Source organism: Leptidea sinapis, chromosome Z (assembly GCF_905404315.1).
Source record: "Leptidea sinapis chromosome Z, ilLepSina1.1, whole genome shotgun sequence".
Taxonomy (NCBI): domain Eukaryota; kingdom Metazoa; phylum Arthropoda; class Insecta; order Lepidoptera; family Pieridae; genus Leptidea; species Leptidea sinapis.
The window spans coordinates 556,997-629,085 of record NC_066312.1 but is presented as its reverse complement, the minus strand read 5'-3'; the positions used below and the strand labels follow the sequence as shown (position 1 = coordinate 629,085).

Sequence of the window (72,089 nt, the reverse complement as noted above, 5' to 3'; positions counted from 1 at the left end):
ATCAGTAGAAGCACGCACTCTTTCCATAGGAAAATTCTTCACTGCCAATCGTATGGATTGTTTTAGGGACTCCAAATTATCTATCTTAGAGCAAGCCGTTCTCTAGCTCTGATGAAGTCCGAAACTTTCGTTTCCAACCAAGACTACGTAGACCGAGCTTTATGACCCAGCGGCGAGTCTTCCTGGAAGGACCGTTCTTGTTTATTGAACATGGTGTTGTTAAGGGGCTTCACTACCTTCTCAGGAATGGTATCTTGATACACCTGTGCCGATGTTTAGATACCTTTTTCAGACAGATTCCAAATTCAAATGTACCTAAATGTAGACTAAATATACAAATGATAGATTAAATTATAGACTTAATAGTTACTTGGATCGGGAAAAACCACGACAACATTAGAAGTGAAACATACAAACCCATCATGGAATTATCAAAATGATGATCCAAAATCTATTTATAATAATTAGGTTAATTCCAGTATATGCCTCAATTAAGTATTATTTTTATTCATGACTTAACTATTGCGATTGCAATTACTGGGCCAAAATAAGAATAATATTAAAACTAGAGTTTTTTCATGTTGCTGATTGATTAAAATCAAAGATATAACCATAACCATACTTATAAATATACTAACGTAAGTATCTTCCACAAAAATGTTGGATTTTAATACTTCGATTCCATAGTACTTTCCTGCGTAACTTATAACATGGTTTGTTGAGCCGCATTTAAGATCGTTACCCACGACATGCTACTGCGCTGGTCCTCGACCAGTGTAAGTATTTAATTGAGTAGTAACAGCTCTCAAAATGGCTACACACTTGTGGGCACAAATAAACATGTGGCATTTTGAAGTGAAAACTTCAACACCATTGAGATTTGAAAGTCGATGAAACGAAAAAACAAGACAGTATAAAGAGGCAGACACATAAATTCATAAGATTTAGTGGGAATAATTTAAATAGAAAGTATTATACACTGTTTTGGTACCAGGTATAGTTAAGAAGCGATTTTTTCATGTATGAGGCGAGTATACCTTCATATATTCTGACGTCATGCGCACGATGTATTACTACATAGACAGGAGAACATAGGTCTGGTAGCGGTGATAGTAATGTCTTTCATAGCGGTTGGAATCATGCGTCATCCTAGCAACATGTGCTTCTGTGCCTCAACAAGGACTTCATATGCAGTTTACAGGTTTAATTTAAATTTTTCATCAGATACAGCGATTCCGTTGATTGAGTTTTTGGACACCAAATTTAATTTGAAAATGTACAGCAGTCGCACTGTATCAACAAGATCAAAAACAGTAATTGACGTAGTATTTCAAGGATATATCGAGCATATTAAGACCAAAGTATTTATTTAGTATTTACTTCATAAGATACATAATAGCTTTAAGGGTAAATGTATACACTTCTACAATAAAGTCCCAGCCACTGTTCAGGCAATATCTATAAATAAATTTAAATGTTTTATAAAAAAATGGCTCTGTCGTAAATCCTATTACTCCACTGCTGAATATCTAAATGATCGGACAGCCTGGGACTAGATTGTGGTTATTTTATAGCGACTGTACAATATTGTATATTTTTATTGAAAAGAGCGCAGAAAAAAGAATGCTGGGAGAGTTTCTTGCGCCGCTTCTTCTCTCTCAGAGCGCCATTTGTTTCCGAAGCGGTAGTAGTATCTAGTAGTATAAGAAATGACATCAAAAAGAATTCTAAAGGAATCAATTTTGAGAAAATAAATGCCTTTTATGCCTTTTATGCCTTTATTTCATACTTTAGTCACGATAAGCCTCCTGTTTCATTTATCGAAAGCTCTAAATCTCATTATGTTGTCTATATACTAATAAAATGTTAGATAATTATCAAACATTGTATCACTATGCTCATTATTAAAACCTACAATTATCCTCTTAAGCCAACATTTTTGAAGATTTCATTTCTACAACGTGTGCACACGTGTTATTTTTGTATTCAGATTGGCCCATATACATAAGAGTAACTGATATAGGCATAGGGTACCTTCAAAAAAAGCACGTACTCCTTCCTTAAAGGCCGGCAACGCTCCTATGATTCCTCTGGTGCCGCAAGAGATTGTGGGTGGCGGAGATCACTTAACACCAGGAGACCCGTTCGCTTGTTTGTCTTCCTATTCCATAAAAAAAATAGGCAACTCGGCATTTTCAAAGTTCTTAGCCGTTACCGCCATCTGTACGTCGGATAGTGCAACGTATTCCGTGTGATTTATAGTACTACACATACATGAATGTGAGTGTACTTTATTGCATTGTTTCTTCTATATATATAATAATATTGTATAATTTACTTCAACAAAAATAACACTGAATTAAGTTTAACTACAAGCACTCTGTGAGTTATCGACGTAACGAGGAGTTTATTTATTACAGAATGCGAAAAACACAAGGACATATAAATAATAGTATATTATTAATATTAAAGGTAAAGGTTTGCACAAAAGGTGTAGGTATTAAATAAAAATATTAGTTATTTGATACTTTTCAGTTTTTGAAGTCGGTTTTTTTAACGTATTTTTTTATACTTTTTACTGTCAGTTAATAATTATATATAATCAACCTGAATGAAAACTCCTAAAAAGCCATACACAAGAAACAATTATATCATCCACGTAGTAAAAATTTTCATAAAAATTTTTATAAAATGAAAACTACTAGGCCAACCTATGTAAAATTTTTATGGCAAACATTTCGCTTCAAACTAAACAAGAATCATCGAAAATAGGTTCATAAATCTTAGAGCAATCTGTGAACATACATAAAAAAAAATACCGATCGAATTGAGAACCTCCTTTTTAAAGTCGGTTAAAAATATCGTTTAAAAGTTATAAGAACTGTCAAAGTTTCAAACTCATTTCTATATCGGCATACAGATGGTGTTAGTTTCAGTGAAAAAAATAATGTTCTACGTTACTATAGAATGGTTTGGTCTAAACACAACTAACGTAGGGACGCGCTGAGTGCCTCAATGTGCTTTTAAGAACTTCGTAAATAACTTAGTTAACAGTAACCTGACAAGAATTCAAGTATTATTACAGAATTCAGTTTCGTAATTAATTATTAAATTAACAAAATAGGTTTTTTTGAAATAAAACTTCTTTCGGCGCGACTTGGGGGTAATTTAGATATTTTTCTGACGGAAGTAACGCCAATTAAAAAAGTCAATTCAAACAATTTTTTAAGCCGTTATAATGTTATGGTTTAAAAAAAACATTTCAATATTATGCTCAGTAATATTTTTTGAAAATCTCCAAGTCTATTATATGCTTATTTATTACTACTTTTGTAATAAATAATGTACCAGTTATCAGAATTTTTCTGACATTTGCGACATTCGTTAATTTGTTTTTGGTTTCTTCTTCCATTATTAGAATAGGCAAAGGGTTCGAGATATTCGTTAATATTCAATATCAACGTCATTTTAGGTCGTCGTCAACGTCATTACACATATTAATGTGTAACCTTCAATTTCTTATTATCATTTATTTTATTTAATGAGTGAATATTTTTAAATGTGCGAATAGTATTAATGAATTATAAATAGAATATAAAATGAAAATAATAACCAGTCAAATAAAATGTCGGAATCCCAGGAACATTTTACTCTTTCATCAATAAATAAGCATAAAAGAAAAAATCAAGAACCTGATAATGAACTCACCTTTAAAAAGTTTAAGTGTTTATATTCTGATGAATAATAATATCAAAATATAACATTATATCATTCTTTGTAAAATATATAAAATCTCACTTGATTTAATAGTATTATTTATTATAAAGGCGTTTTTTTATTTTAGGTAGAGAAAATAAAATGCCACCGACACACACATTGCACAAAAGATGAAGTTATATCGTTAGCGTTTCCGAGAAAAAATATAGCAAAAAATCTAAAAAAGCTCCTCAGTAATAAGTGAGTGCTTAATTGGTAACAAAGCTTTATTTAATGTTATATATTCAAATATCTGTTAATTATTCCTATAGTTAATTATTATCAAGTTTTACTTCAATCGCGCGTAAATAATACACGCACACTCTTTTTTTCTTTAGCTATCGATTGATCTATTGACACGAGAGTGGGTCAGGGATTGGAAATAATACTCCGCTTATAGGAACGAGTCTTTATTTGCGTTCACTTTTTCTGAACTTGCACTTTGCCGGTCTGCCGCTGTTCCTCTTGTGGGCGGCGGTACCTTCATCGCGTCACACCGTACCGAACACTAAGTCTCTTCAATCTTCTTCTTCTGGGAACACTTCCACTTTTCACTACATCTTCTTTTCTTCTTCTTCTTCTTCTTTACACTTTCGAGTGAGAACTAGAACTGCCGTAGGCCACGCTTAGTACGGCTTATATACCCCCGGATCTGTTCTATTTTCAAAATGATTCTCCCATTCCATCTTTAAATTTAAATTGTACTAGAAAATTCTTTTAACTATTTTTATCCTGCTTACACATTTTCCATCCCTTCTTTTCTGTTCGATTTGATCCTGAACTAACTAGAAATTTCCATTAACTTTACAAAACCCAAAAAATTCCATACACTGGTAGGTGTACCCGGGTCTACAGCGTCTAAAGTAAACACTTTTACGCTAAAGCTACGAGTATTGCTGACGGAGCTGTTGAAATTATCAATGTCTTGAAGTTTGACAACTCTTGTCATGTACGTTGCTGCACGATGATGTTTGACAACTCTCGTCATAAACGTCGAAGCGTTGCTACGCAACACTGCCCCCTCCCAAGACATGATCGTCCCGATCATCGTTGCTTCCGTAGTACTTAGCCACCCGATCGACATGTACGATTTTCGGGGGACTGCAGAATCCAGCGTACCCCTACGCTGGATTCTGAGAGTCACATCATTTATCCTTGTGATTACTTTGTATAGTCCTTCTTCCAAGCTTCGGAGACTTCCCCTTTCGCCTTATGTAACCAAATCAGGGTTCCTTCTTCAAAACTAGGAACATTAGCTCTTCGATCGTAGCGCGTCTTCATCCGTTCACTTGCCTTAAGCCCAGTTCTTCTAATTTCCTCGTAGATGTCAATCATCTTATTCCGTAACTCATCCACATATTCTATTATATTTTTCGTAGTATCCGGTGGACAACCTGAGAGTAAATCAGCTGGCAATCTCAATTCCCTTCCAAAATTGGCGTACGCAGGAGTTACCGTAGTCGTCTCGTGTATTGCGGCTCTATACGACATGAGAAACAGTGGAATGTGCTCGTCCGCCCTTGACCACTGTGCATCTCCAAAGGCACACCGAATCTGCAGAAAACTTCATTCACCAGCTTCGTCGCAACGGTGACTGCTTCTTGATTCGGTAGAGCAAATGCTTCCGGCCACTTCGTGAAATAATCCATCACCACCATTATGTAACGGTTTCCAGATTTGGTGACTGGGAACGGTCCGGCCATATCCAGAACTACTCTTTCCCATGGAGCCCCAAAATTGTACATCTTCATAGCTCCTCTGCTCCGGGTCTGAGGTCCTTTGACAGCAGCACAACTCTTGCATTTTCGGCACCAGTCTTCCACATCATCACGGCAATGCAAGCAGTAAAATCGTTCTTTAATTTTTGTGAGAGTTCTTCTTATTCCCAAATGTCCACCTGAAGAACAATCGTGATAAGCTCTCAGGATCTCGTTCACCTTCTCCCTGAGAACGACCAGTTGCAGATAGCAATCCTTTCCTTGCGGGGATTCCCATTTACGGCAGAGCAACTCGTCATGCATCACCAAACTGTTCCATTGTGCCCAGAGACTCTTGGTAGCCTTACTGTGTCTAGCCACTTCAGACCATTTTGGTTTAAAAGATCCTCTTGCTAGCCAATGTAAAAGTGGTTGAAGATCCTTATCATTTTCCTGAGCTCTCCTCACTGCATCGTTGCTCCAGTACTCGTCGATCGAATCTGTTCTAATCAACCGGATCATAAAATTCTTTTTCTCCTCCTGACGAATGCAATGTTTGCATTCCATCGGACAAGGTCTTCTAGATAAAGCATCTGCATTTCCATGACTTTTTCCTCCTCGATGCTCCATTTCAAAGTCATACTATTGAAGTTGCTCAATCCATCTGGCCACTTGTCCTTCCGGATTCTTGATTTCTAGTAACCACTTCAAGGCGGCATGATCAGTCCTTACGAGGAATTTGCGACCCAACAAGTACTTTTTTAAATGTTGTAATGTCGTTACTACAGCCAGTAACTCCCTACGAGTTACACAGTAGTTTCTCTCCGGCTTCGATAAAGATTTGCTAAAGTATACAATTACAACTTCTTGATCTCCTCTCTTCTGAGATAGTACTCCATCGATTCCGGTGTTGCTAGCATTAGTATCCACTATGAATCTTCCCTCTGTGTCAGGATATCCGAGGATAGGTGATTCACATAGTCTTTTCTTCAACTCTAAGAAAGCTTGTTCGCATTCTTTATCCCAGAAAAAGGCTCTTTTCTCCTCCGTCATTTGATGTAAGGGCTTAGCAACATCGGAAAACCCTTTCATAAAGCGTCGATAATAAGAGCATAGTCCTAGAAATGCTCGCACATGTATCTTTTCTGTCGACGTCGGCCAGTCCTCGACAGCACTTCTCTTGACAGAATCCGTCGCAACGCCTTGCTCCGAGATAACGTGCCCCAAGTAATGCACCTGACGTTGAAAGAAGGAACATTTCTTTGGACTCAACTTCAAGTTGGCACCCTGCAGTTTTGCGAAGACTTTTTCGAGCTTCTTAAGATGATCTTCAAAACTTCGTCCCATAATGATTGTGTCATCCAAGTAGACAAGGCAGGTTTCTCCCAACTAGTCAGCTGACAAAAGTCACACAGAGCAAACGTTTGTACGTCGTCGCTAAACGAAATTACCGATCGTAAAGTTTTCAGAGGTGCCAAACATTTTCTTTTGAAATGAAGTACAAAAAATGTAAGGCTAGTGTCGGTGAAGGTGTTCGATGTCAATGTAAATCAGAAGATTCATCGTCGCCAGGTAGAGACGAGAAGTTAGACGCTATTTTGAACGAGTTAAGCAAAGTAAAACAAAAACTCACTGTTCTACCAAAACTAGTCGAGGAAATTAAATCTATTAAATCCGACTTTGCGGAATTGAAAAAATCTTGTGAATTCATCAATGCTAAATTGGAGGATTTTGAAAGCAGACTACAAGAGTCCGAAAAAACTTCAAAACAGGTTCAAATTCTACAGGATACCCTAAATGCTACACTACTGGAAATCGGCAAAGCAAAGCAAGAGCTTGCTAATAGAGATCAGTGGGCACGACTCAATAATTTTGAGGCAAAGGGCGTGCCAGTAAACAAAACTGAGAACCTTTACACTATTGTTGAGAGCCTGTGTAGTACTGTAAATTACAGTGTTCCGAAAACACAGATTAACTACATGTCTAGGGTTCCAACACCTAATTCTTCAGAAAAAAATATTGTGATTAACTTCTTAAACCGATATGTAAAGGAAGATTTTAAGCTGCGGCAAGATTGAAACAAATTATAGTTACAGGTGATCTAAGCTATCGCGGTGAGAATCCAGAAGCGAATATTTATGAACGATCACTTAACAGCTGATAGCATAACACTGCTTAATAAAGTTAAACAATTTGCCAAAGAGAAAGGATATCAATATGTGTGGGTGAAGTTCTGCAAGATCCATATACGCAAAAACGACGAGTTACCTGTTAAAGTTATAACCAATGAGACTGATTTAAACAAATATTCATAGCTTATTTTAAATCTGTATTGCTTTCGGTTTATGTGAACGCACTCATTACTTCTATTTTTCAGTTTAATCAATTCTTGTTATTAAAAAATGTTAGCTGCTTTGAAATATTTGTCATCCCTGGCTGGCACGTCTTGCGTCTTCGCAATCAAAACCAGTTTTTATACCGCGTGACCGCGCTTCGTATTAGTATTTCATTTGTGATATTACTGCTTTGCTTGTGCGTATTAAGTATTTTATTATACCTACGGCTCGCTAATTACCCTGTTCAACGTTATAGCTTAATCACTTTATTTATTCACTTGCATTGTTTATAACGATATGTGGGAAGTTTATTATCGTTTTGTTTATATAACTTGTATTTTGATTGTTTTTGCTTCATTTTTTATAAATGGTGAATACTAAAGTAATAGCTAAAGACGTGTTGAACGATATGTCTATCTATTATCAAAACGCAAGGGGTTTACGGAATAAGACTAATATGTTTTATAGAAACGTATGTACACAGGAATTTGATATTGTTATCATAACTGAGTCTTGGCTTCTGGATAGTATATGTGACGGTGAATTATTCGATACCAGGTATTCAGTATGGCGCCGTGACCGTGACTATTCGAGTAGGGGTCAGACCCTTGGTGGCGGCGTCCTAATAGCAACGCGGAAAGATTTACAAGCCCGGCCATAGCCCGCATTCTGCTCTTCGGCAGAAGACCTATGGATTACATTACAATATGTTAATCTACATGTTTAAGTGGTCTATATTTGCACTCAAAACCTGGGAAACTCATTCTCTCTGCAATTGTCAAATTATTTAAACAATCTTTACAATATTATTGCTGCCCATCCGGACGATAAATATTTATTAGTAGGTGATTTCAACCTTAGCAATATTATCTAGCTACCGGGTCCCGATGGTTCATTTGTGCCTACCAACGTATCATCTGATGACGAGTACTTATTGACTGACGAGATGACCTCTCTAGGGCTTTATCAATTCAATGGTGTGCGTAACTTCGGCCTTACCCTCGACTTAGTTTTGTCAAACGTCTCAGTACAGGTGGCTGATTTTAGTCATGATCCTCTTGTGCCCATAGACAACCATCATGGTGCTAGGAATATTAGGAAATAAAAATTATTTTTTTAGTATACAAACCTCTGCTTACTAATCCATTTACTAAGACGTTTTTCAATGAAGGGGCTATACCTCAATAATCTGCGAATTAGAGAACACGGACTGGTATTACGAACTTTTTTTTTTCGAGATGAGTAAAATACATTTACGTATTGAAGACCCCGAAACGGGGCCCATATGTCGGGCTCGGGTGTAAACACCCCCTACCGACTAAAAACCTCCACTGTGCTGATAGCCCTGAAGGCTTTTACAGCGAAGCCGGGCGGGGGCCTTGGAGGCCGAAAATGTAGCACACAAGCGCGGGGCGTCTCGGAAGGAGACTCGAACCTCGGACCGCCTGCTCACTAGGATGGATGGAGAGAAGATCACTAACGATCTAATATATCTGTTAGTCCAGTGGACTCTAGGTTTGAAGAGACTTCGCACTCGCCGGCGAATGCGGTGATATATGTATGTAAGTATGTGTGAGTGTATGTAAGTGTGTGACTATTTGTAGTGTTATTGTAGGTGTGTGATTTGTGATGTGAGTGTGAGTAGTGTTAAATGATTACAGGACGAGGACTATCTCGTCGGGCTTCTATCAATGTGTGTCAATCGTATTATATTAGGTTGTGGCCGCTGGAAATCGTCAAGTGACGAGTGGCAGCGGTTTGATGTACACGGCCGCGCCTACGTCTTCGAGGGCGGTGTGGTTGGTTTGGTGTCGGTGTTGGTGATGGTGTTGGTGTCGCGTTCCCAATCGTAATATAGTCGTCCGGGTCGACTAGTACGTGTCGAGGTCGCCTCTGTTTGTTCAGACTGTGGTCTAGAGGAGTGTAAGCACATGCCTCCCTCACCTCTTGGTGTTGGTTTTGGTTTCTTTCTTGGTTATTAGGGTGCTCGGCCACCTTATCACAGTAGCGTCGCGATATCTCCTTGAAATGTTGAGCGATGGTCGGCAGCTCAAGATCGCAATGGATATCTACGTTACGAACGAACCACGGCGCTCCGGTGGCCGTGCGCGTGAATATATTCTGAACCACTTGCAAACGCCTCAAGTGGCTCGGCGGCGCGTGGGCAAACACGATGCTTGCGTACGACATAATGGCACGTACGATGGTCTTGTACAATGTCACCTTGTGTCTAAGCGGTAGTTTGCTTCGCTTGCACACAAGTGGATACAGGCTAAGGACAAACCGGGCTCTATTGCAAACCGTGCTGATATGTTTTGCGAAGTTCATGTTACTGTTAAACGTAACACCTAAATATTTATAATGTTGGGCCCACGGAATAAGGGTCCCATATAATTTAACAATAGGTATAGGGGCCAAAGATTTTATTTTATTAGTATAACCAAAGAGTACCGCTGCACTCTTTGAGGGATTGACTTCAATCCGCCATTTTCTGAACTAGTCTCCTAGTTCATTAACGGCGGCCTGAAGCACTCTTATATGAGTCGCGAGGAACCCCCGAGTGGCGCCATAATAAAAGCCGTGTCGTCTACGTATTGTGCAATTTGTACTTTCTGAAGCTTCGGGAGGTCACTCGTGAAAAGTGAGAAAAGGGTCGGGGACAGAACTGAGCCCTGAGGCACTCCCGACCTGATGGGTCGGGGCGTGGATAACGTGCCTTCTACTCGATAGCGGAAGCTTCGATCAGTAAAGTAGGCTCGTATGATGCGCACGAGCCTGTCTGGCATACGAAGTTCATACAGCTTAAAGATTAAGCCGTTATGCCATACCTTGTCGAAAGCTTTCGCGACATCGAGAAATACGGCCGCTGTAACTGTACGGTATTGGATTCGTTTGAGAATATACTCAGTGAGTCGGTGGGCTTGTTGGGGACACGAGTGAGCAGTCCTGAAACCAAACTGATGGTCGGGTATCATGTTCTGCTCCGCGATATAGGTATTACGAACTAAACTCTAGGAGTTTCGATGACGCAGTTAATTATTTGTATGAAGTATGTAGTAAAATGATCATCGAGCACATTCCTTCTAAAATTGTTTCATATGGTCGATTCCCGAAGTGGTACTCTTCGAGTCTTAAAAAACTAATCAAAGAGAAACATAAACAAATTTAGATTATATGGAAATAAGGCCGATGAACAAGCTTTTAAGTATTTACGGGCTCGAGTTAGAACTTTAGAAGAAGAATGTTGTAGTAAATATATTTCGTCAGTTGAAGCTTCTATTACGTTTAGCCCAAAAAACTTTTGGTCATTTTTTAAAAATAAATCAAAATCGCATTATTTTCCAAATAATATGTTATATCGAAATAATGTGCCTACTTCCGGTGATAATATATGTAATGGTTTTTCTGACTTCTTTCTAAGCAATTTTATTGCAGGTTCTACTGCTACTTCTCTAAATACCTTAGATAATTAAAAAGTTTCATCCATATCAAATATTGAGGTAGACGCTCGTAGAATAAAAAATCTTCTTTTAAATTTGGATCCCTCTAAATCTGCAGGTCCAGACAATGTGCCAGCTATCTTTTTAATTAATTATGCTAGTACTTTAGCCGTCCCTCTGGCAATTCTGTTTCAACGATCACTAGCTGAGGGCAATGTCCCTACCATCTGGAAACGCGCCTTTATTACACCTATTCATAAATATGGTTCCAAAAACAATATTGAAAATTACCGTCCTATTTCGAAATTATATATAGTATCCAAAGTTTTCGAACAAATAATTTATTCTCAGGTCAGTCTTGCCTTAAAACAATCTTTCAACTCCCAACAACACGGATTTTTAAAAAATAGGTCAACTACAACAAATTTAATTCTCCTTAATTCCTGTATTACCGATGTTATGGCTGATGGTCACCAGTTGGATGTAGTTTACACTGATTACAGTAAAGCCTTTGACAGGATACAGCATCGTATACTTATTGATAAACTCAAAAAGATAGGCATCAGCGGTGATTTATTGCGGTGGTTCACATCATATGTTTATAACCGAACTCAAGCAGTGGTCATTAACAGCTATTATATCTAGTTGGGTTCCTATCCCTAGTGGCGTCCCACAAGGTTCCCTTTTGGGCCCTTTGCTCTTTGTAATATTTGTAAACGACATATACAGGTGCCCCCCCCCCACATCACTCACAGCTTCTATGCTTTGCGGATGACATGAAAATCACATCCTTATCTGATGCTATGTCTTTGTAATCTGACTTGAAACGCCTTGAACACTATTTGCCTTCAAAATCAGTTAGAATTATACGCGTCTAAGTGCAAAATTCTGACATTCACTCGTAGACGTAATGTCCTAAAAAATTCCATACACTGGTAGGTGTATCGAACCCGGGTCTACAGCGTCTAAAGTAAACACTTTTACGCTAAAGCTACGAGTATTGCTGACGGAGCTGTTGAAATTATCAATGTCTTGAAGTTTGACAACTCTTGTCATGTACGTTGCTGCACGATGATGTTTGACAACTCTCGTCATATACGTCGAAGCGTTGCTACGCGACTATATCAATGACGTTCTATACATATATACAATGCACCTCATACAAAATCAAAGCCGAAATATGGCACATGCCACAAATAACACCATAATAACCTTCGACTGCTATGTCTATACATTTCTGATAGTGTCTTTTCATCTGTCCTATTCTGACTAGCGGGTCTTGTCTGGGGACTTGTAAATAATATTGTACCATAAGTATTTAATTCCCGTATATTGTACCAATTGTAAAATAGATACTTGACATTATAGCACCTGAATTAGCAATAATATTTAATGAATGCATAGATGAGGGTGTGTTCCCTGACCTCATGAAATACAGCAAAGTTATACCTTTGTTTAAATCGGCAGTTCTTTTGATACTGCTAATTTCAGACCTATTTCTGTGCTGCATGTTTTTAGTAAATTTTTTGAAAAATTTTTGCTTCAACAGCTTAAAATGCATTTTTGTAAATTAATGAACAAAAATCAATTTGGTTTCACTAGGGGCTTATCAACAATTAATGCGGGTACTAGACTCATTGACACATCTTTGACGCCTGGGTAGAGTCACAGGATGCATTGGACATTTTTTGTGTTTTGTCTAAAGCATTTGACTTCGTCCACCATGAAAGTTTAATCCTAAAACTAAAGCAATATGGAGTGAAAAATAGAGCCCAAAACTGTTAAAATCATATTTAAGCGAAAGAGTTCAGATAGTCGATGTAAATGGCAAACGGTCTTCGGCTAAACCTGTGGGAATGGGTGTTCCACAAGGTTCTATTCTCGGTCCTTTCTTGTTTCTTATATATATTAACGATCTACCGTTTATGGTAGATGATAGCCATGAGATTGTATTGTTTGCTGATGATACTTCACTTATTTTTAAAGTGAAGCGACATGCAGATATTGATGACGAGGTAAACAATGCACTCTCAAAGATAGTGCGTTGGTTAAAGACGAATAATCTGCACTTAAACAGTAAAAAACAAAGTGTTTACAGTTCGTTACACCAAACACAGCGGAGGTACAAATCAACGTCCTTTTAAATGACCAGAGATTGGAACTTGTGGACACTACGGTCTTCTTGGGTATCACGTTCGATAAAAAGCTTCAGTGGGGTTACATATTGCCCATCTAGAAGATAGACTCAGCTCTGCGGCATATGCAGTTAGAAAGATTAGAGAGTACACGAATGTTGCGACCGCTAGATTAGTGTACTTCAGTTATTTTATGGGGTCATGCTGTTGACATTGATTATGTGTTTGCCTGCAAAAGAGAGCTGTTCGTGCTATGTATCAGCCTGGTTATCTCTGACAGTCTCTCAAAAAAAAATTTAAAGAAATAAATATTATGACTGTTCATTCTCAGTACATTTATGAAAATTTAATATACGTTCACAAAAATCGTCACCTTCTTGCTCTTAATAGTGATTTTCATTATTATAACACTAGAAATAAGGGATTGCTTGTAACTAATTCTAGTAGGCTTCATAAGATACATAATAGCTTTAAGGGTAAATGTATACACTTCTACAATAAAGTCCCAGCCGCTGTTCACGCATTATCTATAAATAAATTTAAATGTTTTATAAAAAAATGGCTCTGTCGTAAATCCTATTACTCCACTGCTGAATATCTAAATGATCGGACAGCCTGGGACTAGATTGTGATTATTTTATAGCGATAGAAATGACTGTACCGTATTGTACATTTTTATTGAAAAGAGCGCAAAAAAAAGAATGCATGAATGGGAGAGTTTCTTGCGCCGCTTCTTCTCTCTCAGAGCACCATTTGTTTCCGAAGCGGTACTAGATACTACTCTAGTAGTTATTAGAAATGACATCAAGAAGAATTCTAAAGAAATTAATTTTAAGAAAATAAATGCCTTTTATGCCTTTTAAGGGGAAAAGTGCGCTCACATTGGCTTTAAGCACACTTTTGCCGTTCTGTTATCAGACTGTGAATGATATGTCCATATGTATAGAACGTCATTGATTGATATAATAAAACATTGGACATCTAGCGACATCATAAAATTTTTCATTTCTCATTCAAAGTTTTATCATATTTTGTTTTAAACATCACTTTTTTGGATTGTAATTGGTTTTGATAGCCGTTATTCTTATTGCAAAATAATCGTAGGCATAAATCCTAGTCACTGATGAATTTTGAATTCAAATAAAATTCTTTTTATGGCGTTCAAACTAAAGTAATCGTAACTTATTGTCATTACGGCCAAGTACGGCTTGGTCCAGCTTGGAAGACCTTCCGTAGTGCAAGTGACTACTAAAGTAACTCCATCCCACTTAAGATACTTATGAGGTAAGAGCACTCTGTGCATGATAAAAACACAATACTGATGATAAGACAATATTTAATGAAGAATATAACATTTAACAAATAATGAGTTATTTACACATAGTTACATTGACAACAACATTTAGGTTAGTTACTTAAGTAGAAGTATGTACGTTTATTTAATTATTTATAAAACCATAAGATTATCCCATCAACTAATGAACGTACCCACGATATTAGATTTTTATTTAGTTTCAGTTCGATTTACCTTTATCATATGCATAATCATCATTTTAAAAAATATGAATTGAGACGTATTAGGGTACGTGTAGATAGTACAGCCAACGGGGCCCTCACTACCCTTCTTAGTTAATAAATGTAGATGGGGCGATACCACTTCGCTATAACATTTAACTAGTAAAGAAATAAGAATTTTGAATCTATTTGGTTTTAAAGTTTCAGGTTCGTTTTTAAATTTTTCTATTATTCTTTTAGGTTTCACTGACACAAATTTGGTCTGACATTGTATGAATATAATATTTTAAAAAATACGGCAGGATAAGGCAGGTAGTAATCAACTTCTAAGACGCGTGATTAATACTCCTGGTATTGTATGACAATAAATGAGCTATAATCCCAAGTCCTGAATACTATTTCTTTTAGAACTTATCAAATCACAATCACTTTATTCATTTATGTTGAAGAAATTACATACGAGTCAAAAATTATACATTTTACCAATTACCACCACTTCGGAAAAGGTGAGAAGAAGTGGCATGAAATTACCAAGTTATTATTCACAAAACATAGAAAATTCATTTCATTATGGTATATTGTAATTGTAATTTTTTTTTTAATTGGTGACGGAATGGGCAGAAGTTGTTGACACTGAGAGCCATCCTCTGTGACGCATGCGGCAGGACGCACCACGCACGGCAAGACGCGCCCGGCCGGTCTCAGTGTGATGAGCGCAGTGTGTCCGTCACCCTAACACTTCATAGGGGCAAGCTCATTCGGTAGCCAGACCATTCAAATTGGAATTCAATAGGAGAAGTATTAGAAATTTTATGGTGTCTAGCGGTATGGTGTTTGTGGCAATAGTCTCGGGGAAGAGTGCACCTACCGACCTACTGCTATAAAATACATTGAATACTTTGTTATTATCATTATTACGAAGAAATAGATAATGTTAAATACAAAGAGATCTACTCCGATGGTGTGTGTGCGAGGCGATATGTATGTCACACCTATGTTATACACATATTTCTCCGCACCTTTTTACCTCAATAACTTTACAAGTTTAACGGAATATCTACAATTGTTACTCCCATCCATTCGAATCGGACGAAAGTCAGAACGCCTTATAGCTGACCATTCACAATGGCATTTTCGTGTCAAATGACGTGACATACGATTCGTAAATGTAAAACTCCGTACAGGTTATGTAAGAGTGTAGATTTCTAATACAAAATGTCGCGCCGCTCGGAGTGGACCAACAAACATCGTGGGCAAAGTAGACATTTGGCGCCCAACCACAAGTCGTCTCAAGCCACCCTGGTGCAGCTATCGTGGATGGCCAGCTTAACAATCAACTGTAACATATCCTACAATTATATACTAGAAGCGATATTTAAAATATCTACTTATTATAAAATTATATATTGTTATAATATCTGTAGATAGATCCGGAAGCTAAATACAACCTTTACCAGAATTTTAAAAGGACTATTTGTTCAAAAGTTAATTTACATCGTCATTATGAATGTCCATAGTCACTGATACCAACTTAGTCTTTGATGTGAATTTATGAAATTTATTATACTTAATGAATAGGTCAATTATTATATTATTTTACACATTTGAAAATTACTATATTAAATGAATGTAATAATATAATATTAAATGAATAAAACTTTGATTAATAAAAATTAAAACGACAATTATTCACACGATAAAATAAACAAATATATAAAAAAACATTGTTAGCCGTTTATACTAAATGAGGACAAAATATTTGTTCGAATTTATGTGCATTGTTTGTATACAAAATACGAATAAAGTTCTTGCCCGAACTAATATTCTACCAAAACATGACTGGCTATGTAATCGATCGTAGACGGGACTGTAATATTATTAATACGCCGGGCCAACTGTCACCACTCGTCATATCTCAGTTTAGAGTGATCGCTGTTCAGCCAGTCCCATGCATTGTTCCTTAACAGCTATGAGTTACGACAGTGTTACGTTGTAGTTCTCGTTTAGGTGTGGGTAAAGTCAACACGAATTCATCGCTATGCAAACGAAGCTTTTGATTGACCATGTTGAAAGTATAAATATACCTGGATGAGGGATATCATGACACGTTAGTGACGAAGCGTAACGTTAACCTCGCAGTCCCCATAACAATGAGTGGGGATTAATGTGCGCTTCCTTAGTCTTGCCACCTTTTACCGCAACTCTGAAGCTGTCTAACAACTACACCGAGTATACTATTAATAACAATATTTACAATCAAATACGTAATAGTAACATAATAAAAAAGTTATCTAAATAAATTTAAAATCAATAAATGTGATTTATACCTATACATTTATAGAGGTAAGTAGCAAAAATTATGAAGAAATAAATCGCTATTGAGTTGAAAATTACGTAGCACGTGAATATAGACTGCATTGCTACTTGTTGATTACATCACCTCAGTAGCTCTCAGGTGAGGCAGAGGCAGGTGTGCGGCGCTTAACAATACCGACGACTATATGACACAGCGGCAGAGCATTGCAAGCTCCTGACAACTCCTGACAGCCGGGTATGTATTACGTGCCTACGAATGATTTAAATTATTTTGCTAGTTAGTTTTTACTCACTAACTAATCTAGTTATCATACTTCTGCAGCCTTACTCATAGGAAAACTGTTTCATCGTCCCCAGAACACCAACCAGGGGATGCAAGTATCAGATAAAAACTTGTCTATCTTAATGTTCATTTGCTTGATCAATTTAAACAAGCTAATTATTTCAACAATGTAAAGAAATTAATGTGCTAGTTTATTATTATAAAATGACTATTATCAAAATTCAAACGTCATATAAGAAACAGCTTACTGACGTCGGCCATTTTTTACTACTGAGGGCTAAAAGTAGATTTATTGAAGTCCCTATTTTCTTATAAAGTCACATTACGTTTTTCTAAAAGATATATTTTAGCTTTAATATGCAATAATGAATACCACTTTTTGATAAGTGTTTATAAGTATGAACGAGGTGTTAAACCTAACTAACTTAGGAAAACGATCATAATTTATAATTAATACCAGAATAGCGTCCATTAATTAAGTGAAAATGTTAAATAAAAATAAATATTTGTTAAGTATGTAACCAAGATGTAGACTCAACGGTGCCGTGTCATATACATCCTCCCATATATAATAATAATAATTAATGGGTACTTCTTCAAGGTCCACGGGTATTTATCAACAACTTGTAGAACATTTAGTTTCGGGAGTCACTGGAGGACGGCACTTCCCCGTCGATCTTGTGGCGGATGTGGGAGTAGCCCTCGGGGAGCGCTGGCCAGGTGTCGGACGCGCTCCACTCCGAAGTGGTCACCTCTGAAGGACGCTCAACTACTTCTGTCTTCGTATCGAGTGAAAGAGGCTTCGGTGTCTCGATTCGAGGCACTGAGCTGTAATTTTAGTTTTCACAATTAAAACAACAATATATGTTAGATAACCGGCGAGCAGGTGTTGGTCTCATTTCAGAGCTGGCACAGAAAACACATTAATTGAACGTCTGAAGATATTGCTGATGTTCATATAGTTTATTAATCCTTGCTTTACTGTAAAAAATGAACTGTATTAAAATTAACTTTACTTAATGTTGGGCGAGTGACAAACAATGTTAATGACCGAGCACCTAGGTTACTCTAGGTTATTCCAAGAAAAGCCTCTGCTTTTCTTGGAATAACGTTAAATGCCAAGCTCCAATGGGGCCCTTTTCTGCTACATACCTAGTTAAAAAAGTTCGTTCCATATCAGACTGAAAATCCAAAATTGTTTTTTTTTTAGTTAATTTTACAGCATTATGTCATACTCGTATTATAGATAATGTTGCTGATATTGTATCTAATTTTGTACCGCAAAAAGAAAAACAAAGTATATAGTTTCGGCCTAAGAGAGTAGTTCAGATCTAAATTTAAGGATTTTAAAGTAATGACTGCTTTCAGCCAATACATAATATGTACCTATATGAATTTTAAATGTTCATAACAATGGAAACGTCTCTCAACAAGATCAAATCCTATAATAAATCGATAGTTTCAAGATAGACGAATGAAATCAAAATGGAAAGGATTATTTTAACGCTAACAAGCTTCGATATGAATTGCGTTAAGGGCTTTTAAATACTCTTTATAAAATATTACATATAATAATAATAATGAATTACAATTAAGATTTAAACAAGGGTACTGCATAGAACACATTCATAATTTTGTTATGTGGATCAGTTGTTGGAGCAGGCTTCAGCATGCTCGCTTTAATAATGTTATTGCTAGTGGCGGTGTCCTGGGGTGGGTCGTTCCCTTCCCTCAAATATGGTCGAGGGAGTTCAAGTTGTTAATGTTATTTTTTTTTAAATATATTTTGTACATTAATAATATTCATAATTCATAATGTTCATACAGTGCCCGCATAATACCTTTATTTAAATACAGTGTGTGTGCACTGATGCATGCTGTACCCAAAAACCCTTGTGGCTTTTTTCTTAATTTAAATTTATTTTCTGAACTTATTTGTATCAGTGACGTCATTGAGTATTTGGCGTTTCAACATTTTATACAGATATTAATTAAATAATTTGTGAAATGATGAAGTTGCAAATGGTGATTAAATAGAGTGGCAATGAGTTTCATGCAACTTTTCATTAAAGCTCTACTGTTTCTGAGGTGGTGTTAAATGATATAAAGTATTAGGTATTAGGAACGGCACGTTCATGAATATTAAAATAAAGTAAAAAACAGCCAGTCGAGAGTTGAACGTACCGAGAACTACGTTGCGACATAAATAAGTAGGGCGAGCACCAGAAACATCAGGCCATGTTGGCCCACAACCTGTTCTTGGAAAAAATATTGAAAGCTCTTTGAAGATTTGAATCAAAGAATGTTCCCGGGCAGAATTTCCAATAAATAAGGAGGGCTTACGTGACTCCGTTAAAAGAATAGTTATACAGGGCAATATAAAAACTCCGTTTGTATATAATCGTCCTGGGAGGTCATGGTTTGACGCATTTATGCTAAGACATCCTGATTTAAGTTATAAACATGCAGAGTGTATTAATAAGGCTCGTGCCATGATCACAGAAGAAAAAATCAGAAAATGGTTCGATGAAGTCACAGCTTTGTACCTGTGGTGCCAGAAAATTGCAAGATTCTAAAAGAACCAGAACGCGTGTGGAATTGCGATGAAACGTCTTTTTTCGAATATCACATTATTATATGTATACTACATTATTTACAGTAAAAGCTAATGGCTACGCCTCTAACCATCTATATTACTATAGTATATTCCATCTGTATTAACATGCCCTGTATGGAGGGAAATAATGAATGCGAAGGAAGCAGAAAAAAAAACAAAGAAGAGAAAAAACGAATAAGAAAAGAAATGACAAAATATAAAACTGATCGTGCAAATAAAAAAAAACTAAAAACAGGACCAAATCTAGTAAATGTAGACCTTGATGAATGTTCTGAAAAAGAAAACCAGAAACCTCGAGCTCCAAAAGAGAAATATTCAAAAATTAGAGGGTATTCTTCGGAAACTGACACTGATGCAACTATATCTCTTCAGGATTCTGACGATGATACTGATTTTGTGCGCATTACAAGGGATCTTAGTGAAACAAGTGACAGTGAAGATATTTCTATTCTTCAGGATTTACTAAATGAAGACCCCAGCACTTCAGTTCCAGCTATGGTTATTGGAATGAAAGGATTGGAATTCACAAACCTAGGTATCAAAACTGAACAAACCCAAAACAGATTAAGTGCGGGAGACTTCCATGTCGTAAAGTTTTTTACAATGAAGGGACCAAAACAAAAAAGCTGTTTTAAAAAATTTCATTGGTCAGGTTATTAACTTTGTAGAAGACAGTCACATTTTTGTTATGGTGATGAGGAAATCAACGAAAACAGTTAATACTTTCATATTCCCTCAAGTGGTTGATGATCAATTTGTGAGCTTCGATAACGTTGTGGCACAAGTTAAGCCTCTAAAGGTGTCTAGAGGAAGGTTTAACTTTCAAAAGACGTAAGGCAATTTATTTGTTCCTAATAGATGAATACTTTAATTTTCCTACCTATGAGTGTGGTTTTAAAACCAAAATATTATTAATAAATAAATACCTATGTGTTCATTAGTAAATCTCTTTTGTTTTATTAATTGTTTATTAAGAATCCCTTTTCAGTCGGAAAGGCCAGAAAGGGTACAGAGGCATGGCCATAATCTGGTGAAAAGTGGCCAAAACTGGTGATTTCGCTATGTAATCTATTTTGTATATATTTTATTAACATATTGTATAATTTTACGGGCACACGCTGTAAAATTTATGAGAGAAATAAATAGACTATATTTATTTCTTTAAAAGAAAAGCTTAAAGTGGCCAAAGCCGGGACATCTACCCTATATTTGATTTTATGTATGTAAAGTTTGCTTGGTAACTAACTAGTAACTATACAATACGTTGCAAATTAGTTTATAATAATATAAGACATCAAAAGGTGTGTGTATGTGACCTCACGCGCTCAGGAGACTGCATGGCGTCGTTGGTACTTGAAATCTCCAAGTCTTCCGAATAGTTTAGGTGAATTTTGTCAACTTCACTTCGCTGATCTTTATCTGAAAAAAGATATTGAAATAAGTGTAGAAGCTTTTAAAGGTTTGTGAAGTGGTGATGTGATTGACAATAAAGACTCAGATAATGCAGCTTTTTCATTATTTCAATCAGGCATGTGGATCACCTATCGGGATGTTACCAATATTTGAGGTGTGTATATTGTTAGTTTGTGAAGTTCCGAAGTTTTATGGACAAATCTATCTTCTCATTGTTTTTATAAACGACTATTGTCGTTATAAAATTTGCAATAGCAAACGAGAATGTATCAGGTATTTTACCGTCGCCACATCAGAGCAGCACAACACTAAGTGTCATTGATTGATGATTGTTGACGTGGAAGCAAATCGCTGGAGTACAAGTAATTGTAGCTACCGTCAATGTTGATGGCAGCTTCAGGCCAGCCCAGGGAGTCTCCCTCCACATCCACGGGTTCATCTTCGGCATCGTACGACCTGGAGTCGCGCGGATGCTCGTCTCTTCGATCATCATCCAGATCGTATCCCAGCATGCTCTCCACAGTGTGGTGACGTTTGCGTGTGCGCAGCTTGAGCCGGCGCTGTCGGTTGGCGCGAATTCGCTGATAAGTCTGGATTGGAGGAAAATTATCAAGGCTTTTAAATAATATGATGGAAATATAGAATGTTATTAAAATCAGCCCACGCCATAATTAATATCAACTAATAAAAACTGATCGTAATATGTGCCTGTTTGGACAGAATTGTGATGGAGAACCATAAACTGAAAGCCAAAAGGCGTGTCTAAACAAACGATATATTTAATACAATTTACTTAATTAAACATACATATAAACATCCATGACTCGGAAATATCCATATTCATCATATAAATGTTTGCACCTACCGGGATTCGAACCCGGGACCTCTAGCTCAGTAGGCTGGGTCCCTAACCACTGGGCCATAGAGGTCGTCATATATATATGGGGTGACCACTGATTAGTCTGTCCTGTCATCGCAAGACCCTTTTTTTTAACAACTTCCCTTTACTGTTTTAAACTAAATTAATTAATAATGTTATGCCAGTGTGATACAAACTTCTTTCGTATGCAACCAAATTGTGAAATGATGTTTCTGTATTGTTTCCTGTTAGATCGTACACGTACCTCTAATAGTATCTTTATATCTAGTATGCTTTTTCTGATATTTCAAGAGATAATTGGTAATTATTTAGCATCACAGCCTAAACAGTATCGTGTAATACAGGAAGTCCGCTTTGAAAAAATCATTACAAGTATTTTATTTTCAACCTACAATCATTGTTATTAGGATTAACTATTTAGTAATAAATTAATAATTGCTTAATGCTCAAAACTAAGCTATACATTTAGAACATTTTACTAAACAAGTATTACCTACCTATCCAAAGATCTCCGATGTTAGAACATGTAAAGGATATTTCGCCGTTGAAATACAATACTAAATATAAGATTTGTACGGTTGCCGTACAGATTAATTTATGTTTGGTTCATAAATTAAACTAGACTTAAGAACAATTAGTTTATTGTACTTTGTCTAAATGGTTATAATGGTCAATGGTTATGAGCACACGCGAACCGATTGATGCTCGAACGTGAACTGGGGAAAATGTGGCAACACGGCACGCGCCAGCGCAACTGCTGACAGGGCGCAACGTGATGTGCGATGTTCCACTCGTACATGCTCCCCCTAGAGAAGTAAGGTGAAATGGTCATGAATAATGAAAATGGTACATGGTGATCAACAATTAATCTTAATCTAACGTACAGTCTCTATTTCACTATTCTCTTTACTATAACTATACCTAAACACAATAGGAGATATAGATTTGTTAACACTACCACTGGTCTTTAATCACTACACTCTGCTTTTGCAATAACACATTGTTCACTGACACTATAACGGACCGCCTCCCTGCTGAGGCATCGCACCGCGGCCGCGGGTTGCGGGAACACCTCGGCGGTGGTGGGGTCGGCGGGGCGCGGGGCGTGAGGAGCGCGCGCCAGCGATCATCGAGTACACGGAACAACGAATGTGCAACATAACCCCCTCCATTAGTAGACACATTTATTTGTGGTGAAATTTTAATCTCTTCGTTTGTACTGTAGGATGTACTTTCTGTGGTTTTTTCCTCAAACAATAGCAACCAAACTGGGCCGGACCACCATATAGAATGGTGAACTAGCTGGTCAGCCGTGATTCCTCTACTTGCGCAATCAGCAGGGTTGTCCTTGGACTGTACATATCCCCAGCATGATGACGGGATTTGTTCTATTACATGTTTGACCCTATTCGCCACAAATGGTTTCCATCGATTAAGATCTCCGCTCAACCATCCTAATACCGCTGTGGAGTCAGACCAACCAAATATCTTAATATTAAATTTAGACAAACATTTTCAAGTTGTTTTTATCAATTTTGATAGTAAAACAGCGGCGCATAGTTCTAGTCTAGGTAGCGAAATAATCTTCTTGGACGGAACAAGCCGTGTTTTTGATGCTACGATAACAACCGACGATTTATTTTGATCGTTCTTATGAATCCTAGCGTATATAACGCAAGCATAAGCCTTTTCAGATGCATCACAGAATCCGTGAAGCTCAATGGTGTCATTAGCGTTGCATTGTAGCCAACGTTGTATATTAATATGCTTTATGTTATTATTTAAGTTATTTCTTATGGTATCCCAACTAGATACAATGGTTTCTGGCAATATATCATCCCACTGAAGATCAAGTTACCAATTTTCCTGGAATAACAACTTAAGCTTGGTTGTAGCAGGTGATAACCAACCAAGTGGGTCGAATATTCTTGATATATCAGACAATAAAGTGCGTTTGGTAAGCTTTAACGATGGTTCTAATATTAGGTTAAACGTAAACTTATCATCACTTGGTTTCCATTGTAATCCCATGGCCTTTGTTGACTCTTGGTGCTTGAAAATATATGTGTGATGATGTCATTACTACTGTTCTCCGTATCTTCATCAAATAAATCAAGTTTATTAGATGACCATTTTCTGAGATTTAATCCACCCGAACTTAACAGGGCTATAAGTTCTGCTTTTAACCTTTTTGCGGAGTCAAGGTCATGGCTCCCGTGCAATACGTCATCAGTATAGAAGCTGGTATTCACCACTTCTGCTGCATCAGGAAAACGATGAGCTTCATCTTTGGCTAACTGTTTTAAAGTCATCATAGCTAGGAATGGTGCAGCCTTGGTGCCGTATGTAACAGTAGCTAGCTGGTAATTTTTAAGTGGTTGTTTGGGATGGTCACGCCAAACAATTTTTTGCAAAGGTTGGCTTTCTCATTGAGTAACACTTGCCTGAACATTTTTTCGATGTCAGCAGTAAAAGCAATTTCATATTGATGCCAACTAATAATAAGGGTGAGTAAATCCTTCTGTAGATTTGGCCCACTATACATTAAACCGTTTAACGAATAACCCGTCGAAGTTTTAGCTGATGCGTTAAAAACGACACGACAATTAGTGGATCCCAAGATGTTATATCGACCCCCATTGCTTTAATAGCATTCAGACATTCATTAGTGGTGTCGTGCAATCTTTTAATAAGTGCGGCTTACTGTTGTTGCAGATTTGGTAAATTCAGTAATATGTGAATATGCGAATTAAAAATAAGACGCATGTTACTATATCTGTGGTTTAAAATTTCCCAACAAATTGAGTAATTGTCTGAACTAATTTTTAAGTGCTGTACCAGTTTATCGGCTTCAACCAATAATTTATTTTTTAAAAATTGCATCTTTTGTGCATTTGGTATGGATTTGTTTTTGTGTATGGTTTCACAAAACAAATCCTTAAATGACAACCACTGTTGATAATTGCCACTAAATGTTGGTATCTCCATTTGAGGAGTAGAATTTTCCCTATATTTAATAGAATACATTTTTAATCTTAAGACTTTTTGCATGTTTTCAAACTTATTTTCGTAGGCACTGAAGCCGGCCTCGTATTCATTATCTATTCCTTCACTATCGATCTCCCAATGCAGAGAGTCGATGACCGACCACCTCGACCTTATTTTGGTCAAGACGTCCTCAATTTCCCAAGGTTCGGATATGTCTTTTATATCCACAGCTTCAATAGCGCGTTTTAAAGCTTTAAAATTACTTTTTTGCTTTCGTAGCATATCTTCACCTCGACTAGAACTACCCTGGGACGTCAAGTGTTCCTTAGATGTGGAGTACGAATTCCCCTCGGCAGGCGACATTGGTGTTACCTGACGATCTGAGTCGTAAGACAATGGGTTTGCTGGTCTTAATAATGGTTTAGTTGCTTTGAATGTACTTATAAGATTTTTCAAATCATTATAAAATTGTAGAGCCTTTTGATAATAACAATCCCTAAAGTATGATTTGGACCCTCATATTCAGCACGCAATTTCGTGTGGTTAATTTGGAATTCACTCCAATAGCCATCTAAAGTATTTAATCTTTTTTCAATATAGGCAGGCGTCTTACGCTCCGGCCCATCCTTCTTAAAATTGGTTCGAAGGGTTTCCATTGCTGACATTATTTGTCTTGGGTTGTTAATAGAGCTTTCATGGTTAAAATTGTATAGTAACAAGTATGAAATATGTAAAAAAATAAATGATCTCACTCTGAATAGTGGCGCGTGGTTGTCTGGTTTTTCTCGAAGCACTTTGGTAATGGTTTATGGTTAATGATATGGTATGGTTAATTAAATGCACTGGTATAAATGTCGCAATTAAGGTTAACTGACACGTGTTCACTATTCACTCGCGACAGTCCCGATTTACGACTAAATCTCGAAAGACCGCGTACGCCACGCTGTACCACGATGTACACCACGTTTGGTCACTGGTCTTTTTAATGGTTAAATGGCTCGAAGGATCAAGATGTACGGTGTTCTGGTTGCCGTACAGATTAATTTATGTTTGGTTCATAAATTAAACTAGACTTAAGAACAGTAAGTTTATTGAACTTAGTCTAAATGGTTATAATGGTAAATGGTTGTGAGCACACGCGAACCGATTGATGCTCGAACGTGAACTGGGGTAAATGTGGAAACACGGCACGCGCTAGCGCAACTGCTAACAGGGCGCAACGTGATGTGCGATGTTCCACTCGTACAAGATTGTTTTTTGATTGTGTCAAGTAATGTATTCCTATATATTTTATAACTTAAATAAAGAACTTTTAAAATGAAATATAAGAAAAGAGGGCGCCTTGCCTCCCAGCGCGCGTCCTCATCGTGGCGGTGGTGCTGATGGTGTTGATGATGCTGGTGGGACGGCAGCGCACTCAGGCTGTACAGGTGCTGCAGCTCCTGGAGGAAGTGAGCCTGCGCTACGCCGGGGCCCAGCCGCGTGCCGCACACGCCGCAGCACGACTTGCGCTCGCCCTCCGCTGACCACCAGATATAATATTATGGTACAATAGAAGCAGAAACTTTGAAAAGTGTTCAATATTCATACACAATAACTCACTATCAAACATCATGTTTTAGAACAATAGCTAGTGGAAGTCTCTTAAAGACGCCGCAGCTCACTTAAGACGGCTCAACGAGAACGAATTTAATTTGCAGTGGATCCATGAATGAGTCACCTGAGTGATATCAGAGAGAGATGGCGAGACAACATGAGAGACTACGTAATGGATACACCTGCTCTCGCAAGAATGTAACGACAGAAGAAGTACTAGTATTTAATCTACAGTATCATTTTTCTGCATAAGATAGAGATATAAGTGCCGTTTAGTATCGATTGACAAAGTATCACGTGCCGTTGCACGTCATGACACGATGGTTAATTCACACGCTTACTCGTGTTAGTACACGGACTATATTTAATAAATCGTTGTGTTTCTGTGAGATACGCCTTTGCTTGATCATGAATAACAACCGTCATGTAGACAACTCGCAATCTGCTCGGACTCGAAGATTGGCAGAACGCCTTCTAGGTCATATGTTAAGCATGCGAACAGCGGACTGTTACCTAGTGGCGGGCACAAGGAGGTCCGCAAGGCAAGAGTCATACTCACGCGAGAACAGGTCGTGCGAGTCGGAGCAGGTGGCGGTGGCGGTGGCGGTGGCGGTGGGCCCCGCAGCGGGGGCGGGGTCGTCGTCCTTGCAGGGGCGCGGCGAGGCGGAGGCCGCGGAGCCCGGCGAGCTGGTGTCGTCTCGCAGAGAGTACGTGTGACGGTACAGCGGCGGAGGAGGAGTGCCGCTGTCCTCGCGAACGCCCTGCGACATACCGCACCGGTCACTACCGCCGCCCTGACCCATGTACACTGATATATGACATCACATACACTATTACTGAGTACAATGTGTTACAGTTGAGGAGTTTATCATTACTAGCATATTTAGCATAGTAACTAATAGTACTTTAGACAAGTAAACACAATCAAACTTGATTTAATCTGTTCTCTCTTTCTGTTCTTCTTCTGTACTTCAAGTTACCATCAACGAAATGGCCAAGTATTGGAGTTGTAAAAAATTGTTATTAATATATATTAATAGTATACAAATATGTTTCTCTCATATCTCTTACCCTGAGGGCTTGGCCGACACTCTGCCCTAGGGCGTACTGCTCGCCCAGGTGCCTGGCGAACGCCTTGCCCGGATACAAGGGATGGAAAGCGCCGCCGATGGGCCGGAACGCGCCACACCCGAAGCCTTGCAGCGCCGGGTGTAGGAACTGAGGCGCCATATGGTGCAGGAACCCCTCCATGCTGATAGGAATACTCTACACACACAGACAGGTTTACTTGTAGGATACTCGGTATTGGGCAGGATGATTCTGCAGCTATTCGTAACAGATATTTAAAAAACAAGTCATAAATTAAATTGAATTTTATTATAATTATTGTATATTTTTGCTATGTGCTTGCCATAACCAGGTCTGCGGTAGAGGAACTCAATAAAATATTGAAGGACACTAGAATCACCAAAAACACTAAGGTTCGTCTTATGAGGTACCTTGTCTTTCCAATCTTCCTCTACAGGGTTGAAACCTAGTCTAAAATTGATTCCTTAGATATGTGGTTTTAGAGGCGACTCCTAAAGACCCCGTGAACGGCTATCGGAACCAACAATTCCAGCTTGAAATAACTGAAGATAAAAGAAACGCTATCGTCAACTGTGTAATGACGAATATGTCGCACCCGCGATGCTCCTCACACGGACCTAACACGGACCTCACACGGAACTCACACGGACCTCACACGGACCTCACACAGACCTCACACGGACCTCACACGGACCTCACACGGACGGCAGTGCGACCAAAACTAAGGAGACCAACGACGACCAATGTCGCATTATGTTAGCGGCCACGACCACTCTGACAAGAGTGACCGATTGAAAAGAATATTGTGAAATTTGTTGAACAACTCTCAAAGGAAGTAAATAATTAACTAATGGAGAATGAACTAATGCTTGCAGTGGAGTCGTGTGCCGGGTCGTCTCCTTCTCTCAAATGTGTGAAGGGAATAATGGCTGGTCCACGCGTCAACTAGTGAACCGGTGCTGCTTGTGGCGCCAGGTCGACCTGTTATAGTTAATAAATCATTGTATTTGTTCCATTCAATTACTAATTATGACAGTAGTCAAGACCATCATGTTCATAAAGCACTTGGAGATTTTTTCTGACGGAAGTAACGCTCAGTAAAAAAGTAAATTAAAACATTTTATAAGCCGTTATAATTTTATGGTTTTAACAAAACATTTCAGTAATATTTTTTGAAAATCTCCAAGTATATGATTTGCTTATTTATTACTCCTTTTGTAATAAATCTTAATATATATAAATTACGTGACACGTTGTTTGTCCGCGATGGACTCCTAACCTAATGAACGGATTTAAATGGGGATTTCTTCATGGAGTGCAGTTTGGTCCAACTTGAGAGATAGGATAGTTTTTATTTCGATTTGGGACTCATAATTATTTTTATTTTCAATTTTTGTTTTGTATGGACATATTTTCATTGAGAGAATATATTGACGCACGGTTTCACAGCAGGGAGCATATTTTACGAAATAATTCTTATGTTATGAAATATTATTGACAAATTAATAAAAAACAGTAATTTACATATTATGTACAGAACAATGTCTGTCGGGTCAGCTAGTAATATATAAGTTATCAGAATTTTTCTGACATTTGCGACATTCGTTAATTTGTTTTTGGTTTCTTCTTCCATTATTAGAATAGGCAAAGGGTTCGAGATATTCGTTAATATTCAATATCAACGTCATTTTAGGTAATATGTGCTAATGTAACCTTCGATTTCTTATTACCAATTATTTTATATAATGAGTGAGTTCTTTGTAAAATATATAACATTTCACATGATTAAATAATATTATATATTATAAAGTAAATTGCATGTATTCTTTTATTTTAGGAAGAGATGCCAACTTTGCTCAAAAGCTGAAATTTTATCGTTAGCGTTTCCGAGAAAAAAATATAGCAAAGCAAAAAATCTAACAAAGCTCCTCAGTAATACCTGAGTGATTATTTGGTAACAAGGGTTTATTTAATGCAATATAATATATATATATATATATATATATTGTATCTGTTAATTATTCCTAAAGTAAATTATTAATTAGGTTTACTAGAATCGCGCGTAAAGATTACACGCACACACTTTTTTTTTGATATCATTTCTTATATTCTAGATACCACTACAGCTTCGGAAACACATGACGCTTTGAGAGAGAAGAAGAGGCGCAAGGAACTCTCGTTTGATAGAGAAACTCTGTTCAGTAGATGACCGCCGCCGCCGCTCAATGATACAACACTTACATGCTGCTCGGCCGACGTTTGTTTGTATTTGATAGAGAAACTCTGTTCAGTAGATGACCGCCGCCGCCGCTCAATGATACAACACTTACATGCTGCTCGGCCGACGTTTGATTGTATTTGATAGAGAAACTCTGTTCAGTAGATGACCGCCGCCGCCGCTCAAAGATACAACACTTACATGCTGATCGGCCGACGTTTGTTTGTGTTTGATAGAGAAACTCTGTTCAGTAGATGACCGCCGCCGCCGCTCAATGATAAAACACTTACATGCTGCTCGGCCGACCTTTGTTTGTATTTGATAGAGAAACTCTGTTCAGTAGATGAACGCCGCCGCCGCTCAATGATAAAACACTTACATGCTGCTCGGCCGACCTTTGTTTGTATTTGATAGAGAAACTCTGTTCAGTAGATGACCGCCGCCGCCGCTCAATGATAAAACACTTACATGCTGCTCGGCCGACCTTTGTTTGTATTTGATAGAGAAACTCTGTTCAGTAGATGACCGCCGCCGCCGCTCAATGATAAAACACTTACATGCTGCTCGGCCGACCTTTGTTTGTATTTGATAGAGAAACTCTGTTCAGTAGATGAACGCCGCCGCCGCTCAATGATAAAACACTTACATGCTGCTCGGCCGACCTTTGTTTGTATTTGATAGAGAAACTCTGTTCAGTAGATGAACGCCGCCGCCGCTCAATGATAAAACACTTACATGCTGCTCGGCCGACCTTTGTTTGTATTTGATAGAGAAACTCTGTTCAGTACATGAACGCCGCCGCCGCTCAATGATAAAACACTTACATGCTGCTCGGCCGACCTTTGTTTGTATTTGATAGACAAACTCTGTTCAGTAGATGAACGCCGCCGCCGCTCAATGATAAAACACTTACATGCTGCTCGGCCGACCTTTGTTTGTATTTGATAGAGAAACTCTGTTCATTACATGAACGCCGCCGCCGCTCAATGATAAAAAACTTACATGCTGCTCGGCCGACCTTTGTTTGTGTTTGATAGAGAAACTCTGTTCAGTAGATGACCACCGCCGCCGCTCAATGATAAAACACTTACATGCTGCTCGGCCGACCTTTGTTTGTATTTGATAGAGAAACTCTGTTCAGTAGATGAACGCCGCCGCCGCTCAATGATAAAACACTTACATGCTGCTCGGCCGACCTTTGTTTGTATTTGATAGAGAAACTCTGTTCAGTACATGAACGCCGCCGCCGCTCAATGATACAGCACTTACATGCTGCTCGGCCGAAGTTTGTTTGTATCGTATCGTATTGTTAACAATAATATCACAAAGTAAAAGAAATAAAAAGGGGTCAAACTCTCCAATTTACTAAAACTTTTGTGAGAATAACATTTTTTGATACTGTATATAGCGGCCAATGTTTGTTTATAAATAAGTCTTGTTATGGCGGTGTCATACACATACTGTTGGAAATTCAACTAACTTTGCGGTTGATATGATAGATAGATAGATAAAACGCGTTCATAGACGAGCCGACAGCAGTTTTTTGTAATCGTTCCCTTTGTTTAATCTTGGAGTACAACACTATATAGAAATATAACACACAGCCATTTCCCAATTCAAATTAAAATTATTTTAAATCCTTAAAAATTTAATTTTCAATTACGATTATTATTATTTATAATGTCCGCCTCATTCCTATCATACCTCATTTTATTTATTAACTAGTTGACCCGGCAAACGTTGTTTTGCCATATAATTTATTTTTAGGGTTCAACAGTTTTTTCTGCGACGTATTTTACAAAAATAACTACTATGAAAAAGTATATTCATTTTTTGGATTAATATAGGTATAGTATATATACTCGTATATGACACTCACAAAAATTTGAATTTCTATTCGTAATATAATTTTCAAAATCGGTTTAGTATATCCACATATAAAGGTCGGCATTGCTCTTGTGATTTCTCTGGTGTTGCAAGAGAATATTCTCTGGGCGGCGGTGATCACTTAATACCAGGTGGCCCGCACTCTCTTTAGTCCTCCTTTTCCATAAAAAAAGATTATCCTCTAATAAATTCTGATAATGATTTAAATGAAAGAAAGTATTTTCTTTTTTCGTCAATTTTTCAATGATTTTATATTATTCTCCGATTCAGGACGGAGGCAGATCCTACCATATAAAAATCATGAAAATCAGTCCAGCCGTTCTCCAGTTATAAGTGTTCGAACAACTTTATTGCGTAATTTATGTTAATTTGTACTAATAATTTTTGTGATGATTTCACCAATAGGTATTAAAAACGCTATTGTTTGTAAGGATAAATAGGTTGATGATTGATAGTAATGCAAAAGTTAAAGGTAGTTACTGCAAATTATTCCTGTGTCGTCCTAAATCATGTTAAATGATTTATTTCAGACAACATAAACATGTAGATTTTGCGATTTAAAAACGCCTGAGCAAGTCACGTAGAATTTGCCTTAGAAAAAACATGGTATGCCCATATGTATGCCTGCTTCTTTTAGGGTTTGACCCTGCGATTTGTTGATAGTCATTGAAATTGCAAATTAATAGGAACTGCAGGCGTTTAAAATTAATGACGCCTCCACCCGCAGCTGTCCGGTCGCCCGCAAGGCCGTCCCACCGCCTACCACCGGAACGTACCACAATATCGCGCACTCGTTTGTTTATTGTCATCGTCATAACTATAGTATAGACACAGATTATCTACTTTACATATCTGTTATGTAAGTATGATTATGATATGTAAGCTATATTATTGGAAAGTTTCAATAAAATCCATTTAGTTGATTTCGTTTGAAAGAGCAACAAACATACTCATCCATACATTCATCCAACTTTCCTATTTATAATATGAGTAGATACTTCTTTGGAAAGCCAGAAGGTAGGGCTGAGATTTTCACATGGTTGTAAGATTAAGTTTAGTATGTATCGATGAACCTATATATTATGTCTGACCTAAATGACCTGCTGTTCTCACTTTTGGCCTAAAATGGAAATGATGTCCGTCACTCACAATTCATTTAATATGAATGACGCTATGCTGGGCTGACGCTATTTGTAATCTTTTACTTTCTCGCGAGAACCCGTCGCTTGTATGGGATTTTTAAATTTTATAATACTTACACATTGTTTTACCGGCAATATAAGGTATCATTTTGACAAATTTTACTAAATTAGGTGCTTAATTTGTTGTGAACTAAGCTATATAAGAAACTATAGTACTTTATTTTTCCCACTCGTTAGTTTTCGAGGATGAAAGCTATCCAAGATGTGGACTGGCAATATAATTGTCAAAATGCCAAATTTTATTAAATTATGTGCATAAGTTAGTGTTATATATATATATATATATATATATATATATATATATGTATATAGATATGTATATTGCTTATATTGCTACGTAAACACTAACTTACTCATACTTATATATATATATATACAATATACTTTACTAATTAGTTATCCAACGGGAACTCTTTAATATTCTAGGATGAATACTAATTAAAGTGTTGACCGGCAACATAAGGTATCAACATGCCAAATTATATTAAATAATGCTCATAAGTTGTTTTCTACTACACTATATAAGTAAGTAGAGGTTTTTAATTGTCCCACGGTAACTCTTTAATTTTCCGGGATGAAAAGTAATTTAAGGTGTTGACCGACAATATAAGGTATCAGCATGCCAAATATTAGTAAATAATGTGCATAAGTTATTGTGTACTACGCTATATAAGTAAGTAGAGGTTTACAGCTTTCCCACGGGATCTCTTAAATTTTCTGGGATAAAAACTATCTAAGATGTTGACCGGCAATATAAGGTATCAACATGCCAAATATTATTAAATTATGTGCATATGTTGTTGAGTACTACGCTATTTAAGTAAGAAGATGTTTGTAACTGTCCCACGGGAACTCTTTAAATTTCCGGGATGAAAAGTATCTAAAATATTGACCGGGGATGTAAGGTATCATCATGCAAAATTTCAATTAAATCGGTCTAATAGTTTCAGAGATTAGCCCGTACAAACAGACAAACAGACAGAGAAATAAGAAATTCCAAAATAACCGGGACTTGTTCTGTTTCTCTTCTTATAGCCCCTTGACTCACTTTTGATAATTTTTTTTACATGTAAAGAAATTTGATCTCTACAGATTTGTTATAAGTAAAGATTTATTTTAAACGGGCGAGCCGTTTTTAATACACAATGACTACAATAAAAGGAATACAATATTTAATTAACTAACTAATAACTAAAAATAATTTTAACCAACTAAATAACACATCTTACTTTTTAAATTAGACTATACGTTGCGCACGCACGAAATCTAAAAATAAAAGTTTTCAGAAATTTTCTGACGTTTGCGACATTAATTTTTTTTGTGTTTCTTTGTCCATTATTTGGACAGGAAAAGGGTTCAAGCCAAAAAAGCCGTATTCGTTATTATTCAATAGTTTATTTCACGATTTTAACAATATAGTTCTTTCTACAAACGTAAGAATAGCTCGTCGAATAAATAATTTAAAGGATTTGTTTTGTTACGCCAAAGAAGTATAACTTCTTGCGTGCATACATAAGTATACACACACTTTTTTATTTTAGACAGTGGAAATCAGTGGAAACTACCCATTTTTTAAGTAAATAAGTGTAATTAATATTTTTATAATAAGGAACTTCGTTCCTATCCGGCGTCCCACGACACCACACGGTTTTTTTTAATTGTAATTAATTTGCTTGCATTATTATATGTACTATTTAATTGTGGAAACCTTATTGGCCAATGATTTATATTTTATGTTTTGTTTTTTAAGTATATTAATCTGTACTGATTATTTCTCGAATAATATATGTTTTATTCTGATGCATAGGCTGTATTATTTTAAAGTTTTAATCAAAAACCATTCAGTACCTGTTGCGTGAAAGAGTACCAAATATAGTATTTATATACATGCATACATTCTTACAAACTCTCGCATTTATAATATTAGTAGGATTGAAGATGCAATATTGAAATGCTGCGTTTTAGAGATCGATACTCGATTGGATCTAGTATGTAATGTGTGTTAGTTGGTCAGCGAGTGCGTAGCGCTAAGAGAAGTGTACACACAGGCACAAAGGCTACAAGAACACATAATGGCGACATCCCAGAAGCTGAGAGACGATCAAAGCGTAGATGCCGATATCGTTATCGTTACGAGGATGTGTCTGGAGACGTCATTGAGTAAATCAATTGGACCACTCAACGTAATCAGTGTAGTGCTTGTGATGCCTTGACTTTGTCTCCAATTAGTGCTATGCCATCGAATCTGTATCCGTACATATATCTATAGTTGTAAACAATTGGGAAGTAAACATCCTTTGAGCTCGAGTTTACATTGTTGCTGTAGGCATAGGTAGCGTAACGACAAAGGACAATAACTATTTTAATAATACTGTCCCAACATTGTCATTTTTAGAGTTCCCTACCCAATTACTCAAGTCTCCGTGGAGCCCTATTAAATGATATGATCGTGTAATTGTGAGGTGAAATGAATGAATATGTACACGTGTCATAACTTTCAATAACATCGTTATTATGTAAAAAACTTAAATCTAATAAAAAACTAATAAAGTTATGTAATGTTTTGTGAATAACGTGAGTTGGTTCAAGATTTAATCAATTTTGGAGACGCCGTAAGTGGTGCGTCACTAATTATTATGATTAGATTTTTAAGGAGGGATCCGATCTTTACATTTAGATAATTTATATTAATAACTGGTGCGAGAGCGCTTCACTTCACCTAAAGAAATCCATAAGTATATACAAAATTGTATACCAAACTTTTTTTTTATGGAATAGGAGGACAAACGAGCGTACGGGTCACCTGTTGTTAAGTGATCACCGCCGCCCATACTCTCTTGCAACACCAGAGGAATCACAGGAGCGTTGCCGGCCTTTAAGGAAGGTGTACGCGCTTTTTTTGAAGGTACCCATGTCGTATCGTCCCGGAAACACCGCACAAGGAAGTTCATTCCACAGCTTTGTAGTACGTGGAAGAAAGCTCCTTGTAAACCGCACTGTGGAGGACCGCCACACATCCAGATGGTGAGGATGATATCCTAACTTGTGGCGTGTCGTGCGAAGGTGGAATTCGGCGGCAGGAATTAGGTAAAACAGCTCTTCGGAACACTCCCCGTGATAAATGCGGTAGAAGACACACAATGAAGCGACGTCTCTACGCAACGCCAAGTGATCCAGCCGTTCACAGAGTACTGGGTCCCCGACAATTCGAGCTGCTCTGCGTTGCACGCGGTCAAATGGATCGAGCTGATACTGGGGTGCGCCAGACCAGAGATGACAGCAATACTCCATGCGCCGGACCTGCGCTTTGTACAGCGCTAGAATGTGGGCCGGCTTGAAGTATTGCTCGTGCTCTATTAATGACGCCCAGTTTCTTTGAAGCCAATTTGGCTTTGCCCTCCAGATGGCCACGGAATTGGCAATTGCTCGAGATTTCGAGACCCAGTATTCCGATACTAGGCGAGGCTTTTAGGGAAGTGTTGTCGAAGAGCGGTGATGCGACAAATGGGGTTTTTTTAGTGGTAAACGCGCAAACTTTTATAATATTTTTTGGTAATAACGAAATTTGTAGGAGTTTAATCATTACAATAAATGTTTTATTTTTTCCTATTCTTATAATGAAATAATATAACAGCAAAACTGACAAACTGTGCGTCATAAATTTATCTCATACAATTATTCGTAAATTAAAAAATACTTTAAGGTTTCGAATCGAAACAAAACTATAGTAAATTCGTCGGCGCGTCTTGGCTCTTTGGGTTCGCAACACTAGTTTTGATACTTTGATTATTTTTGAGTTTTCTTGTCTAGTAATATATATAGTATACGTAGGTACTTTATTCATTGATAAGGTAAACAATGGTAGATAATGTATTTTTAATCAAAGAATTAAATAGTAATTAAAATTCTATGAATATTTATGTGTTCGGTTTCATAATCAAAATCAGATTCCAAATATTTATTTCCAGAAAATGAATCATAAGTATCATCCGAGCTGCATATAAACGGTTCCAATTCAGTATATGATATCTTATCCCTCTCTTTATATTTATTTTCTACATTTATTACGTGATCTGTATACTTTTTACAGTCTTCTGAAGTAACATCTATATAACACTCTTTATCTGCTTCACCTTTTTTTTTGCGTTGTACCCTCCTTAATTTCTGCTAGCTATTTTTCTTTTGATTCAGTTTAATTCAATGACATTGAGGTCACAGTGGAAAGGCGTAATTTTGTCACTTCATGACCATACTGTTTTAACAATTCTTCTGCTTCATATAAAAGTGCTGGTTTATTTTATATAACAAGGCATAGTAACTGTTCAACCTTAGTAAAGCATTCATAAAATGGTATAATATTTTCAGTAAGCAATTTTTAAATATCAGATTAAAAAAAATTTAACATAGGAAGTTTGTTCACATGATATCCATTTCTATAAACACTGGCTTTATTCATATTGTGTATTAATATTTCTGGTAACCATTTCATTTTCAAATTGCTTCTATTCATGGTACATAATCTACTCGTATAATTTTTCCTCCGAAGCGCTTCTAGTTGATTGTTTTGAGATAATATGTATGTCTCAATGCACTTATTTCAGTTTTTCTATAAGGAGAGATTTTGATTGGTTTTAAATACAAATCCATTTTTATGCAACAAATGACGAAGAGTTTCACTCCATCCATTAAATCCAATAGATTCTCGCAGATCTGTAAGTAGGGTCTATATTGCCTCACATAAAATTCTAAATCCTATTCTTTCTCTTACTACCTGTCTGTGCTCATAATAATATGTCTTTATAACTTTTTTTTTCACTCTTTTATATTCATACAATTTTTATTACTACCAACGAATCTCATAACCGTTAGTGATCACATTTTTTATTAATACTATTCATTCATCATTAAAAATTATATATTTTTTTCATTTATAACATTCAATGATCATATTTCTTTAATTAATAAATACTTCAATTCATAACGTCATTGTTCACAATAGCTTACTGTGTAACAGACAATTATTGTATTGCTAAATTGTCATTACTCTTAAACATATGAAGGCTTTTTCAGTGTTGACTGTTCTATCATCCTCATATTATATTTTTAGAGTTTCCACAAATTTTTTGATCGTCTTGATCGTCATCAATACTATCTGAAATCAAATTGCGTTATAATGTGATAACTAAATTCACATAAAGAAAATAAATTCCGAGTATCAAATTGTTTTGAGTTACGTACGTACATTCGAAATGATTTAATCGATGTTATGAGAGTTCTCTTCTTGTGTTTTATTTGTATTACCACTTTTAACACGATCCTATCTATTATTGTAAATAACAAGTTACGACTTTTGATTAGAATAGGCTTTGCCATATTAAATGTTACAATTTTAATCATAAACATCTAATATGTAAAATTCTCGTGTCATGGTGTTAAACTTTGAAGTCCTCTGAAACGGCTTGACCGATTCTCATGAAATTATGAGTGCATATTGGGTAGATCTGAGAATCGGGTAACATCTATTTTTCATCCCCCTAAATGTTAAGGGCACACGAATGTTTTGTTAATTTTTTTTGACATTTTTTTAAAATTTGTTTGATTATGAGTCAGCACAAAATACATACAACTTCAAATTTTCACCCATCTACGATCAACAGTTACTTTTGTATCGCGATTTTAATATCGGCAATACAACGTTTGCTGGGTCATCTAGTAATTTTATAAATAATAAACCGACCGTCGTGGAGATCTTTGGGGGCGGCCTTTGTCCAGCACTGGATGTCTTCTGATGGTGATGATGAAACAGAATTTATAAAAACGACTGTCACGACTCGTTGGCCAGACTCTTATCTCTCAAGTTGGATCAAACTGTACACAGTGTGTTCGCTTGAGTAGTTTATGAGTACATCGCGGACACACAACGTGATACGAAATTTTTATATTTAACATAAGTAAATAAGACAGCTTGTATAGAACTCAAACAATATTATAAAAATGTGTATTATTCAATGTTTTATTATAATTTATAAGTATACCACCCCCGATTAGCGAAGCATTGAACTCTACTCTCGACATGTCGAATAAACAATTTCTCTCTGATTTTTTTTAGATTATTTTATTTAAAACAAACATAGAAATAGTAATACTCAGTCTGGTCACAGTGGTCAAGTTACAAAAGTTAATTAAAACTCAGAGAAATGGAACAACCTAACAACCTGGAATAAAATTAATACTTGAATTGTTTGAATAATAAATAAACGAGTTACTAATTCCAGAAAATAAATCGATAAAGATTTTGATAAATTCTCTTCTAAAATCCCAAGCATTACTACGAAATACTTGCATAAATTACATGTACCATTTTCACTTAATTTTAAATTTAAATATGTTAAAAGCTAAAGCGGCATTATATAAATCAATTAGGTTGAACAATACAAAATACCGTATAGGATTAAATTAAGACTAATATTATTTGTGGTAAAGAAGGACAAATGAGCATCCGGGTTACCGGATGTTAATATTGTACATATAATTCTGCCGGCCTCATAGAAAAGTGTATCTCGTATCATCCCGGAAACACTGCACAAGCAAGCTCGTGGAAGAAACTTCCTTAAAAACCGCACTATGGAGGACCGCCACACTTCCAGGTGATGGCGATCCTATTTATATCACTCCCCGTGATAAGTGCGGAGAGGACAGACAATGAAGCGATGTCTCTACTAGTCGTTCAGAGAACACTGGGTCCCCGACAATTCAAATAGCTGTGCGTTTACGCGGTCAAATAGTTCGTTGACACTTATTTACCTCCTATAGGCATCCAGCCTCAAAATATTACAAACTGAAGCTATTACGTTACACATTTGAGCACGGTCAGCTTACAAGAGTCACCTACAAAGTAAACCTTGTACACTGACCTGTTCAATTGATTGCCCTACAGTCAGTTAGACGAAACTGTTTAATTAAGCTTAGTTGCCTAAGTCAGTAATTAAGCCGGCCGATGCTACTGTTACTAATTATTAAGTTATAAGTGATAACGGTGTGTCTGTATGTGTGTGTTTAATCACATTTTATTAGTTATTTATAAATAACGTCTGTCTCGATCCGAACTCGATGTGACAAAGACGTGTTCGTCAAACAATATTTTACTTTTGTATATAATAATAGTATTAGTAGGTTTTTATTAAGTCTTAACGTTATAGTTTTTTAAGTAGTGCTGATATTTCTGTGATATAATAATAGTATAGAAATCTGATTGAGTGTTATAGTTTTCTGTGTTGTGGTGACTTCTATTTCTACGCATACCGCTGCCTACTGCAGTACAAAGTGACGCGATTAATAACCAGTTCCGTATCAATACATTCCTGAGCACCGGCGTTGACAACCTTCGGCATGGAAGATTTATGCAAGCGTTGCAATGAAAAAGTTCTGGATGGGGCCTCGTGTTCGGGTTGCCGATTAACCTATCACTTCCACTGTGTTAGCTTATCGGAAGTTGGGTGGCGGAGACTGGGATTTGAAAGACAGGGCTCGTGGATTTGTCCTGAATGTAGAAAGAGTCCTATCCAAACGAGCTCTGCTCCCAAGAATCTAATTCCGGAGGACGCTTCATACCAGGTGCAACTAACCAGAATTGAGAATATGCTGTCCCCTCTCACTTCACTCCCAGAACATGTCGAAAAATTACGCAATGAAATGTACGAACTAACCTCAAAGATAAATACGAGTGTAATTGAAGATATTAACACGAGGCTGGCAGATATTGATACAAAACTCTCTGTTGTTGAATCTCTAAGTCAAGAACTCGACCGGGTTAAGTCACAGATTCTCAACGTCGAGAATAGATTAAAAAGTTATGATACTGAACTTGCGAAGAAAGATGCTGCTATCTCTAATCTTCAAAAAAATATTGCTGCATTTGATTTAGAAAACAAACGCGAGCAGCAAAAATCCCGCTTCTTAAATATTGAGTTAGTTGGCATACCGGAGAAATCGAAAGAAAATTTGGTTGAATTACTTCTTCTCTTAGCTACGGCTATTGGTTCCGACCTTAGAAGAGACGACATTGAATTTATAACAAGAGTTCACTCAATTCGTCAGAAACAAGGACACCCAAGGAAAATTGTGGCTAAACTTAAGGATAAGAGAGGTAAAGATGAACTCCTAGCTAACTTCAAAAAGCATAATAAACAAAAAGGGATAACCTCACGTGATCTTGGCTTTGATGACAATTCCATGAAAATCTTCATCAACGAACACCTCACAGTTGCTAATAAGATGCTCCTTAATAAGTGCAAACTAAGAGCTAAGGAACGTAATATCAAATTTGTTTGGGTGAAGAACTGCGTAATTTATTTACGTCGCAATGAAAAATGTCCATCCAAGGCGATCAGGTCAGAAGAGGAATTGAACGATTTCTTAGACACTTCGCAGGTTTAATGCTCAGTTACCATTTTTTATTATTAGAGTTCATTGTACCAGAAATACGTATATTCATCACACACACACATATTCATCACACACACTTTTACCACTCAAAAAAAATCAAACTAATTATATTCATTCACACTTACACATTATTATTAATCTTAAGAAACAAAAACTTAAATTGTTTAAAACCTCTGACACTCAGTACTCACATCACTGCCGTACAATTTTTAGTAAATGACTTATTCATTCGCTCATAGAATCTCATATACCTGTTATGAAAATCTCCTCACGTCATCAATACCCGAAATGGTATACTCCAGCTCTAATTAATTCAATAAAAGAGAAGTACAAAGTTCACACTAGGTGGAAAAAGTTTAAAAATCCAGGAGACTATGCCATGTTATCCTTGCTGAGAGCCCGAGTAAAGAGGTTGCAAATCGAATCATATACAAAATATATGAATCGTTGTCAGAGTAATATCAAAACTTCGCCTAAAGAATTCTGGAAATTTATTAAAAATAAACGCACTGATTCTGGTATTCCTCACAACATGTACTACGGAAGTCGTTTACTTACGAATGGACATGATATCTGCAATGCATTTAATGAATACTTTCAAAGTGTATTCCAACCTAGTGACCTAAATGATGAGACCCTGAACGAGGAATCAAATATTTCCGAAAATCTTCACACAATTGAGATCGATGAAAGAATACTTAGGAGGTTGTTTAGTAAATTGGATATCCGAAAGGGCGCCGGTACTGACGGTATACCAGCTATTTTTATAAAGAAATGTGAATCGGGCCTATTACCTCCGCTACTAACACTCTTTAAGCGCTCCATTAATGAAGGGACCTTCCCTAGATGTTGGAAGGAAGCCCGAATAGTACCAATACATAAAAAGGAATCAAAAACAAATATTAGTAACTATAGAGGTATCTCCATTTTGAATATATTTGGTAAAATGTTAGAAAAAATTGTATATGATCATATTTATAGAAATTGCCTACAATGCATCCCTATCAACCAACACGGTTTTATTAAATCTCGTAGTGTCCTTACTAACTTGCTTGAGTTCACTCATACCGTTAAGTGCGACATGAATGATAGATCACAAATAGATGTAATATACACAGATTTTGAAAAGGCTTTTGATAGAGTCAACCACAGTATACTATTAAAGAAGCTTTACGCAGTTGGAATCAGAGGGAACCTTCTTAGATGGACAGAATCGTATATAAGAAATCGCTGTCAGGCCGTCGTCCTCGGTGGTTTTAGATCAGACTTTGTTGAGGTGACTTCTGGTGTACCTCAGGGATCGCACCTGGGTCCTTTGTTATACAATATATATTTATATGACATCAGTAATTGTTTTGCTAGTTCAAACTTCTTGCTGTATGCTGACGACAAAAAGATTTATAAAAAGATTTCACAAATAGACGATTGCTTTATGTTACAAGATAACTTAAATAGACTGTCACAATATTATAGAATAAATAAAATAACAGTTAATATTGCTAAATGTCAAATTATTACATTTTCACGAAAGCATAATAACATAAAATTTGATTATACTTTAAATAACGAAATTATTCCAAAAATTACTCAAATAAGGGATTTAGGTGTGATCCATGATAGCAAACTAACCCATAATAACCACATCGAAATAATAACACAGAAGGCTTATAAAAATCTAGGGTTTATTCTTCGCACTTGCGAACCTTTCAATGACATCTTGTGCCTAAAAGTGCTATATTATGCTTACGTGCGAAGCATCCTTGAATTCGCAAGTCCTATCTGGAGGCCTACATATCAATGTTATATTGACCGCCTTGAAAAAATACAAAAGATATTTATAAAAAAATTGAATTTTAAATCTCAATTCATTCCTATAGACTACAAAGAAGCCTGTAATTATCATAAAATCGATACCTTGGAAGATAGAAGAGATGTAATTGATATGTTACTCCTTTATGATATATTACATAATAAATTTGACTGTCCAGATATCTTAAATAAAATATCATTCCAGGTACCAACATTACGTACTAGGCATACTAATTTATTTAACATTCCCTTTGCCTCTACTAAGTATCTTAAATATTCACCTCTATTTCGAATTCCTGACATATATAATAAGAAATTTTCTTCCGTCGACATTTTCAACTTATCACGTCTGAGGTTCAAAAATCTGATATTAAACTGTTTAAATTGCAGGAGTTAATCATCAGTATATTCAGGATAAATTATTAGTCTCACATCGTAATTTAAACATTATATTCGAACACTCACATTCACTCACACCACTCACATTCACTCACACCAATCACATTCACTCACACCAATCACATTCACTCACACTACTCACATTCACTCACACTACTCACACCACACAACCTACTCACCGTTTCAGTTACTCAATATGGATACGATTTCTTCTTTTCTTTCTATGTAATTTTTTCTTGTAAGTTTTTCTAGTATTTTTCGTTTTTGTCTTAAACTACTTTGTCACATACTTATTGTACTGTTAATAGTATTCCTTTTAATTGGCGTATCTATTCTGTATAATTTTTAATATACTCTTTTCATTTTGTTAGCTGTAAGGAATCATAAATAAAATAAATAAATAAATAAACTGTGCCCATGTTCACCAGCGCATACTTAATAAAATCTTATACTGAAAGCTATTGTAAATGTTAAATATAAAGAGATGATGATAAACGAAGAAATGAGCATAACAATAAAAAGTAAACTCTTTAACACCGTTGTTAAACATGGGCTCCTACAAAAGCGCAAAATACCGAACTGTAGTTAGTTCGAGGTCTATGGAAAGGAGAAGGCTGAAAGTCTGTAGGACTAATAAAATTAGAAACAGAATAAGATACAAAATCTAATTTGTAAACGTGACGCATACTATAAGGAACCACAAATGGAGATAGACAGGGCACAACCATTAGAGGCGGAGAAAGATGTAACAAGACAATAATATTTTGGTACTTCACAATTTCGAAAACAAAACGTGGAAGACAATGAAAAAGGTAGACGAAAATAAGCGATAGCCGGCAATAAATGATCAATAATAGGCAGAAATAGAATCGAATGAAAAAATTTGGAAGAGTCCTTTGTCAAATTAAGCCGATGTTATTGATGTTGCCGATGTAATATCAAATCTATACACATAAATAAAATTGGAGTGTCTTTTTGTAATAATGAAATAACCTTTTTTACTACATGTATAGGTATATAATTATACACATACACCAAAATCACATTCTTTTAAATTTTTGTCTGACTGTTTGTCTGTTTGTTCCGGCTAATCTTTGATGTGGCTGGGCCGATTTTTACGGGACTTTTATTGGTAGGTAGCTGATGTAATAAGGAGTAACTTGGGCTACGTTTATTTAAAAAAAATAAAGTAATGTTGCAATGTCCAAGAAACGGTTTAACTAACTAGAGCTTGGGAAAGGACATTTAATTGCGAAAAAACTCTTGGCACCTCCAAGGACACAGGGGATGGAAAATTGTATAGAATTTCGTCATTATCGAAGATAGCACATATTCTAGGGTTTTTGAAATTTCGACCTGTGTGGAGATGAAAAAGAGGGATAAAAGCTCTATAGTTGGTAGTTTTTTTCTTCTTCTTCCTCCTAGACCTTTTTCCCATTAACTTGGGGTCGGCCTTCCTTGTCCTTTTTTCCATTCGGCACGGTTTTGCGCCGTGTCAGCTATTTAATGAGCTTCTTTCAAGTCTTTTTGGACCGTCGTCAACCATGTGGCAGGGGGTCTTCCACGCATACGCTTCGTTATTGGCATGTCTAGGGCAAGCTTCACCCGATGATCGTCTGGGCGCCTTTGAATGTAACCACCTTAAGCGTTTCTCTTTGACCTTCTCGACTATTGGGGTAACTTTAAAACTTCCTCTGATGTACTTATATCGGATTTTGTCTAGAAGTGTGACACCCGCAGACCAGCGTAGCAGGCGCATTTCAGTCGTATGCAGTTTATTTAGGTGGTGCTTGTTGGTCGCCCAACACTCTGATCCGTACAAAACAGCAGATCTTATAGCTGTTTTGTACAACTGCCCTTTGACTTTAAGCGGTCTTCTGTTTTTCTTTCTGTCACACATGACGCCTGTGAGTTGTCTCCACTTCATCCACCCAGTTGTTGTTCTGTGAGTGACATCATTATCAATTTTTCCGTTGCTGATAATTGATCCTATATATTTAAATTGTTTAACATTGGGCAGTACCATGCTTCCTATAGAAAAATCCCGTCCAACCAGAATCTGATCGTACTCACTCGCCTAACCGAACAGATCCGCTTGCCGGTACAGTTTGTAAGCCCTGCCCACTAAGTGATAGTTTTAATTGCACTATATTAAAGCGTCAGAAATGCTTTCATGCTTTATATGCGTTCACTGGATACAGTTCTCAAATGTAACACGGTAATATAACCTCCTATCTCACCCAGTTTCTCTATCCCGTCATGGAGAGTTCAATGCATATCTGCACGACATGGGTATCGGGGCCAATCCTTACTACGCATACTATCCGCAAGTGATGGATACAGCAGAACAATCATTCTTGTTTGGGTGCGGAGACAAATCTTAAATTATTGGCCCTAGGATGTTTTCAATGAGAAAGAGTTCGTAAAAACAAGGACTCATGCGTAAGCTAATGAGATGGAGGAGAAACTGCCATGAAAACAAGAGATAGGAGGAGGAGAGGAGCACTGGTAACTGCTTTGGTATCTTGAAGGAGGAGGTTTTTTTTGTAAGTAAGAATCCCACATTTGCGCTACATCATCCCTACTATTTCACTTTACTAGTGGCGTTTTGAAATCCAAAAGCACCAGTGTTGAGCCTGACCATGTTTACCTGTAACTATATAATCAAAGTATTTAACTCATTAGGCGTTAAAAAAAGTAAATGACTTATGGGGAATGTCTGTGGCTATTATAGTAAACATAATCAAAAATATTGCTCTATAATTATCCTAAGATGGAAGAGCCTGAAGGTTCAACACCTTGAGGCTCGTCCTTCTTAGGACCTTTCTTATCCCACGTCTACATTTAATGATTTGCCATTTATAGCTTTTTCGCAGACGAAACTTCATTAAATTATTAAAAACTTTCGCGAAAATTTGTTTCGTTATTTACTAATACGGCTTTAGTCATGATTTATCGGTGTGGGTACTGACTAGTTTTGGACCAATCGGAGGTCTTTTATCAGGGTTCATCCGATTTGTCGTATATTTATCGTTTATTTTTTTGTTTTAATACCTAATTTAGATTTGCAACGAAATAACATTATCCAGGTATTAATTATTTATAATAATTTATTCTAAAATATATTTATGCATTTAATTACTAGAATTATAATTTTGAATTAGGCTGCAATCACCTTACATTTACCTTACATTTGTGGTGCGTGGTAACTGAAAAAATGTCAAGTCTTCCTGACAGAAGAGAAGATCCTATTTTTTTCCTCACAATAAGTTGAAAGGTTGTATATGAAACTCGTAACAAGTTGCTCACGAGACACTCGGCTGATTTACAATTACTGCAACCCACAGCCTCGTGTATAATGAACTACTTGGCTTACTTGTATCATATTTTACTATTTTATTTATAAATGTATTAATGAAAGACCCTCACAGCATTCCATAGTTAGTTGTTAACGTGGCATTTATGATGACTAATAAAAATAATTTTAATTATAGTTTAAAAAATATTATAAGATCGAAATAAACTGTACAAAATTAAAACATATAATCTAATGATATTATTTAATAAAAGCAAGTTATTTAAGTGTGCTATATTTTATGATGTTAGCTCATGTTATTATTTATGACAATTTAAATACGTAAATAGCAGGAGTAATTGGGAAATGTATTTGTAATGTTACTTATAATGTATAATGAGAAGTGGTCGGCAGTAACAAGTCCGGTCTAAAATAGACGAAGGCCCGCCGGACTCGTAAGTGCACCAAATGGTCCACATCATAACGTTTACGTTACAACTATTTATTGGTTCGTCTATTCTTTCCCATTGTTTGCTCCTGCCCCCGCCCGCGCCCCGCACCCGCACCCGCACCCGCGTCGTACTTGCGCGGTAATGAATGCCAACTGTTGGTTCACATTTACATCCTGCCTAGCTTTAGATACATTAACATAACATCTTGTAGGTATTGCCCCACTTCGCTGTTTATACCAAGAACTGAACAATCTTTAATTGTGACCGGCTACAGGCTGGGGTGACTGCTGAAAGCCTGCCTTCATGACAACATGAATTGTGTTTACGTACTGAGATCATCGACACATTTTTGAATACAACATCCGGAATAATTTAAAGGAATAGGAAATACTTTCGATAGTGTGAACATTTATGCGTCTATATATATACTGTGATAGCTGTGAAAACGTCGAATAAAATTATGGTTGACAGTTAACCTCTATTTTGAGCACTACACGTAAACCAACACAAAATTTCATACAAATTACGAGTGTAGGACGTAGCTTGTCACGCACACTAAACCTATAAACTTGTTCTGTTTTCATCGGTTGTCTAGCAGCAAGAGGCTCTATCTAGACGTATAAATTATGTAAACTTATTTTTTCTTTTCTTCTTTACCTACTGGTAAATACATTTATGAGTTATCCTTGTATGAGCCACGTGCTTGTTTGCCGTGTATCAACATATAAAATTTTTATCAAATATAAAGCATTAATTTATACGTCGATATCTACTAAATAAAAAAGTATAAACAACCAACAACAGTCATTCACAAATTAAGAACAACAGTGGGAGGCTCCTTTGCACAGGATGCCGGCTTGATTATGGGTACTACAACGGCGCCTATTTCTGCCGTGAAGCAATGTGTAAACATTACAGTGTTTCGCTCTGAAGGGCACCGTAGCTATTTAAATTACGGGGCAAATGAGATATAATATCTTACGTCTCAAGGTGACGAGCGCAACTGTAGTGCCACTCAGAATTTTTGGTATTTTCAAGAATACTGAGTGGCGGCACTGCGTTGTATTGGGCAGGGTGTATTAATTACTATCAGCTGAACGTCCTGCTCGTTTCGTCAATTATTTTCATAAAAAAAAACAAAATACCGTTTATATTATATTTATTATATAAGAGGAAGACTTGAAGAATATATTTTGATAAATATGGTTCATTTTGTAAAAAAAATAGTGACCAAATTATTACGATAAGTAACTCATAACCATACACAGTCTTTCAATAGGCATTATAAAATGCATAAAAAGGCATGTATTTTCTCAAAATTGATTCCTTTAGAATTCTTTTTGATGTCATTTCTTATACTACTAGATACTACTACCGCTTCGGAAACAAATGGCGCTCTGAGAAAGAAGAAGCGGCGCAAGAAACTCTCCCAGCATTCTTTTTTTTGCGCTCTTTTCAATAAAAATGTACAATACTGTACAGTCATTTCTATCGCTATAAAATAATCACAATCTAGTCCCAGGCTGTCCGATCATTTAGATATTCAGCAGTGGAGTAATAGGATTTACGACAGAGCCATTTTTTTATAAAACATTTAAATTTATTTATAGATATTGCCTGAACAGTGGCTGGGACTTTATTGTAGAAGTGTATACATTTACCCTTAAAGCTATTATGTATCTTATGAAGCCTACTAGAATTAGTTACAAGCAATCCCTTATTTCTAGTGTTATAATAATGAAAATCACTATTAAGAGCAAGAAGGTGACGATTTTTGTGAACGTATATTAAATTTTCATAAATGTACTGAGAATGAACAGTCATAATATTTATTTCTTTAAATTTTTCTTTGAGAGACTGTCAGAGATAACCAGGCTGGTACATAGCACGAACAGCTCTCTTTTGCAGAGCAAACACATAATCAATGTCAGCAGCATGACCCCATAAAATAACTGAAGTACACTAATCTAGCGGTCGCAACATTCGTGTACTCTCTAATCTTTCTAACTGCATATGCCGCAGAGCTGAGTCTATCTTCTAGATGGGCAATATGTAACCCCACTGAAGCTTTTTATCGAACGTGATACCCAAGAAGACCGTAGTGTCCACAAGTTCCAATCTCTGGTCATTTAAAAGGACGTTGGTTTGTACCTCCGCTGTGTTTGGTGTAACGAACCGTAAACACTTTGTTTTTTACTGTTTAAGTGCAGATTATTCGTCTTAAACCAACGCACTATCTTTGAGAATGCATTGTTTACCTCGTCATGAATATCTGCACGTCGCTTCACTTTAAAAATAAGTGAAGTATCTCTAATATCTATTTAAGAACTGCCCGATTTAATCAAAGGTATAACTTTGCTGTATTTCATGAGGTCAGGGAACACACCCTCATCTATGCATTCATTAAATATTATTGCTGATTCAGGTGCTATAATGTCAAGTATGTATTTTACAATATTAGTCGAATGGCCCCATAGGTCTTTTGTATTTTTTAGGTTAATTAATTTGAAGATTTTTATTATATCGCTACCTGTAACATACTTAAATTTCAAATCAGTAGAAGATACTGGTACGTGTAATTTAAGCATATCATATGCTGCTTTTAGCGAAGAGTTAAGGTCTTTGGTCGTGACAATCGGGATTTCGGAGAAGTATTTATCAAATTCATTTGCAATTTCTATGTCCGAATTTATAACGCGATTATTAATATTTAACATTAGAGGTGTTACGGCAATTCGATCTACCAGTTTCATTGTTAATTACACTCCAAGTCGCTTTTACTTTATTATTACTGTTTTTAATTGTATCTCCAATGAAACGTGTTTTCGCTTCATGACAAACTACTTTAAAGAGCTTGGAGTATTTTTTACATATTTTTTAAATTCTTCACTATTATTGTAATGTTTCTCATAATAAAGGTCATATAAGCGTTTACGACTTTTGTGGATACCCAATGTTGCCCAATCATTAAAACTATGTTTGTTTTTTACTGTCACCGTTACTGGAGTAAAAATCCTGTCAAATTCCTCACAGAAGGAATTGAAGACTAAGTTATAGTGAAAATTAGCAGTTTCACCACAGTGTAAAAATGGTATCGTATTTACCAAATTATTTCTAAACCTATCAAGACGTCTACCCGTAACTGGTATAATCGTCACCTTTTTTGGTCTGACATTGTCCAATCTTGTATTTACTTTTATAAGTTGCCCTCTATGGTTGGACTGAAGATTATTTATTATGAGTTTACTAGTAATAGCAGTTGCTGTTGTAGAAGTGATTCTAGTAGGTTCCCAAAATACATTGAACAAATTAAAACTTTGAAATAAATTTTTAAGGTTAGTACAATTGGCCGAAGGTTCAAGCAAGTTTATATTAATACACAATACATACACATACTATAATTGACTTGCTAGTTTTGCTAAATTTTGATAGTACCTCCTCCATTCTATGTTGGAATTGTTCATATGATGCAGTGGAGGGACGGTATACACTTACAATAATAAATTGCTCTAGTTCTATACAAGCTACCTCAATTAGTTGTTTTTTAGAGAGATTAACAATATCTCTACTATTTTTACATTTTAATCTATTATTAATAATAATTAGGGAACCTCCATGTATTGCCCTACTTCTACAAAACGAACTGACTACTTTCTACTATAAATATTAATAGTTCAATTTCAAAAAACTTATCAGTAATGCACATTATAATATTGATCGTTGCTAGTTGCTGCAACATGGCTAATGTAATTTTAAAATCTTTTCTTGGCTCTTTCTGTCGGCCGTCTCTCTAGTATCTGAATAATGCCACACAGCTCCATACGGCAAATGACAACTTTATTTATAACAAGCACACGATGTGTTAGTAACGTTACATAAGATCGAGTCGCTAAGTAATCTGGTCCACGACAATTCGATGCAAACTTTATAAAATGTTTCGATTATTACAGCACTAGTCAACACTATTTCTCGTATCAACACTCTACAACATTCCCCATATTGCCTCGGCTTGTATTGGAATACGGGGTCTCAGAAACCTCGAGCGATTGCCAATTCCACTATCATCTGGAAGACAGAGCCAAATTAGCTTCGAAGAAGCTGGGCGTCGTAATGGAACACGGCAATACTTCAAGCCGGCCTACATTCTAGCGCTGGAGTATTGCTGTCATCTCTGGTCTGGCAGATGCCATCACATCTTTGGTGGTAGTTTTTCGTTCAATAAGTAATTTTGAATACTATATTGAATAAAAATATTTAAATTTGAATGAATTTGAATTGAAGGAACTTTCTATCGCATACTACCAAACTTTAATACCAACTTCCTTAGGCAATATTTCTATTTCTATATTTCGAACGATAGGACATGAGTAACTTAACAAGCGCGTACTACCACACGCGTATTTTATGTTTTATTGTTACAGTGTCGTGGAGCGGGTCGTTTCCATCTCAAAAATATGGCCGAGGGAGACGATGACTGTTTGATCCCGTCATCGGAAACTCTAGTTCACGTTGTAAAAGATATCTTATTATTTATATTGTACTAGCTGACCCGACAGACGTTGTTCTGTGCATAATAAAAAAAATACTGTTTTTTTCTGTTGTCAATAATATTTTATAACACCAGGATTTATTTTGTAAAATATGCTCCCTGTTGTTAACTATCATGAAATTGTATCACAGCAGAACTGTCAAACCGTGCGTCAATAAGTTCTCTCATAGAAAATATGTCTATACAAAAAATATATTACTACTAAATATATACGAAGTAATCCCTATTAAAATCCATTCATTAGTTTAGGAGTCCATCGCGGACAAACAACGTGTCACGTAATTTATATATATTAAGATATTATCTTTACTTTTTACCTACTAACTTTAAAAAGAGGAAACATTAATTGTGTTTTTGTGTGTATGTTTGTAATGTTTTCACACAAAACAGTAGACCGATTTCAAAAATTTTTCAACATTAGAAAGCTGCCACTTCACTGAGTAAACGTATCAATATCGAGAAAAAAGTCCGTGATACATTACGTAGACATTCCGTTCAAAAGATTTAACAAATTTAAAGATGTCAATATAAAGAAAATGCAATAGTAAAAATATAATGCGGTGTGGGTGGTCCCGCGACCCGCGCTGCGTAGCGGCTAACGTATATCTGTGATATAGATCTGATTAGATTATGAATGTACGTGTGTATCTATAAATCTGAAAGGAGGTTATTAAAAACTAAGAAAACTAAGTGCTAACTAACCTATATCCCGACTTAGTAGACTTTTTACTACCACGAGATCAGTATCTACGCGAGTGAAACCATTGGCATTGGTATTCTTATATATTTATAGTAACGTATATCTTTATAATTGTTACTATATTGCTCGCATACTACCTTTATTTATTTACAGTGTATTCTGTTCGACGCATCTACTGCAGGCACTCAATAACACTTCTGGTTTTATTTAAATTAATTTACATTATTTTTTTAACTTACTCGTGTAAGCCGTTGAGTATTTATTTATCTTATAGAGAAAAAACATAAGGTAGAATTGTTTGCGGATGACACTTCACTGATTTTCAAAGTGAAAAGAAACCAAGCTATGTATGACGAAGTGAACGATATTTTATCTGACATCGTGTACTGGTTTAGCGCTAATAACCTATTGTTAAATAGCCAGGAAACTAAATACATTAAATTTACCGTACCAAATGTCAAAAATGTAAATGCAAATGTTTTGTTAAATGCAGCAGGATGGGTTACGGGTTGTACTTTTATGGAAGCTAAAAATGACATAGTTTTGTTGGCCGTGTTTGAAGAAGCGTTGTCACGATGTAGAAAGCGGCTTTTTGATCGTCTATCGCGATTTTTTTTAAAACACCCTGGGTAAACAAATGGTAGAATACCACTCGGCATTAACACTCTTTTGATCTTCAAGTGGAATGGGACCATTTTTTACCAACGTTTCTCGTCTGCCTCACTTTTGTTACCATGTTCCCATTTTCAAACCATTCAGAATATTGCTGTTTTTTTTCGGGTTCAAAACAATAAATCCACGTTTCGTTTCCTCTGACATGTCATAAACAGCAAAACAGCATCAGAATCTCCGTGGTCATAGCATCTGTGATCACCATTCTACGCTTGCCCGCTTCTGTTCTGCTGTCAGTTCATGAGGACTCCAACGACAAGAAAGTTTCTGAACTTTTAATAATTCTTCGTGTAAAATTTTCTGAATTTGTCATACCAATCCTCAATAGTCCTCGAATTGTCTCATAACTTGTCGGTAACTCGCGGGTTTTCTTCAATTAGCCGCTTAGCAGTAGCCACATTATTTTCGTTGACAGCAGTTGAAAGCCGCCCTTCACGAAATTCGTCACATAAAGACCCGACCTCTCTCAAATTCAGCAAACCATGTCCTCACGGTGTTCAAGCAAGGTGCTTCTCTCCCAAAAGCAATTTGAAGACGAGCGGCACAGTCTTGCGGAGAGAGAGAATTTTTAAAGTCATAAAAAATCATCGCTCTCACATATTTTCGACTTAATTCCATTGTCGTTGCGTACGTAGAACTTTGATGCGTGATAAAACACAGTTGACAAATGATTTCCCGCCAATTGTCTTTTTATTGCAACGTTTCAAAAAAGATAACATTCGAAATTCAAATAGCTCCGATTAGCTAGATTTGCAAAAAACAAAATTGTGTGCCCCATGCAGATGGACTAGATTGATTTTGAATTTTGTTTGCATTTTTTAATTCCATAATTATTAATATTATTTTCTGTGTCTCTAAATTTTTCTCGATATAAAAATAGCAAAGTAGAGTTTTAGTAATAGCCGTTACTGTCTTTTACTAAATCAATATATTTACACTCAATTGATACACATTATCACTAGTTGCAACGATTTTATATGGCGATTACGTAATTTTATTTTGTTGGGTTTTGCGCAATTGCTATCTCTCTTACTCTGTATTGTGTGGTGTGGAGTGTGGTGAGAGGACTGAGCCTCGCTCAACGGATCGAAGGAGCACGCTCCATTTTTTCTAGAATAAAGATTTAATTGCATAGTTGATGCGGCGTGCGGCGTGCGGCGTGCGGCGCCTATCATTCTTATCTTGAATCTTATTGAAAAGGGGCCGCGTGCCTTGCGCGCATAAATCACTGTTCGCTCGCGTTTCCTCCGAGATCGTGTTTATTGCCCACTTATTGGCCTGTTACAATCGTAACGATGCGGACGTAGCCCGCCAGAGCCGCGCAACCTCACTCACTGACAGCCCTCATTTTATATTAACTGTATGATCACATCGTACACCGTCCAACTTGTCGTTGGTTTACTTAATATTACGTATCGCGAGACACCTTTATTTTGTAATAAACTATAATTATTTTATAAAATCATCAAAGAACGTATGAGTTGTTTAATCAATAATATATAATAATAAATACAAAATGTACAATTATCAAAAAAATATATGATTTTGTTTATTGTACCTCGATATATTCTTGATAATATTATGTATGTTATAGGCACATAGGAGAATCTTCTAGGAACTGCGACAGTTATAATATTAATACCAGGAACAAACATAAACTTGGTATGCCTTTTACTCGGTAAAGTCGAGTTATTCTTTTAATGGGCTATTTTAATCATCAATCATATTAATATCAATTACATCACGATCCCAAAATATGTAGAAAGAAAATTTATTAGGAAATTCAAAAGAATTGTAAAAAAACGTTTGTATGGTAAAAGTTACATAAAATAAATGACTTTCGTATTGATAACACAGAATCGGAATGGAGCGGCTACCATCAGACTATTAAATAATAAATTTTATCGTGTCGAATTTAAATTAAAGAAGCCGGCTGAGTTTCTTGCGCTCGTTTCTCTCAGGTCTGAGGCATAAATTTTCAATTGAGTGATAGCTTTGATGTTCAAAATGTGATTTTAAATCCTATTTTGAATAAAAAAAGAATGTAAATATTCATCATTGGCGTACCAATAAACTAAAAAGTTAATTTACTTCGATTACATTCAGTTATATTTTCGTGAAAATATATTTAATTTTCTTTGATGCATTTAAAAGATATTTGATAGATATACTGTCATGTCATGATTCCTACTCTACAATGAAATTCCTTATGAAGTGAGGTTCCTTATGAACATGCTTTGCTACTCGTCGGTCAATATTTGAACAAACACTGTATGTGTTTAATTTTTAGTCCAATTTATTTATAAATTTAAGCCAATTATAACTAGGTCGGTCTATGTTATTGAAACATTAGATCGAGTCCAACCTACATAATATTAATTACTAATATAAAATAAAAAGAATTAATAGCTACTTAGTAGTCAAAACAAAATAAAGGCTTACTAGGTTTATTTGCTGTAGTACCAAGGAAATAATAATATTTATACAGGTGGAGCTACAAAGACGATATTAAATGAACGCACGGGTACACTTACTAAATTATTAATAATCACTCGTAATCTAGTACCCGTACACTATCTATCGTAGGCACTGTGACAAAACTGCTTGTCTCACTCCGCCCCCCGCCGCGTTGCTGAACTCAAGTCGTAGCGCCTACGTAAGGTTGTTAAAATTTTTGTTTTTGAAAATGTGAAAATTACAATTATTATTATTAATTTTAAATTTATTGTGTGTTGTCCCCTTGTGTGCCTATTTTATATTGTATATTATTTATGTGCCTAGTAAATTCAGCTAGTAATGATTCTATCACACTGTTATCCCGTGAAACTGAGAATGTTCGAGCGAAGGCCGAAAATAATATGAAAACATAACAATTGTTATTGGCACAACTAGTACAAGTTGGTAGTTCTTACAATGTCATCAAACCATATTGACGATTATATATATATATATATATATAAAAATGAATTGCTGTTCGTTAGTCTCGCTAAAACTCGAGAACGCCTGGACCGATTTGGCTAATTTTGGTCTTGAATTATTTGTGGAAGTCCAGAGAAGGTTTAAAAGGTGAATAAATATGAGAATGCTCTGAATTAAATAAAAATAACAATCTTGTTTATGTCCCCCGTCGTTCAGAAAATAAAATTGAAAGAATAGTTTAAAAGCAGGTAAAATATAAACTTAATTTTAGCTCAAATAAAATTTGAAAACAAAATTTTTATGAACGTTAAATCTTAAGTTTGTCATAAGAAATAAATATTTTTATAAGTACTTCGTGCTTCGTCATGCGTGTACGCGGACGAAGTCGCGAGCATCAGCTGATACAACTAGCTAGTTGTATATAAAAATAAATGTGAATCAAGTAAAACCATGAAGGTATCTAACTAACTACCACTACAGAACGTTGCTCGTCACATCAAAATCTAGCTGTTCATATAAATACAGCTTGATACTCGTAGTAATAATTTTCAAATATATTCTGAGGTACAAGCACACCTTGATTATTATTTCTGGGATCATCTTGTTAATCCATATTCATCGCTTAACAAAGGACTTATTAACTCGAGTTAACCGTGTACTAGGCACGACAATTTTATTTTTGTTCCTTGTGTTAACATTAGAACTCATGTTAGAGTAAACGCATCACGTCTGTTTGTTCCAATAAATTAAAAAACAATTTTAAATGATGCATGACCTAAAGGCAGACACCAGAATAGGTGTATAATACGTTAAGATTTTTCGTATACTAAAATATGATGATGACTGTTGAAGGTGTCGGAACAAATAAAGTGAACCGGAGCTGCCTTATCGCTTTGAGATATAACAAAACAATGTATCATTGATTGGATTGACTCTGTTTTTTGGTATTTGTTTTAAGTATATATTACTAAACATTCTAATATCTCTTAACAAGGTAGAGCACATCTGGCGGGTCGTCCGCGCCCGTCGGAAGTCAAAATCACTTTATTCGTGTTGGTCACGGAAATGACACTTATGAATGTCAATAAAATATTTTTCTTATTTAATCTACCGCTACTTTGTAAAGGTCAACCCTTAGTACCCAAGTAAACTTAAATTAATATTAATTATTTTAAAATGTTATCACATTTATAAATGTACATAATTATTGAAATGTTAGATGGGGCTTCAGTCGTAATTATAAATGTAAACTAGATATATATACTATACTATACTATATATATATATATATATATATATATATATATAGTTTTTACGACTATTTTATAATTACGACTGAAGCCCCATCTAACATTTCAATAATTATGTACATTTATAAAAAGGTAAAGTATATAGTTACTTTTTCACAAAGTACAATGGAGTAAAAAAAATATAAATGAGTGCTTAATAACAAAACACATACTTAAAAAAAATACTTATGTAATTAATTTAACTATTTTAATTCTATTTTTACTTATTTTTTTTTTATATTTCCAAAGTCTTACAAATTGTTCATAAATATTTTGCTCTAACTTTGGTAGGAGGTAGGTGGTACGTATCTACTTGTCTATTTATTAGGTTATTATTATTTTTCGATATTTTTTTGTCCGAGCAACAATTTTTTTTTGTAAATATATCTACTTAACTCTGTTCATTCAATTATTATTTCTATTTTTTTTATTGTTTTTTTTTTGTATACTTTACATATGGACATGAGCGCTAGCAAAGACCAGTCACCAGTGGGTGAAACTTAGTTGATCTACTGTCGTAGCTTACGTTTTTGTGTAAATATATTATTATTTAATAAATTTCCTAAATTTTAAATTATTTTAATAATTATTTTTCAATCGATTATTTGCTTTATTTATTTGGTAACTTAATTGGAATTTTTTCTAGGTCCATTTCTTTCAGTGGTGTACTATTTAACTGTAATAATTAATATCATATTGGTTTGGTACAGAATATATTAAAACAGTAAATTTAGTTTACCATAGCCATTCACTAATTCACCCAGTTGCTTTAAAGACACTTTTACTATAATAAGTATTCGAGAATTTATTTATTTATATTTATTATTATATGTATCAATTAATTGTTACAATAATTATAATTTCGCAGCGCTTGAAATTGAAAATGTTACCATTTATATAGTAATAGTTGAACTTTCTGACTCAGCCATGATAGTGAGACTGGACGCGACAACTTCTGAAAATAATATCGGAGTTTAACTTTTGTTTTGAATTTTTGTGATATTGACATTAAAAAACTTTTTATAAATTTCACAATTAAATAAGTCAAGCTAGTGTAGGTTGTATCAAATATTATTATTATCACATCTCTACCAAAGAAAACTGTATATTTGGCAAGAAAAGTCTTTAGGTGGTCATGAAAAATTCCATTTATATAATACAGATAGCTATGTATTGCACTGCATTGACTTACCTGAATGTTACGAGAGAGCAAAGAGTTGTAGTTCGGATCAGCAGCGGAAAGTGACGTGTTGTCACCGCGGCGGATCATAGCCGACTGACGGCGCGGCGCTGGCTCGGAGGGCGGGCGGCCGAGGGCGGGCGGGCGCGACACGCCCAGCGGCCATCGCGGAAAAATACAACGAACACACGTTACGGACGTTCTGCTGAGTGTCAGGTGTGGCGGACATCCGTCATACATGTGTGACTGTATAATATAATATCTACGTATAATACAATCGTAGAATTTCCGAATCTGTACATCAAAGGCATTAGTGAAATACGTCAATAACTGAAACGAATTAAAATTAAGTATCAGTACGACTGTGCCTGGTATACACAGTGCACTTGATGGAGTCGCGGAAACACCAGCCCTGCGTTAAGTACGTAGCGATATGTAGGTATATAATTATAGTTTGTCCCTTGTGGCAAGACGCTTGATGAGTTGTAGGAGATAGTTTGAAATGACTAGTGATTGGACAACTTATATAATCGAATTAGTTAATATCGAACCCCCCGATGTTGCAAAAGCTCACGGCGAACGCGGTTTTTTTTTTTTAAGCCAACGTCCATAACTGAAATATTTTTCTTTTATTTTATACTATTAAGTCTGGTGCCACCCTGGAGTAATGGGGGTAAGGCTATATACCGAACGAAACACAGTGGATAAGGCGCTGTTTCCAGGTTTCACAATTACCTACTCATAAAATTTACCTTTGGGCCCACGTGAATTCAACAACGTTATATTGGCAATTAGCATTGGAGAGACGGCAGTGGTCACATGTGCCTTTTTGTTTCAACATCTCATCAAGAGCACGTGCTAGATTGAGCAGCATGTCTGATGGAATCCCGTTGTCGTTCAGTCACCTCACCAAATTTAGCGGTTGGCCTGTGTTGTATATTTTTTGTTAATTCCATGTTACTTAGGGTAAAGTGCACAATCTTAAAAATTTATTTGTATCTATTTTTATATGTGAGGCGACTCAAGGAACGTCGGCATCCATGCACTCCTCAAGTAAGTTACTGCTTTGTATATAATTCATTGTTAATACGGAAATACAGAATTTGACAGGCGTGACTTGAATTAATTTAACGGTGTTACTATATCTGATTGGTAATATTAATTTATTATATGCAGGTCCTTGTCATAAAAGAGTTATTGTTGTCTTACTTCTTAATTTTCCTTAACTGAAGCGGTTCGTGCCTATTAATAAAAGTATAATTTAGGTTTCTGAAATGTTTTTAAGAACTAAGAGAAAAAATAATATGTTTACTTGACTTTGAAATACAAATTTTGTAATCTTTCACCACTGAAGCACCCAAGCATAATCTATTTAATATTTGGAAGTAAAATTTCTTTAGGCGCGACTAGGAGGTAAATGAACGACAATGCAACGGAACCGGAAGTTGGCCGCTACGGCAAGATGGCGTCTCGTTTCTGTACCATCCGTTATTTGGTTTCTTCGTCATTATTAGGACAGGCAAAGGGTTAGAGCCCATACAGCCATATTTGTTAATATTCAACTAATTCTATTCTAATTATATTCAATAACAACGTCATATTATGTGGTAATTAATAAATCTAACCTTCAATTTCTTATGTTCAATTATTTTATTTAATGAGTGAAAATTTTAAATGTTGTATTAATGAATAATAAATAGAATATCATATAATCAGTTAGTCAGAATAGAACATAATCAGTTAAATGAAATGGCGGAATCCCAGGAACATTTTACTCTTTCATCAATAAATAAGAATAAAAGAGAAAATCAAGAATCTCATAATGACTTGACCTGTAAAAAGTGTTTATTTTCTTATTTATATTAATAATATACATCATTCTTTGGAAAATGAATAAAATCTCACTTATTAAAATAATATATTTTAGGTAGAGCATCAAATGCCAACTTTGCTCAAAAGATGAGGTTATATTATCGTCAGCGTTTTCGAGAAAAAAATAATCTAACAATGCTCCTATCCTCTTCAGCATTACGTGCAAGCTTAGTTGGTAACACGGCTTTAATTAATGTTTATATTATATTTATGTATCTGTTAATTATACCTAAAGTTAATTATTGTTTATTTTTGCTTCAATCGTGCATAAAGTTTACACGCAACCACTTTTTTTTTTTCACTTTCATATTATATATTAACACTGTCAATAATGTTAGGGATCGTGGGTGCAAAAATATTACGCAAAACCTGAGGTTATAAGATTACAAATAATGTGGTTGATACATTATTATAAATATTTATTTGAAACATGCATTTAGATATTAAGGTCAGGTATGATTGCTTGTAACACATGATATAAAGTAGAACTTGCTGACATCCTCAAGTCAAATAAAAATAATATATTTAATATTGGAAGGATATATTAACAGTTAAAACCTATAATGCGAAATGCCTTAGACCCGAATAGATCGAGTGCAAGATACTCAGCTCCTTTTTTAGGGTTCCGAAGCGAAATGGCAAAAAACGGAACTCTTTTAGTATTAAATCCCCTAGTAAAGCCAAATTGTTTTAAATGAAGTAACTTATGAGAGTTAAAGTAAGTTAGCATTTGGCTTAAAATTATTTTTTCAAAATTTTTACTAAGAGTCGGCAAAATCGACACAGGATGGTAATTATTTGGGTCGAAGAGCATCCCGACTTAATTAATAATTTTTATTGGTGTAATTTTATTATGTTTCAGAAGGTCAGGAAGCACGACAATATTAATACAATTATTAAAGACTATTGCAAGATATGGTGCTATGACATCAATTATTGAACTTCTTATTTTAACAGGAATATATCAGCAGTTTTTTTTTCATGTCTAAAGATTTAAAAGTTTTAATTATTTCTTCAGAGTTAACAAAACTAAAGGCAGGTCTAAAACTAAAGGTTTTAGAGGCAATATAGGAAGTAGGACAGAAGTTTGAAGAACTATCGTAGTACGTACATGCCTCTTATTAGATCTTATGCTCTTGGGTATATAAAGTGGTACTAGGAGATTAATTTTAAAACGCTATTCCATATAAATATTACATAGTGACTAAAGTGCACATACAATTATTCTAAAAAAGCTTCACGTCAGACATATAGATGGTATGTATACTTGTGGTTCAAAAATAGAACAGCGACCAGGGGCAAGCTTTCTGTCAGTCTAGGACTCTTTGTAACCTTCTTTTGAACTGCAACGCTTGCAACGTACATATCACATTAAAAAAAATAAAGAATCTGAACATTGTGATTCTGCCAGTCATGCAGCCCTAATGATCCTAGATTTGACATCTGGCTCCACAGTCTATACTACTCAACCTTCAAGGTGAATTAAATTGTGACTCTATTGGAGGTGGAGTTAGGATGTGTACCAGGACATATCAAGTTCAGAGGAAATGGTCCTATGGAGGGTCCAAGGTGTTTGGCTCGATACACGGAACTTATTCATTTATTAATTGAAAAATCTAACTGAATAAAAATATTACAAAAAAATTCTAAAAAATTAGTGAAGATATATCAGCTAATTACAGGTTTCTCTATATAAACAAAAATCAACTAATGAATATTCAACTTCACTTACTTTACCGAACTAAATGCAAATGTAATATAATTATATCTATTATTATATTATGTTCTCATTGGTTATTATAATATTTATATGTTTATGTGTATGTATGTGTGAAGTGTGTGTTTGTGTATATGTGTTTGTTGTTATATACTACTTCAGTAACATTTTTCCTATCGTCTGTATTCATTAATATTTTAATAATTTCCTTTTTGTAGATATTTTTACTGCGATTATGAATTTCTAAAAAAATTAAAATTCAAAAAAGTTCAATGCAATTCTTACAAATTCTCTTAATGAGAGTATTTTTACAAGAAATTTTGTGATGAAAGTAAAGTTCCCGTATAAATTTAGCTTGTATCTTTTATCTTCTTCCTGGTTTCGGAACCATTCAGTAGATATCGAGTAGTATCAGAAAAAAGTAGATAAATATTTAGCTGGGCCCTCAATCAAATAAAAAAAATACAGGAATAAGACTGAAGGGCAAAAAGCACTCAATATCACTGCTGAAATATATAATATAAAGAACTCTCTAGAGACACTCTCTAAATACAGACAATCTATGAGCGCCAAGCAGAGTAATCCCGGGCCATTCCAGGGTCAACAAACATTTATTCACTCCAGGAATCAATGACAACCCCAGCTGGAAATTTTATTGGGAAAAGAATTGCCAGTATCTGGGAGGACATATGGACCAATGGGCTCTATAAGAGCATTATCTCCCTGTGACATTCTTAGCTTCACAGAGGTGGTTCGTGTAGGCCGCACCGGCCTTAAAAATATGTTACGGATGGGTAAAGGACACAATATATCCATACAGGTCGCAGTGACAGAGAGTTTTGTCATCGGTCCCATACAGGATGTTACAAAACTACCCGAAAAGCTGAAAGGAGGTTAAATAGGGCCTTATAACGGATCCATTCACCATATTTAAGAACCGTAGTAACGCTGTACTACAAAAAAGTTAATAAGTATTATTATTTCCACTGATGTGCAAACCCTATTTCAGTAAAATTAAAGAGTAAACTACGCAGAATGTACCTACATTGCTGACCAATTCGCGGAACGACAAAAATTTTAAAAGACCTAACCTAACGAAACAACCTAAACGAACACTAACTTTTTCATTATTATTATTATATTTATATTATAATAGTTTTTCATAATAAACGGCAAATTTACAGAAACGGCTCAGAAGTTTGCTCCGCCTTACTCAATACACAAGCTCGCTCGTCAGGATATGGCTTGTGTGGCATTTAGTACCATCGTCGGTGTTATTATTTATATTTTTACGGGCTATTTTGTAACACGTTGCATACGAGTGAAATATTCAAGTAATTCGGACATCTTTAAGTGGGTAAAAATCACTTATGAAATAAGTAATAAAGTAAGTAAATTAATTAATACACTATATCTCTTTACAAACATAAATATATTCAGTAGAATCTAACATACAGAATACAAAATTGACACATGATTTTGAATATCGCTGATTGTATACTTGTGTGTGTTACTTTAACAACGACGAACTACCATGAACATGTAATTGAAGTGCTCACTTTAGTCATTTAACACATAATACCAAGTTAATAGACACAGCAGTACATGATTCAGTAGATTATAGATGTCCTGGCGAACTGGCTGAATCAGTACAGTTTTTAACAAGTACAATATACAGCAGAAATAAATAATTAAAGTTGTGTTTTAACCTCATAAAGTTATGATACCCTTGTATCAATATACAAGGCACTACAATTAGTGGTTACCGTGATTGGGAGGGAGCCTGTTTCCTCAACCTAAATGACAGTTATGCAGATGTAAGTATTAATTTTGTGTTGGAACAGAGTACTTCATAATATTATACCGGAGCAGTATTTTAGCGATAAGTTGAGTAGAGTCCGCAGCGATCGTAAAGTACGGCTCCTCGCTCGTGAGCGGGTCCGGAATGCGCAGGAATCCCGGTGAGGGTGACCACGAAATATTGTCCTAAACCCCGCTCTAACAATATTATTAAAAATAATTTCTCATTTTTATTGCTGGCCCGGCTTAAGTGGTTGTGATAATAGATTACGCTATTACTCCCTTCTACCGCGCTCTAGAGTAGTATCTACGATGACGACACAGATTTGCGGACGGGGTCGGCTATCATGATTGTGGAGGACAGTGACGATAGCTGTCGGTGTGATGGTCGGGGACACCGTTGGGGGTTCGAATCCGTTGGGGTCAATAGTTTTCAAAACAGCTGTACAGGTGAATTACTTTCGAGACTTTTTTGCATTTGTGCGTGTCGTGTGTGTACGTGTACAGTCGGCATATAAATAATTAAACCAATTCTTTAATATTATTTAATAATTTTTATAGCCAGGTACTTCATACGGAACTGATAATATTAGACGATAATAAAATGGTGAATATTTATATTAAACATAATTTTTTATTCTAGTATCTTCAACTCCAGACATTTCGCACTATCATCCGATGAATATAACTGAGGCTTAAGGATATTCGATGAATGTTATCGTAACGTGCTGATACAACTGTTATATTGTATTTTTGCTTTAATGATTTGGTTTCTTTTTAGTAGATTTAAAGGTTGTTCCCTGATCTGAAGAATGCATTTGCTTTCTAATAGGACCTTTCTGACGGACATCAATAATATTCCAGTTGATATAGCAACTATCTGAACGAGAGTCACAATAGGTAACTGCTCGGATTCAGTTTAGGAATATTTGTATAAATTATACAAAACGCCTATAGTTCGGGAAGTCAAAGGCTTGCCTCGACCATTTTTAACTAACGGCACTACAAAAATACACTGAACAATAAATATTGTAAAAAATAAATCAATTAATTAATTCATTAACAAAAACCAAATAGTCAAAACTCATAACAATAAGCAATGTTTATAAATATAATAATTATCCTTATAATTATCATTTCTTTAGCATTCACCATTCACTTTTGACTGTCAATATATTTTCTTCTACAAAATGCAACGAACTTCTTTTTTCTGGCCGTACAAGGAAATTTAAGTTTCAAGTTTAGAAGTCCTGTAAATATACAAATACTAACTACAGATGCAAAAACTTCTCGAGGGTAATTTACCTCTGTATTGTGTTTTAAACAAAATCGACATTTATCAATTTTATTAAAACAGCTGATTGGTAGCTAATATACTCAAATGAATAGTAAAAAAATAAATAGAAGTATAGGTATGTCCATGATCTTCTTAATCACATCTATCAGTCCCTACGGATTATTGAAACACCAAAGAAATCAATAACGGACATTGACTTAACAAGAAAGCGGCTGAATGATACGTAAACCTAGCGCGAGATACAAAAAAAAATAACTTAATTATTAAATCTACATATTGTGAAAGTACTCTTAAGAGGAAGGTAGTAATAAAATTATTACCTTGCACTTCCATCATTAGAGGAGTCACTCGAATAATAGAATAATTATTATTTGGTTTTGGTTAGTCAGTACAATTTTTATAAATTATTTATTTTTCATAAAGACTAAGTAATATGGACTTATGGCACGCTTCTGATTTTAATTATATGACGAGCACTAAATGGAGTCGGAATCACCGGACAATTAAGTAAACTAGATGTTGGCTGCGGCCAGTGTCGTCATCAGATCTTGGTTACTGATTTACAATTACAACATCAAACACAACCCCGTAGGATCTCCTCATACATAATATTATTAGAGCAAGCCTGCTAATATCATCTCGATCACGAGTGTTGTCAATTGTAACCGTTGGTACAAACTATAGCTATCACTCGTACACATATATAATTACAAAAAACGAGTGTACTTTAGACCACACGACTGCAGTAGAACAAAATATTAATTTATGAAGTTTCGCAAGAACGAAATGTAATAAACAAATAACTGAAACTTCTCCGGAGAAAGTTTAAAAACAAATATTTCAAATAGAAATATTAAAACATATATAAAAAAAACTATATCTAAAAAAATATTTAAAAAAAATTATAAGAAAACAAGTTTATTACAAGTCAAGGGTGTGTAAAAAAGTTTTAGTTCAACAATACTTATATAGAATAGATGCAATGACGTTCTTATGTATAGAAGAAGTAAGTTAAGTAGTAGTTTGGCAGTCCTCTCTTGGTTTTGAACTGACACTGTCTGTATAATCCTGAGGAGACCGAAACAGAAGGAATCGTGAAGGTCAGGGCTATATGGCAGACAAATTCTCATAAATCTTGCTGAGTGGTTAAACATGTGTGTGGTCTATATATCTCTGTAATCGTGATGTCAGAGCACACCATTTCAACTGATCAATTCCTGCCGCTTTCTGTCAACTTCTTGCTTTAATCTCATCAGTTGTTGGAGATAGAGATCTAAATCAATGGTTCTGCCCGGCGGCAAAAGTTCATAACGAACAATACACTCATACCGCCATATACACAGCATTATTGAGAGTTAACTTAAGGATTTGTTACAGTCAATGAAGTCTGACCGACCTTCGACCTTTCAACACAACTTTTTTCCTACGAGGGGACGCTGATAAGTAATCTACCTAACTATGAAAGAAAAGACTTTGATGGCTAGTTTTTTTTTTATTTTTCTATATAGTCTCCTGCAAGTGAAATACACTTATGACATTTGCAAATAAGTGACATCATGCCGTTATAATAGTAATTTTTATTTTGCTCGTCAAAATGGTCAGTCACAGCCTCCTTCATTTCTTCGTCCGTCGAAAATCTGCGACCCCTCAATTTTTTCTTTAAATCTTTGAATAAGAAATAGTCACAGGGAGCCAGATCTGGACTATAAGGTGGATGGTTAATTTCTGTGAAGCCGTTTTAGCTCAGGGCTGACCTCGCCGTTAAGGCTGTGTGTACAGGAGCATTGTCTTGTAAAATCAGAACACCTTTGCTGAGTTTGCCTCTCCGCTTTTCTTTGATTTGTTCACGAAGCTGGTCATGCAAGTTTGCATAATATTCAGCATTCATTGTTGTATTTTTAGGCAAATAATCTATCATCAAAATCCCTTCGACATCCCAAAATACGGTGGCCATTAGTTTTCCAGCCGACGGCCGAACCTTGAACTTCCTTGGCGGCTTTTCTCCTTTAAATTTCCATTGCATTGACTCTTGTTTGCTTTCCGGATCCCACTGGCGAATCCAAGTTTCATCACAGGTCACAATTCGAGAGATAATCTCTTCTTCTTTACCTTTGACCAGGTCTAGAAATGCCTGACAACATTCTACTCGCCTTTGTTTGTCAAAGGGGGTCAACATTCTAGGGACCCAACGCGCGCTCACCTTAGACATGCCCAAATGTTCGTAAATAATTTCATGAACTCGTTCCTTGCTAATGCCCACATCTCTGGCTATCTCCCACTGCTTGATTCGCCGATCTGCAAGAATCAGGTTCTTCACCTTTTCAACATTATCTGCGGTAACAGCAGAAATTGGCCTTCCACTACGTGGGTCGTCTTCCAGGTTCTCACGGCCATGTTTAAATTGCTTCAACCAAAACTTTATGACGAATTCAGAAGGACTTGAATCACCAAACACCTTTAACATGCGCTCTCTGATCTGCGTAGGCGTATTTCCTTCTTTACTTAGGAATTTAATCACTGCTCGATGCTCAAATTTCATCATTTTACAATTTTCTTTCGACATGGTGAAATCAAAGCCGCGCCAAAAAAACAAAAGCAAGCGAAAAAAAATAAGCGTCATAATTTTGAAAAAGGAATAAATATAGAATATGATTTTGCAGTGGCCAGTTCGATTTTCAAAACTTTCTTTAACAAAGTAGATTTTATATAAGCCACCTCTCGTACGTTCTTGTCATATGTGATATACTTTTCAGCATCAGAGTCAAAGTCAAAGTCTTAAGTCTCAATACAAAATCGCAATTGAGTACACGGTTCCTTGGGTTTGTTTTAGTGTTCTCGTGACCTTTAGTCATATGGGATAAAACTGTTTTCTAGTCAATTACCAGCTCCTCAGATATCATCACAATTTGTGCTTCACATAAATGTCACTGCATTAGGTACATAAATGTCACAATATTTCGCACTTTGCGATGTACTTTTCTATTTTTATGATAAAATTATAAAATTTATAAGATTTCTTGAATAGATTCACTCATTTAGACAGAAAGAAAACTAATGTTAAACTAATGAATAACATTTGGAAACAACACTATTACTATTTGTTTAATTTTTTGAAATATAAACTTTTTATTGTCATCAAAACCAGCCAGAATCAATTATTATATCCATAGAGACTTTATTATAAGTTAATGAATATAGTTTATGAGAAAATACTTCTTCCCCAACCAAGTCATATATTATATAATATTGCGCTGGTAGAGAGTTTGGGGCATCTGGCATTACTTGTTGATGCCACGATCTTATAAACGCCTTTTGAAAAAAATTGAGCAAAAAGATTGTTTAAGACTGAAGATAGATCTAAATTTAGAGGACTGGTCCCAGATTATAGAATTTTAGTGAACAATGTGAGAATAGTAACATACAATAAAAAAAAATTTTGTTTTGTTCCCAATTTAGTTAAGCAAACTAAAGAGGCCACATTTTATGTTCTCCGGTCTTGACTTGTGAATAATAATGACACGCTGCATGCTATTCGCAGATCGAATAATTATTGAATGCTAAACATACCACGCGGATTTCTCCTGAATTGTGCACAGAAACAATAGCGTGCTCACATAAAAATCAGTTCTGTGGAGGGGTAGACATGGTAGCAAGGGTAGTGAGTAGGTGGGGTGGTGAGGTGGTGAGGTGGTAGCAGTGACAAGACTTGGTATGCGACGCGATTATGAAGCATCATTTGTCAAGTTTTTATTGGCCTCCCCGAAGCTGGGGCCATTGTGTTGCGAACCCTCGTCCGACTGACATGGAGTTGTAATTTTTAATAACTTGTTAACATCCCACAAATTATATCTAATTAATTCAAATGACGTATACTAATAGCTATTGCCCGCGAGTTGGTCTGCGTGAATGTGCATACCTCGAGAACTCTTCAAAAATAACACGTCACAAAACGAGTATGTGTGATGTCACTTGTGAAACATGTCAATGAATATTCAATATCTTATTAATTTAAATCAAAAAACCAATAAGAATTAATAAGTAAAATAATTAAGAATAATATGACAGGTCACTGGAATCTCGACCGGCTGCGGCGTACAGTCAGTTATACGAGTGATTAACTTGGACGTAGGGAACCCTAAAATATATATGTTTATATTGTGCATGTGACATTCATTACTGCGCTTGCGCCAAATTGTCACTTTAAATATTTTAATTCAGATATCACCACCCAAAAACACTTTTGAAACGATATCCATAATATTGGTATAATGTTAATTTCGGGCGGCCAAGATGACATCTTTGATTTCTAAACTGATTCCAAATTCATTGCAAGCCATTCCGAGAACCTTGAAAATGAGCCGTCCTCCCACGGTTTTCTTTCATCGGCCTACGTTATTATATGCCAAACTGGCCGAAACCATATCACGTTCTTGCGGAACTTATAAAACTTGCAGGATAATTATTATTGTATCCCATGTCCTTTTTTGTAGTCCTGAAAAAGTGAGCCTTGAAAGCGTAAGAAACAAGTAAACGGAATTTCGCAAATCACACAAAGGGTGAAATTATGGTTTGAAATTACCATTTTGTACAGAAAAATTCAAAATTTTTTTGTAAGGTATCCTCGTTACCTATTCATGTCTGCCATCTCGTGGAAATTCGTTTATGGCTTTGCGGTAGAATTCTAGCCGCCAACCTGGATTCACATATCTTCTTGAGAAGTAAATTTTTTACTGTCTAAAGAACTGTCCAAATAACGGAAAAAGTGGTCAAGTGAGCTCAAGTGTGGGCAGTTTGGGGTGTTTTTAAGTGTAGTGCTGTAGAGCTAAAGAGATAGATAGCTATAGAGTTATGTTCGGTCCTGACGTGTGCGGTCCTATTATTATCATATGATAATAATAATGGTGAAGAAAGATTGGTTGACGGTCGGACTGTCTTAATGCAAAAGTTGCCATCATTGTGTGAAGTTCAGTATATTGTCTATTGTCAGCAGTTAAGGTTTGACTGGATCATAGGAAGCTGTAGTAAATATCACTGTGATCAACAGACAGTTAGCATTATTCTTCTATGGGTAAACATTTGTTTAAGGCATTGTTGTAGCGTTTGACTTGAAGCCACCTATTGCGATGTTCGCCTGCGATTATCAAATATCCAGTTTACATCACATTCACAATTCGTCTGAAAATGCCGTCATTTTTTATGCCTGTTCAGCATGATAAGTCAAATTAAGACTCATTCTTCTCCCTTAGATGAGTTAAATCGTGGAGAACCTATTTTCCATTTTTTATTTAGCCGATGTGATGCAAATGAGTCCATTTTGTGGGTATGCTAAAATCAAACCACATGTGTTATAATAGCATTCAGTTTATCAATATTTTCAATTTTGAATATGTCTGTGAAATAAGCTGTCATGTGAAATAAATATTACACTGAAATCCCGCACTTAGGAAGTTTTAATTTGTCTTTATACCTTTATTAATTTATTAGTGCTACACCAACCATAATATCAATAAAAGAAAACTTAATAAATAATTTTATTGTACTCTATTTCAAACTAGAAAATGCAAACATTAAGTGAAAATTTTTGCGCTCTCATACCAAAAACATATACACTTTCTATAAAGCAGAGAATTTACAAATCTAAATATATATATATAATACGACTTTCACTTCATTTTTAACTTAACAATAATGTCAACAAGTTTATGAAGATGAAGGAGACCAACAATACCAGAAACAAATCTGTTCATTACAAATTACTAAGCTAAGTTTGACAAATCATTTATCATTAAAATTATTGCTGTAAATGTTTTGAGCTTTTAATTATTTTTAATAAAAATATATTTATAATTAATATAAAAAATTAAATGAAAAACTATTATTATAGGTTAAATATTTAGTTAGCATCTCGTAATATGCATTTCTTGTAGCAGGCTTCGTGAGGTGGCAGCGGCGTTGAGTGGGTCGGTTCATTATCATCTCCAATATATAGTCGTGATGCTGCTACTTGTGGTGGATGATATATATTTATAGGTATTCATACTGTTGATGTGATGCTCCGATAGTCACCAGTGGGAGGCTCATTTGCACAGGATGCTAGAAATTTCTGGGCAAATGAGATTTAACATCATCATATGTCTTAAGGTGACGAGCGCAATTCTAGAGCCGCTTATAATTTTAGGGGTTTTCAAGAATCCTAAGCGGCACTGCATTGTAATGAGTAGGGTGTATCAATCTCGTCTCATCTCTTAATTTCATTTCAATAAAAAAAGTATTTGTGTACATTGTGAGTGTGTGAATGATGTTACTAATAATCAATATTACTGTTA

General features: G+C 35.7%; 1 protein-coding gene and 1 non-coding gene across 3 annotated transcripts; both read right to left on the bottom strand.

Moving 5' to 3' along the window:
• Window positions 1-14,680: 14,680 nt before the first annotated feature.
• On the bottom strand, window positions 14,681-59,173 carry LOC126978751 (protein Teyrha-meyrha-like). 2 transcript variants are annotated; one of them, XM_050827798.1, is made up of 8 exons: window positions 59,090-59,173; window positions 58,788-58,852; window positions 28,044-28,238; window positions 27,532-27,733; window positions 26,723-26,898; window positions 21,885-22,098; window positions 21,412-21,514; window positions 14,681-18,306 (listed from the first exon to the last, which is right to left on the bottom strand). In XM_050827798.1, exons 2-8 carry the CDS (start codon window positions 58,788-58,790, stop codon window positions 18,114-18,116), a joined length of 1,086 nt encoding a protein of 361 aa, XP_050683755.1. In that variant the 5' UTR covers window positions 58,791-58,852; window positions 59,090-59,173; the 3' UTR covers window positions 14,681-18,113. The 2 variants fall into 2 exon arrangements, with proteins under 2 accessions (XP_050683755.1, XP_050683756.1); XM_050827799.1 differs by having other exon boundaries at window positions 58,788-58,849; window positions 59,090-59,166.
• Window positions 22,365-22,437, bottom strand: Trnas-acu (transfer RNA serine (anticodon ACU)). Its single transcript has one exon. It is a non-coding gene; the product is annotated as a tRNA-Ser (tRNA).
• Window positions 59,174-72,089: the final 12,916 nt, after the last annotated feature.

Excerpts from the sequence above, each read along its gene's own strand:
- LOC126978751 (XM_050827798.1), bottom strand. Across the intron at positions 27,734-28,043 it reads GTGTCGGCCAAGCCCTCAGG|GGCGTTCGCGAGGACAGCGG; the intron begins GTAAGAGATATG and ends GGTATGTCGCAG. Across the intron at positions 18,307-21,411 it reads CAGTCTCCTGAGCGCGTGAG|CTCAGTGCCTCGAATCGAGA; the intron begins GTCACATACACA and ends CTAAAATTACAG.